Here is a 72089-nt window from a genome sequence, read left to right on the forward strand (position 1 = left end):
GAAGAGTTGACTCATTGGAAAAGACTCTGATGCTGGGAGGGATTGGGGGCAGGAGGAGAAGGGGACGACAGAGGATGAGATGGCTGGATGGCATCACTGACTCAATGGACGTGAGTCTGGGTGAACTCCGGGAGTTGGTGATGGACAGGGAGGCCGGGCGTGCTGCGGTTCATGGGGTCACAAAGAGTCGGACATGACTGAGCGACTGAACTGAACTGAAAGTACTACAAACTTAATAGTTTAAATGCACATTTATTATCTCACGTGCTTTTGTAGGTTAGAAGTCTGAGAGGGCTCTCTGGGTGGATACTCTGCTTAGGAGAGTATCAAAACCAAAATCAAGTTGTTGGGAGGGCTGGATTCTTATCTGAAAGCCTTAGGGAAGAATCTATTTCCAGGTTTCAGAGTGTTGGCTGAATTCAATTCTTGGTGGCAGTAGGACTGTGGTCCCCATTTTCTTGCTGGCTGTCAGTAGGGAACCTCTCTCCAATCCAGGGAACACTTTCAAAGGGTCTCTTTCATCTCAGGACTGAAAAAGTTCCCTTATGCCAAGTCCCTTTCATGCTTTGAATCTCTGCCTTACCCTGTGTAACCAGCTGGAAAAATCATATACAATTTTTTTTTTAACCAATGGTATGCAGTATATTTCTATTTTAGTGTCTAATTTGGCATCACCGAGTAGTTGGTGACTACCTCCAATCTGTGTAGCTAAGGAAAAGGTCGTTGATCTGGTTCTGATCTTTGCGCTTCTGCTTCTCCTTGTAGCTGTTTGTTGTGGAAGGCTAGATACTGCTTCTGGCCCTTGAATGCTCAGTTCAGTTCAGTTGCTCAGTCGTGTCCGACTCTTTGTGACCCCATGAACCCCAGCATGCCAGGCCTCCCCGTCCATCAGCAACTCCTGGAGTTCACCCAAACCCGTGTCCATCAAGTTGGTGATACTATCCAACCATCTCATCCTCTGTCATCCCCTTCTCCTCCTGCCCTCAATCTTTCCCAGCATCAGGGTGTTTTCAAATGAGTCAGCTCTTTGCATCAGGTGGCCAAAGTATTGGAGTTTCAGCTTCAATATCAGTCCTTCCAATGAACACCCAGGACTGATCTCCTTTAGGATGGACTGGTTGGATCTCCTTGCAGTCCAAGGGACTCTCAAGAGTCTTCTCCAACCCTACAGTTTAAAAGCATCAATTCTTGAGCTCAGCTTTCTTCACAGTCCAACTCTCACATCCATACATGACCACAGGAAAAACCATAGCCTTGACTAGATGGACCTTTGTTGACAAAGTAATGTCTCTGCTTTTCAATATGCTGTCTAGGTTGGTTATAACTTTCCTTCCAAGGAGTAAGCGTCTTTTAATTTCATGGCTGCGATCACCATCTGCAGTGATTTTGGAGACCAAAAAAATAAAGTCAGCCACTGTTTCCCCATCTATTTGCCATGAAGTGATGGGACTGGCCATGAAGTGATGCCATGATCTTAGTTTTCTGAATGTTGAGCTTTAAGCCAACTTTTTCACTCTCCTCTTTCACTTTCATCAAGAGGCTCTTTAGTTCTTCTTCACTTTCTGCCATAAGTCTTCCCTATACTTCTGCATTTGTTCAAAACATAATATTTAAGCACAAAATCCCATAGATTTCTTTGCTATATCCATATGTTTTGAAAATCTTTACATTCTAAAAAATTACTCCTTTATTGCATCCTGTAACTCAATAGTAATGATTTAAAAAGTCTTTGCTTTTAAAATAAAGAACAATGGCTTTATCTGTAAATATGCACTGTAAAGAGAAATGAACCAAACATTCAAGACAAAGATAGAAAAATGATTTAAAAAATTATTTCTAGAAGTCTTCCCCCTCCTTGCCATTTTCCCCAATCAGCCTTTTTTTTTTTTTTTTTCTGGGTAGTCTCTTGTGTGCTTATCTTTGGGATTGTTTCCTTTGTTTATTTATATTACAAAATGTCCCTTCTGCAGACCTTGGAGATCTGTTTGTTGTTTCCATCAACAGTGACTGGTAGTGGCTTGCACTGTGACCTTGGTTTTAATCATAAACTCATTCTGCCTGTGGTCTAATTCAAGGAGGCTTTCATCAGAACTGTACACACTTCTGCTGTTACAGATGGCTCACAACCTGTAATTGCATTTGTCTGCTTTGACAATATGGGCTCAATAGGAGAGAACCAATGTCACTACTTTATCTTAGTTTCTTAAGATAAAGAAAGTTTCTCAGACCCCAGCTCACTTTTCTTCTTTGGAGGGCGAGTCCTTGGAGACTCCCCTGCCCTCTAAGAATGTCTAGTGAAAGCCATGGCTCTTGTGCAGTGCGAGGAACTTTCCATCTCCTCACTGGCCAGAATGCTGCATTGGAATTAGACCTTGAACTGTGCAGATGCAAGGCCAATATTGCATTTCATTTGTAATACTAATAAATATATTTTTCTGGCTGCAACAACTCAGATTTTTTCCTCTTATTTCTCACTTCATGCCCATTGATTTTTGGGTAATGGTAGCAGAAGATATATGATTATTGCAGTAATGTTGATCATTGAGGTTATCAGGTTTCCAGAAATTGAAGAGAGTGGGATGTATATTTTATTTTACTTTTAATAAGGAAGAGAATAGTAATACAGAAGAGGAATGCTTCATATTTGCTAGTAACATGAAAGGTTTCTATTCATGGCAAATTGCATTCCTAAAAAAGTATTTCACTAGGAATAATTATTCTGACTCTGATTTTCTGTAGGAACAATGTTGCATGATGAATAATATTGCATGTTTTTTATTTTAAAACCTTTCTCAGTGATGTATTTATGTGCACCTAACATACTGAGCCTGGAATCTGATTTTTCCTCTTATGTGATTCTATAAGCACCTTGTACATTCTTAAAGTAATTATACACAAGTCTGTCTACCTAATTAAAGAATCATCTTTGAAGGCATGCATTATATTTTATTCATCCTCATATCCCCAGCAGTTTTGTACCCCTCAATAACAATGCATGGCATATGATAGTCATGCAATAATTTTTTGTTAAATAAAAAGCCCAGGAAATATCTGGTAAGAAAAATTTATTTTAAAAAAAGTTTGTGGTTAAAATGAGGAACATTAGTAGTAGTAAACATATTTTTCTTAAATAACAAAATTACCTATCTTTACAGTATTTGTTTCTGTCTTTAGACACTGCAGTTCTGATTAAAAATGTAAAAAATGAATCTTAAAGGGGACTTTGAATCAGGGGGAAATAGAAGTGCTTTGAGGGAGTATTAGAAAAAACTAAAGTTCAACTAGAGCTGTATGAATAAGTGATTCAGTGAATAAAAACAGAAAAAAAAGAATGTTGACACAACTATTCTTTCTTAACATAAATTTTAGCCAACTCATTAAAAAGTTGTGGTCAGTGAAAGGATAACCAAGACCTGAACCGAATTATCAGTTGTGAAACTTTAATCACATCTCAGAAATCAAGACTTTTGTTTTCATAATTATGAGGGAACTGTGAAGCATTTTACAAATCCCTGGGGGTGTCCACAATCTTGCTGTTTTCTTGGTTTTGTGTCAGTGGAAAAGTCTCTCAAATTTTCCACTGTGAAGAAAATGTACCCAGTTGCTATCAATCTTCTGTATTTTTGCTCCTCATTTTCAGCTCCACACACTCAGGCACGTAATCTAAACTCTAAAGTCCTCCTTTTGTGTGTTTTCTGGACATGCTTTCTGCACAAAGAATCTAATTTCAGAGACTCTCATGGTAGAACAGAATAATGATATCCTGGGTGGGAAAATGGTTGAATGTGATTTTGTTTTTGAAGAAATACTAGTTGCTAGGCAGGTACATAGCTTCTGCTATAATTAGTTCCTAGAGCAATAGCAAAAGTTACTAATTCTTTATCTTCTGAAGCAATTAAGAGTTCTTGATGTGTTGTTCAGATGGTAGTTGTAGTTCTGTATATCTTCTAAAAAGTAAAATTCACCCTATCTGAATTTGGATGCAAGTTCTCAAACTCTTAAAGAGTCTGTCTCCAAGGACAATCATCTGTTGAATCTATTTCTTAGGTATCAAGCACTCTGCTTAATAAATAATCTTTGCTTCAGTCGTTCAGTCCTGTCCGACTCTGCACGACCCCATAGACGGCAGCCCACCAGGCTTCCCCGTCCCTGGGATTCTCCAGGCAAGAACACTGGAGTGGGTTGCCATTTCCTTCTCCAGTGCATGAAAGTGAAAAGTGAAAGTGAAGTCACTCAGTCATGTCCGACTCAGCGACCCTATGGACTACAGCCTACCAGGCTCCTCTGTCCATGGGATTTTCCAGTCAAGAGTACTGGAGTGGGGTGTCATTGCCTTCTCCAATAAATAATCTTGGTCAAATATTATTTCTCCTTTGTTTCTCTTTAAATGCTTTTGCCACATTTACTCATCAATTCATGGAATCCAAGAGTTGAAGGGAGCATGATAGATCATATAACCCAGATTCCCAGGAAATGCAGACTTTGCTTCATTATAGCTCTGAGAATGTCTGCTTTACACAGTAATAAAATAATCTTCACCCTTAGTCCATTCCATGAAAATTTAGTATTAATAATTTAAAAAATATATCTAAGCTTTAACTATAAGCTGTCCCTCCCCAACCGTCCATCTGTTTATAAAGCTGTGCTTTGTGTCATGAAGCTACTGGTCAAGTTCTTCTTTAATAGCTTTATATTTATCCTTCCTTTCCATATAGTCACATAGAGTTAGTTCTACTGAGTATCACTTCTCATAAAATAGTATAAGCCAAGATAATGTGTCAGGTGGCAAGTGATTTTTGAATGGAAGTTATTGTTCTTCACCATTAATATAAAATAAGGTGTCGGCCTCATTAACTCTAAGTTTATACTTTTTTATGAGCTTTCAGTCTCCCTGTTCTGTATCCTCTTACTTATTAGAAAGAGATGAGCATATACACTACTATATATAAAATAGATAACCAACAAGCACCTACTGTACAGCACAAGGAACTATTCTTAACATTTTGTAGTAACTTATAAGGGAAAATAATTTATAAAGTATATATATATATATATATATATATGAATCACTTTGCTGTATATCTGAAATGAACACAGCATTGCAAATCAACTATACTTCAAAAACTTTTTAAAAGAAGATAAATAGGAAAGAGATGAAGTTATTACTTTGCTCTGTATCCACTAGATCAAAGGACTTCAACTCTTGTTTGTAGTAAGCAAAAAACCTTAAACAAGTTAGTAAAGATTTAATTTTCTGAATCTAAGTTATATTTATACAAATATAAATATAGTACTAGAATATTATAGACTTTTTCCCTTAATTTTATTTTTTCCAATTCAGATTTTACTTATTTGCAATTTAAAAATAGATTGGAGGAAAGATTGGGGAAAATGAAAACCCTCTATTTTTAATTCTCATAAAAACATTGTTTGTACATGTCCATCCCAAACTCCCTAACTATCCTTTCCCTCCGTCCTTCCCCCACAGGCCACCATAAGTTTGTTCTCTAAGTCTATGAGTTTCTTTCTGTTTTATAAGTTCATTTATATTATATCTTTCTAGATTATACATATAAGGGATGGAAATGTACACATTGCTATATTTAAAATGGATAACCAACAAGGACCTACTGTATAGCACATGGAACTCTGTTCAGTGTTATGTGGCAGCCTGGATGGGAGGGGAGTTTGGAGGAGAATGGATACATGTACTTGTTCAGCTCAGTCCCTTTGCAGTTCACCTGAAACTATCACAACATTGTAAATCAGCTATATCTCAATAGAAAATAGAAAGTTTAAAAAATTTTGGTAGATATTTTTATTTCCATTTTACAGATAAGGAAACTGACTTTCAGAGAAGGTATTAAATTTATCCAAGTTTACATATCTATTAAATGGCCTTAAAAAAAAAACTTCACAAATAGGAAATGGAACAGTAATAGAACTAAAAAGCCTATGAAACAATACTGACATAAGCAAATAATACACTCAGGTAAAGATATTAAGATCTTGGGGGAAAGAAACAAATCTAGGATGAGATGAAAAAGAAATATTCAATATTATAAAGCTATAATTAACAAAATTATTCTGTTAAAACTAAATCAATAATTATTTCTAGAAGATTCCAAAAAGAAAAAAAATGAGAAAAGATAGAAAATGTTATCTTGAATAATGAACTTCATGAAACAGTTCAGTTAAAACTGAAGGTAATGATAGTAATACTTAGTAATTAGTAAAACTACATTAATGTGTGCTAATCTAAATAAATATAAAGAAACTATTTAATACATGTGTCTTTTACAATTTACAAATTTATTTCTCATGTTACTTTGTTGATCAAGCTAATGATTCCAAAGAAACCTGTGACTGTAAAATGGTTGAAGCAAAATTAGTCAAACATTGCATGTGTGATTCTTGATTCAGAAACGTGTTCAGAGTCATCTTCCCGTGACCTCTGGGGTGGATATTCTGGTGACTGCCAAGTGTGCATATAAGAAAGAACTAGAAAAGAAGATAATATTTAAACAAATTAAAGAGACTCTGGTAGAGTCCATTTTTATAATATATATTTGTACGTATCACATCACAGTAATAAGAAGGACCTGCCCAATTTAGGAAAAAGCAAGAATTTGAAATCAAGGAATTCTGACTTTTGATCTTATTCTTTAAAAGATAGAACCAATCATTGCAATTATTTGGTCTTTATTTATATGTAAAATAAGGGGTTTGGATAAGTCATTGGCTCTCAGTTGGGGTATACACCCTCCTCAAGGTGTGTCAGGAACTGTGAGTGTTTTCATGTAGAAAACTCAAGAGCAGTCACTCTGTGGCAAAGAAAATTCTTAGTATTAAGTGCCTCACAGAGCTCTGTGGTTCATGCTACTCTCATGCACGTGTTCAGTAATTACTCACCTTTACTAATTTACTTTCTGTAGAAGGAAACCACAAAACAGGCTTTAGTTAGAGAAATGGTAATTTTTTCCCCCCTAAGTTTAAGGAAAGCTAGGCAGATTTCTTAAAGCAATGACCTTAAATATTCAGATTTTTTTTTTATTCAGAGGAAAGCAATCACATACATTGTGAGACATTCCAGTGACTTGAAAGGAAGGAAGTGTGTGCGTGCTCAGTTACGATCAACTCTGTGACACCGTGGACTGCAGCCCATCAGGCTCCTGTGTCCACTGAATTTTCCAGGCAAGAATACTGGAGCGGCTGTCATTTCCTCCCGCAGGGGGTCTTCCTGATCCAGGGATCCAACCTGCCTCTCCTGCGTTAGCAGGCGGATTCTTTACCATTATATCATCAAGCTCATCACAATAGCTAAACCTAACTGATCAGTTTCCTTTAGTTATTTAGTTTTGTAAGTTTCTGCTTAAGATTTCCAAGCCAAACCATTTAGCCTTAACAAAAACCTTCCTTAAGAGAAACACAAAGGCATTTTCAGGCATCGTTGAGTTTTACTTGTGTTTTGCAAGCAAAATTGTTTACTAAGAATTAAACTTAGAATAAGAATTTGGGGTTTCCCAGGTGGTGCTAGTGGTAGAGAACCTGCCTTCCAATGCAGGAGACATAAGAGACTCCAGTTTGACCTCTGGGTAAGGAAGATCCCCTGGAGGGGCACATGGCAATCCACTCCAGTAGTCTTGTCTGGAGAATCCCATGGACAGAAGAGCCTGGCGGGCTATGGGCTATAGGGTCAGAAAGAGTTGGACATGACTGAAACAACTGAAGCACCCAAGCACAAACTAAGAAATAAATACTTTAGTTATACTCTCAGTGGGGTTTCCCAGGTGGCAGTAGGGGTAAAGAACCTGTCTGCCAATGCAGGAGACATAAGAGACATGGGTTTGATCCCTGGGAATTCCTCCTGGGCCTCCCTTAAGAAAGAATGGCAACCCACTTCAGTATTCTTGCCTAAAGAATCCCATGGACAGAGGAGCTGGACAGGTTACAGTCCATAGGATCACAAGGAGTCAGACACGACAGAAGCGACTTAGCTGCACACTTCCAATGGGTAGGTTAAGCTGTATCTGATGATGGAAAATTCTCAGGAAGAACCTCAAACAGAAATGATACATTTTGTTCTATTTTAGGATAACTGCTGAAGTCACAAAGCATCATGGTGTTTGAGTTTGGAATGTTTTCTGTGCTTTTATCCCTCATGAAAGTACATCAAACAGAAATGATGAAGGCTCTCCAGCATTGCTCAGAGCTGCTGGAATATCTACTGAGAAATTTTGGTTGCTAAAGATTGCTTCCCCAATTTTGGAAAAGAAAAAGTAACTTGGCATAAGATAAGCATCTAGCCTTGGTAGCAGTCTACACGAATCAAAATATTAACTTCTAGGAATTTTACCTTTGAGAATCATGCCATCCTAGCCAGCAGATTCCCAATCTTTCAATACAGCTCAGCTGAAGAAGCAACTGTGATGCCTGTGACAATTGAGAAAAGAGATGGTTGGATGGCATCATCAACCCAATGGACATGAATTTGAGCAAACTCTGGGAGATAATGAAGGACAGGGAATCGTGGCGTGCCGCAGTCCATGGGGTCATGAAGAGTCAGACATGACTTAGCGACTGAACAAACAACACCAACAACAAGTGTGGAGTATAACATATCTAAAAGAGAAAGTGAAAATGTAAAAAGTCTGTACCCTCCTAGCTTTTGTATAACAAGGATTTTTAGAACAATAGATTATCACTGTAAAACTGGTTTCGCTTTTAGGTATCTTGAAACACCGGCAGGAAAAACACATTTACCTTTATTTTTAGAAGTGAAATTTTTTTTTTTTTTTGCAGTGTGTTGAAGGGGTTTCTTATAAACTGGATGGAAATTATCTGAAAAATGAGATGAAAACAGTGATTTAGCAGTAAGATGCTTTCTCAGCTGCACCTGTGCTCAGTTGCAAGCAGTGTAGGTGCCCCAGGAAGTAGCATCTATTTACCACCAGCCTGGAAGTGATTGAATTGTCTTTTAGTTTCACGTTTCCGTCCCTTTGCCTACACTCACGTTCCGTGTCAGTTCATCCGTTTGGAACATTGCTTATTTGGTGAGGCAGGGTTTCTGTGTCAGCATCACACTGCTCTGCTGTCACAGTGTACATTCCATCCTCTTCACTCATTCCCAAAGTTACTTGATCCCATGGCAGATCATTCGAGGTAGTAGAAACCCAAGATTCCACACTGGAGGTCTTTGATGACCCATATATCACTTTATTCTAAAAATTAGGCCAACATTTACATATTAGGAGAGGTGGCATAAACATTTTCTGGATTTCTGGATTCTTTTAATAAATCCAGGCACACTAGTAACAGCTGGAAATGAGTATCTGCTGCCTCATTTAATCAGGCCTGTTCTTTCCTATCAACCATGGTCTCTGTCATTCTGTATTGCATTTCTGATGTTGAGGCTGAGTGTCCCTTTGCATTGTTGAAAAATGAATAAGATGATGTTGGAATGTTAGAATTCTTCTATTACATCCACCCCCTCCCACTCCACTCCACTCCACTCCGCTCCACCTCACCCTATAGATACCAATGTCTGCAAACTCTGTTGTAGCCATCTCTACCTCTGAAAAGAAACATTCAGTTGGTGTAGTCCTTGTCATCTGTGAACTCAAGGAGACCCCTCTGACATACTGTTTCACCTGCTGGAAATACAGTCACCCAGAGGCCTTCACTAAGAGAAAAGTCATTTCTTAGTACTAGTATTTGATTCCATCCTATAAACCAATGATGCAAGATCAAATATCTAAGAAGCAGGATGTTCCTCAGGGATGTGTATTCCATCTATTTCCCACAATCTCTAGAATCTCAGAAACCTCACAAGTAGTTAAGGAACGTATTTGAGGATACACATACTTATGGTTAAGAACCTTTATGCTCAAGGTCATACAGAGGCACAACCAATATTCAAAGTCAGGTCACCCATTCTAAATCACTGTGTGAATAGCTCCAGAAGTATTTGCCAAACGCACAAATGAGTCTGTTTTGTTGTTCAGTCTGACTCTTTGCGACCCTGTGGACTGCAGCATGCTGGGCTTCCTTGTCCTTCGCTGTCTCCCAGAGTTTGCTCAGATTCATGGCCTTTGAGTCAGTGATATTGTTTAACCATCTCATCCTCTGCAGCTCTCTTCTCCTTTTGCCTTCAATCTTTCCCAGCATCAAAGTCTTTTCCAATGAGTCAGCTGCTCCCATCAGGTGGCCAAAATGTTGGAACCTCAACTTCAGCATCAGTCCTTCCAAAGAATAGGCTCCAGAAATATTTGTCAAACACACAAATGAATCTATAAGATGATCCATCATGTAGTTATAGCAAAGATTAAGCAGAATCTCAGAAACTTGAGAATTCTTGGGACTTGTCTCTTGCTTCCCAGGTGGCACTAGTGGTAAAGAACCTGCCTGCCAATGCAGGAGACATCAGAGATGCGGGTTCGATCCCTGGGTTGCGGAGATCCCCTGGTGGAGATCCCCACTCCATTATTCTTGCCTGGAGAATCCCCGTGGACAGAGGAGCTGGGCAGGTGAGAGTGCATAGGGTTGCAAAGAGCCTGAGATGACTGAAGCAGCTAAGCACGCACGCACGCACTATCACCCATCACTTAACTATTTCGATTTCATGATACAGCTCAGATCTGTTCATTCTCTCCATCTGCATGATCACCACCTGAGTCCGAGAGCTCACCATCTCTTAAGTGGATGATAGGATAGCATCTTAACCCGTCTCCATGCTTCCACTTCCCTGCCTTTTGCACCCTATTCTCTACACTGAGATCACAGTGCACTTCACTTTGCTCTTAGCATAAGCAAGATCTTGTCACTCCTCTTTAAACCCTGAAGTCTTTTTCTTAGTGACCTCAGGGAAAATGTCAGAATCTTCAATGCCTTTCAGAATCTAGCAAGGATTCTACCCTGCCTCTGCCTGGTCTCCATCTTCCCCCAGAATTGTGCTGTATAGTCTTTCTTGTTTCAGGGCCTTCCTGGATATATTCCTATCCTTCTTCTTTGCTTATGTAACTCAAACTGATCTTTTCTAAAATTCCTTAGAGAGATTCTTCCTTACCCCTACTTTAGTTTTTTGATACTGAGAGAGTCAATTCTTTGGGAGGTTGATAAGAGGTCTGGGGTCCCCGAGGAGGAGAAAGGGGTCTGGGGCTCTCCAAACAGAGTTAGGGATCTGGAATTCTCAAGGAGGAGGAAAGGGCAAACATCTTTTTTCCCCTCTACATTCCTTAGTCTTAGTCACATGAAACATTTTTTTTCTTTAAGCCTGGAAGTGATGATTACACAACAAACAACTCAGTTTAAACTCTGTACTAAGGATTATATAACAACAATGTACCCTGCTTGAAGACAGTTTCTCCTTCCTGAAAATCTCCTGGCTAATCCTGTTATCTTAAAATGTAAATTATGGGAGTGGGTCTAGTAAGATCTTTACAAACAAGACATTCTTTTGATTTATTGCAATAACTAATTTAGAAAGTATATAGCTCCCTTGCTAACACTAGCAAGGGGGACATTCTCTGTCCCCCATCTGATGTCTATGTCAGAAGTTTTCTCTGTCCCTTATCTTACTTTAATAAAACTCTGCTACACAAAAGCTCTGAGTGATCAAGCCGGGTCCCTGGTCCAGATGCTAAATCTTCTTTGGAGTTCACGAATCCAACATCGTTCATCATAAGTGATCAATATACACGCATGAGCACACACACACATACATTTTCTCCCCATGATTAGTTTTTCCTTCATGTTACTTTTCACTCTTTGTTATTATATAGTAACTAATTACATCACAATTTTATTGTCACACTCCTGACCAGGCGACTCTGTTACTAACTTTTGGTGTCCCATCACTAAACACATACCATATTCTTAATAAATATTTGTTCAATTAGTTTGCCTAACATATATTCAGGGACATGAGCTTTCCAGGAGGCTGAAGAACAGGAGGCAGAGATATAGGTAAGGTACCTGGAGAGAATGATATATATTTTTTTTTTCCTCCAGATTTGGGTATAACCTGACTGATTTTGAGTTTTTTCAAGGTTCAAGAGTGCCCAAAGATTGTTCACATTTGTTTTGTAATGAAAATAATTGACAATTAGTACAGTATCTCCCAGAATGACACAAGCTCTGATTAGAAAAGATCTTGGTAGAAAAAAATGGGGTAATTTCTTGGATCATGCCAGAGTCATGGTAAATGGAGGGAATTAGAGACATTTGAGGGAATACTACTGGATTGCTGTGGGATTTGTTGTAGGGGTTGAGAATGCTAAATCAAAGCTGACTCTCTTGTTCATGGTTTTTCTCATTTAACCAATTCCTTAATGTAGGTAATAGTACTTTCACTTTACAGCTCGGGCTGCGTGTACAGCATCCGTGGCACCCTTACTTTCCATGGGAGATCCAGGCGCTGGGGGAGGCCCTGATGAGTCAGACTGTCTTTCTGCTCTGTGCCCAAGTCGCTTCTGAAAACCTCATGACCCCTTGGCTAGTTAAGATGGAAACCTAATTCAACCTACAGGGTATATTTGTTCATTTGTGCTAAGTTGCTTCAGTCATGTCTGACTCTGTGTAACCCTATGGAGCCCGCCAGACTCCTCTGTCCATGGGATTTTCCAGGCAAGAATACCGGAGTAGGTTGTCATTTCCTTCTTTAGGGGAGCTTTCCAACCCAGGGATTGAACTTGCGTTTCTTATGTCTCCTGCATTGGCAGGCAGGTTTTTTACCATTAGTGCCGCCTGTGATGTCCACAGGGTATATTAGAGGTGAGTTAGGGAGAAGGGCAAGGTTGTCTTCTCCAGATATTCTGTAATCTGTGTGAAACTCGGAAGAAAAAAACAAATCTAAAAACTGTTACCTGAGCTCCAGTACAAGTTGAAAGCATAACTATAATTATTAGGTTGTACCTTTCTCAGAGTAATAATATATTACTCTTAAAAGAGAAAGTACTTGCTAAAATATGCGAATCACAAACCTGTTTTTCTTTTTCTTGGTACATAGAACTGGGAGGTATTAGGTGGCTTTGAATGTTGACGTTTTCCTTCTGTTCTAGTGGAACATGATAATTCAACTTGTCGCTTTGCCCCAAATTATTGCCAAGTGATCTTGTTTGTGTGCACACAACAGAGTGAATAGAAACTTGAGGATTAATCTCTCCAAAACTCAAGCAGACTATATGACTTGTATGAAGTTCCATGATTATTTGAAAGTCTTTAGAGTGAATGTGTAGCTGTGGTTGAAAGAATAATAAACTTATTTAAGAATATTAAAAGATGGCATTGTTTTATATTTTTAGAAAAATTTGTAGAAGCTAAAAATTTTTAGCTAAAATTAAAAATTTTTAGCATTGTTAACTGCTAAGAAAAACTAGATTCATCAATAGTTGAAAAAGCATGTCCATAAATAACTACCTGTGACTGTGTATATAAGTGGCTTCCTTCATAGCTCAGTTGAAAAAGAATCTGCCTGTGATGTAGACCTTGGTTTGACTCCTGGGTTGGGAAGATCCACTGGAGAAGGGATAGGCTACCCACTCCAGTATTCTTGGGCTTCCCATGTGGCTCAGCTGGTAAAGAATCTTCCTGCAATGTGGGAGACCTGGGTTCGATCCCTGGGTTGGGAAGATCCCCTGGAGAAGGAAAAGGTTACCCACTCCAGTATTCTGGCCTGGAGAATTCCATGGACTGTATAGTCCATGGGGTTGCAAAGAGTTGGACACGACCAAGCAACTTTCATTTTCACTTTCTTTTCATGTATAATAAACGAAACACTAAGAAGAGAATAAAATATACCTTCAGAGGTATATTGAGAGAAACAGAAGCTTTCCGGTCATGTCATTGCTATGTGCACATGAATTTTTTTTTTTTTACGAAATTTTTGAAATGATCATCTCCAAACTTGAAATTGGAGGCTGTGGCTCCTTGGGAAAAAAAAAAAAAATATATATATATATATATACACATATATATATATACACACACATAATATGTAACATGAAATATATGTTAATACGTGCTATTGTTTGTTGTTCAGTTGCTAAGTCGTGTCCGACTTTTGCAACCCCAAGAATTGCAGCACGCCAGGCTTCTCAGTCCATTACTGTCTCCCAGTTTGCTCAGACTCATGTCTATTGAGTCGATGATGCCATCCAACCATCTCATCCTCTGTCGCCCCCTTCTCCTCTTGCCCTCAATCTTTCCCAGCATCAGGGTTTTTTTTTTTTTTTCCCAATTTGTTGGCTCTTTGCATCCAGTAGCCAAAGGATTGGAGCTTCAGCTTCAGCATCAGTCCTTCCAATGAGTATTCAGGGTTGATTTCCTTTAGGATTGACTGCTTTGATCTCCTTGCTGTCAAAGGGACTCTCAAGAGTCTTCTCCAACACCACAGTTCAAAAGCATCAATTCTTTGGCACTCAGCCTTCTTTATGGTCCAACTCTCACATCCATACATGACCACTGGAAAAACCATAGCTTTGGCCATACGGAACTTTGCTGGCAAAGTGATGTCTCTGCTTTTTAATCCACTGTATAGTTTTGTCATAGTTTTCTTTCCAAATAGCAAGCATCTTTTAATTTCATGGCTGCAGTCACTGTCTGCATTGATTTTGAAAACAAGAAAATGAAATCTGAGACTATTTCCACATTTTCTCCATCTATTTGCCATGAATTGATAGGATCAGATGCCATGATCTTAGTTTTTTGAGTCTTGAGTTTTAAGCCAGATTTTTCACTCTCCTCTTTCAATATTATATATATAAAACATGTATTTCCCCAAGCCAATTTTATATACTGAGTTGACTGATACTCTGCAGTATACTTTGCATACTTTACACAATCTGAATGTAAATCTTTGATGGATTTCGCCAGTGCTAAGCTCTGTGCATATGCCCGGCAGATATAAGCAGCCCCAGTAAGAGTCTTCACTTAGTTACTTAGGACATCCTTGATGTCATATATTGCATAACAGTCATGAGTAGTCAGGGTGCAAATTTCCTCATATCATTCTTAAGGGAAACACAATATGGATGATAAATAAAATGAAGTGAGGCAGACATAATAGACATTTCCTTTTTTAAAAGGATTCATCTGAATAGTGACAAAATTGGCTCAATCCTTACGTATTTTTCCTCTACTTAATTCTTCTCTTAGTGAGGTCATTGCTGGGTTTTAAGCAGTGTTCATGAAAATCTATAGTCATCTTTTGAGATTATAAAAATAGGCTGAAATGGAAAGCTGAAAATAAAAATGTAAATATGGGAAAACATAGGAAAACATGTGAATAAAATGACTGCTTATGGTTCTCAAGAGGTTTATTATTTATCTACTGATCAAAAAGGCTTTTGCCATACTTCACTTCACTCATGGGTCTACCTAGATTCTTTCTGAATCAGTCAGAGAAGTGAACTTTTATGTGTAATTTATGATATACTATTTTGCTTTATCACAAAAACAGCCTTTAAAAGCCACAGTTCTACTTTTGAGTTTCAACACGATTTCACTGAACCTACAGAATGCCCAGTCTTTGGCGACCTGGGAATAAAAACTGGTTATGATTATCTGAGAATACAGTTGTGCTGAATATGCTGTGGGTGATAGGAAAGAAAGAAGAGATGTGGCCTTTGTTCTTAAGAATCTCAGTTTTATTATGAGAGAATTTGCTGCAACTTTTCATACACATGCTCTTGAGCTATCCTTGAGATGGGTATTGATTATCAAGTTAGGGCTCACTAGGGAAAAAGAAGAAAAAACGTATTTCTGCATTCTGGATATCCTACAAATCAAGGAATTATAGAATGTCAGAAGCAGGAAAAGACATTAAGAACCATTACAGTTCATCCCCTTCTAATGCCAATTGGGGCAATCATTCCTTTGAAACTTTATGAAGGAACATTTTAGGGAGTTTTTTGAGAAGGAAATTAACAAGTTATGTGGCATATTAATCTATTTCACTTGAGCAATTTTGAAGCAATCCAAATGTCTAGGCCAATTTGAATGCCAAGGACAAGCAGAGATTTTTGTGTCTTTGACCTAATTTTGTTGAGCACAGAAGTGCAAACTAGAAAATTAACCTTAGGGCAACAGGAGTGGGAACTATATCTGTACATTTTTCTGAAAACTTTAGTCCATTAAATTTGACTGAAGAACTGGCATAATTTACACCTTAAATTAGGAAATTATAAAGAACTTGCATTCCATTTTATACACGAATTCAGAAACATTATACTTTCTTGGAGTGAAAACTTTTAGCAACTCAGGAGTGTGATTTGCATACCAGTCCTCTAATGTGTTATTATCATTGTGCTAACAAAGAAAGTCCCTTAGTCGTGCCCAACTCTTTGCGACCCTATGGAAATGGCCTACCAAGCTCCTCTGTCCATGGGATTTTCCAGGCAAGAGTACTGGAGTGGTGGCCATTTCCTTCTCCAGGGGATCTTCCCAACCCAGGGATCGAACTTGGTCTCCTGCATTGCAACCAGACGCTTTACCATCTGAACCACCAGGGAAACCCAGCAAAGAAAAGAACTCTTAAAGAGGTTAAATGATCATCAAGTTACAGTACTTCCGGGTGGCACAGCTACCATTCAAAATTAAACTTGTCTGATATCCAACAGCAAAGATCAGCCTACTGACTATGGCCAGCTTGTTCCTAGCATCTAATGGGCAACATTTGAAGATGGCCATGGACACCCATATCTGTGAAGAAATAAAAAAGAACAGGGGACTTCTTCCCTGACCCCACCCCTTATTCTACATGGCAGAGGACTCTACTTGTCCACTTGCCTTGAATCCTGGCTGAGGGATATCAGAAGAGGAAAAAAAAAAAAAAGATCACAATTCAACGCAAGATTTGGTGGTACTTTTAAATCTGCTCTTGTTCCCAGTCCACCTGCTATTCTTTTCTTTTTAGAGTTCGAAACACCTGTTCCAGTTACTGTGTTACATTTGCACATAACAGCTACATAACAGTGAGGGAGACAACATGGTGTATACATACTCCATGTTTTGCAGAGCCAAAATTCTTATATGAATTAAAATACGTATGAGTAATAGAAGGGGAAAGACTTGGAACATAGTCTGGTCCAAGCTTCCAGACTAGAAGCATTTTTATTCTAAGAAATCTCTAGGAAAGAAGTTTTCATATCTTTTCACAGCTCCTTCCAGTGTTGGGTCACTCAGTTAGAAAAATCCATAGATAAGATAGAATCTTCTTTATTGGGAAAGGGAATTCTTATTTAATGTTTCATTAAATACAATTCATCAAATTTTGAGTGCCTACTGTAATTGCAAACCCAATATTCTGAGAGATGGAGAACATGCTGGTGGTCAACCTCCCCTTGCCACTCTCTCATAGGCATCACCTCAGTGTTCATCTGGACAAGCTAATTTGAGTTCTCTGTAAAATTATACATATGTATGCTCCAATGAGCTAGTCCTTTAAGGCATGTTTTCTTTAGCACCTGGTAAGGCAAACATCCAATAAATATTCCTAAATATTGGATGAATTGTCTTGAGGCTTTAGAAATGTGACCTTCAAGTTAAAAGAACGGAGAAAATATGAACATTTTATTTTTTAAGTTTAAATTTTTCTCAATGCAGTTTTTTGTTGAGATATAATTGACATGTAACATATTATATTGGCTTCCCAGGTGGTGCTAGTGGTAAAGAACCTGTCTGCCAATGCAGGAGATGTAAGAGATGTGGGTTCAATCCATGGGTTGGGAAGATCCCTTGGAGGAGGGCATGGCAACCCACGCCAGTATTCTTGCCTAGAGAATCCCATGGATTAGAGGAGCTTGGTGGGCATAATCCACAGCCTCGCAAAGAGTGTGGCATGACTGAAGTGACCTAGCAGGCGTGCATAACATTTTATTACTTTCAGGTATATGACATACTGATTAGATTTTCACATATATTGCAAAATTTTCACCATAATAAGTATGGTCAATGTTTTTCACCATGTATAGTTACAAGTTATTTTTTCTTGTCATGAGAACTTTGGGTCTTCCTGGGTGGCACTAGTGGTAAAGAACCCACCCGCCAATGCAGGAGACTCAAGACACTCAGGTTCAATCCCTCGTTGAGGAAGATTCCCCTGCAGGAGGGAATGGCTACCCACTACAGTATTCTTGCCTGGAAAATCCCTTGGCGAGAGGAGCCTGGCAGGTTACAGTCCATAGGGTCACAGAGAATTAGATACGACTGAAGTGACTTAGCAGCAGCAGCATGAGAACTTTTATGATCTACTCTCTTAGAAACTTTGAAATATGCAATACAGTATTATTAACTACAGCAACAATGCCGTAGATAACATCCCCATGACTTATTTATTTTATAACTGGAAGTTTGTACCTTTTGATCACCTTTACTCATTGTAGATGAGTGGCTGCTAGAAGCAGGAGCTGGGGGGTGCCCTATGCAATATTTTCTGTTGCAGTTTTTTTATCATGATAAAAATCCATAACTGGAAATACGAACATTTTTAAAAGAAAAGAATTTATGAGGCTTTTCCAGTATCCTTCCCAATACAGGCTATACTCTAGCAACCTTGCCTTTTTACTAAAAATCTGCTTTCTCTAACTTTTCTGAAGGTGTAGATATTTTGTATTTTCATGTTTCCTGTGGCACAGCCTTTATACTCCTAGGAAAAAGTCCATTGGTAGATTGAACTCTTAAATTTTCAGTTTCACTTACCGCTCTGGATAGTTTCAACTGCTTTCCTTCTTACAACTGAATTCAGTAATGCTTAGCAGTTCCAGGGTTAATAATGTCAGTCAGGGCTGACTTGTCACTGTGGAGAGAGTGACAGGGAGACAAATAGAGATGTGATTTGGCGTGACAATAGGTGGAAATAACTTCAGGTTCTGTTGATGCACTAGATTGATTATAATCTAGTCTTGCCCTCGTCCCTCTCCCCATTTCTTCCCATATCTTTTATCCTTTGAGAAGGAGGAGTAGCTCACCTCCACCAAATGTGTGGGAGTACTTTTGCATACGAAGTCTCTGATTTTTTGCATGCATCGTATTCTGTAGTTATGCAAACTGAACATAAGCATAAGGAAAATAAAAACAACACAGATTACAGAGGCAGTCCCTGCCAAAGGGCTCTTTGCAAGCCTATCCAGAACAATGTGTAAAATCTGGAAATTGCCTGTCAGTTATTTGTTCTGCTCAACACCACATGCAGTCATTAATATTTAAAGTCTATTTTACTTCACTTCTGAAGATGTGAGATCTAGGGAAAACAAAATTGTGGTTTAGATGGCCAAGGATAGAGAATCAGCTCTACTTTAAAGTCAGCCATTGATGGGTCAAAAATTATTTCCTAAGATCTTAAACCAAATGTTACATTTGTGCATGACAAAGGCTTTTCCTTCTTTTCCACTTAAAAACAGAACAAAAAAACGAAACCTACTTGAATTGCAAACTAAGTCATGTTTACTGGATTCATTCATTACCAACCTGATCGCCAAATTGGCAGAAAATAAAAACCCTGTCAACTCATGGCTAGGTTGTAGACGTTTTGAAGCACAGTAAAATTACAGATTTCAGAGGAAAATACCCCTCAAATGTGTCCTGAAGTATCTGTCCTTAGTTTAAATGTTCTGATTAGAGGCTTAATAGGTACCGTGGTTTTTATGAATGACCCTTCATTCCTTACTTATGGATGCTCAATTTGGTACTTTGACAGAAGTGTATTGACATGTGCACAATGAGAAATTTCTTGACAAAGTATTATCTGAAACCTCACATATCTTAGAAGTGATGCAATATTTAGACCTGCCTAAGGCTCAGATGGTAAAAAATCTGCTCGCAATGCCAGAGACACAGATTCATTCCCTGGGTGAGGAAGAGCCCCTGAAGAAGGGAACTGCAACCCACTCCAGTATTCTTGCCTGGAGAATGCTATGGGGTCACAAAGAGTCGGACATGACTGAATGACTAACACTAACACGACAACTGCATGAGAAGATGAATGAAATAGGCTGTCTCCCCCCCAACCCCCAGATTCACATGTGAACTCCTTCCCCACAACCAGATGGTATTTGGCTTTGGGGAGGTTATTGGGTTTAGATGAGGTCATGAGGGATGGGATTGTAAGAAGAGGAAGAGAGATCAGATCTCTCTCTCTCAGGTATGCCAGGAAGAAAGCTCTCCCTAGGTAGTGAATTGACTGGAGCCTCCATCTTGAACTTCTCAGCTTCCAGAACTGTGAGATATAAATTCCTGTTGCTTAAGCCAACCAGCAACCAGTCTATTATATTATGGCACCCTGAGCTATAGAAGTGAAAATACAATAAGAACATTTGAAATCACCACACCTTTATTAGTTCCTGACTTGCTTAGAGTGCTGTATATAAAGAAAGAAAGTGTTAAGCTTTTGAAACTGCTTAAATTAAACTGTAGTAATTCTGAGGAAAATAATTGATAGATGTTGAATTTCACATCATTCCTGGCAACTCTTTAGCTTTTTACTTTCAAATAAAATCTGTCTAAAACCTCAAAGTAATGTGGCATGAATTAATTTTCAGATATAATTTTTTTCTTCAGAGTTCTGTGCAAGGTATTTTTAAAGCATTTGGTAATTTTCCGATCACATCAATGCAGACTGTTAGAAAACTCTTATGCTGTTTCAACTGAAAGCAAAAGAGAGAGCATGCCATTCTAGAAATAACAAAAATATTTTATTTATTCCAAGCTCTAGCAATGTTTTTTACATATATATAGCTCACACAAAGAATGAATGGAGAAATATAATGAAATTGGAAACTCAGAAATACCTTTTACATCAACTTACTTTAGGGGCTTTACATTGCATTTGTATCTAAAAAGTTGAAGATTTTCTAAAACAAAACAAAAAGTATTTCTCAAGTCAGTGTTAACCCTCAACTCAGTTTCATGTGCTCAGCAACATATTTTTTCCCCCCATGGGAAATCTTCTTACCCCTCTAAGCATTGCATCAAATTTTAATTCAGCTCAGATAACTCTGCCTAGAGAACTGAGTTGTGTGTGACTTTTTTTAAAAAAGATTTTTTTTTTGGATGTGGTCCATTTTTAAAGTATTTATTAAATTTGTTGCAATGTTGCTTCAGTTTTATGTTTTGGATTTTTGGCTGTGAGATCAGGGATTGAACCTGAACCCCCTGCATTGCAAGGCAATGTCTCAACCACTGGGTGACCAGGGAAGTCACATTTTAAAATAGTTTCTAGAGCAATTAATTTTAAGGACTACTTTCTTGAAACGTTGAGGGATTCACCAGCATCACTTGATTTAAGTAATGCATATATGGGCCAGACACTGACTTCATGTGTGGGGGTGAGTGTGTAGTCTCCCAAAGTGAGGGGCACGTGAGAGAGATACACATGTGACTAGGTATCTTATTATCTTAAAACTAAAATAAATAAATAAAGTAAAATAAAATAGATAGCAAGTTTCTATAAAAGTGAAATGATCTCAAGCATAAAAGATATGAAGGAATCACTGTTCTGCTTCTGTATAAGGCCAAACGCCCTTCTTGTGGATGGGTTCTTATTCTCTCTTTGCTTACTTGACTCCTAAAATTTCATTTTCTTGTTCTTTCATCATTGACTTCTTCTCTAATGAAATGTTTCTGTTAGCTTAAAAATGCCATGGGCCCTGGTGGCTCAGTGGTAAAGAATCTGCCTGCCAATGCAGGGGACGGGGTTTTGATCCCTGGATGGAGAAGATGCCCTGGAGAAGGAAGTGTCAACCCACTCCAGTATTCTTGCCTGGGAAATCCCATGGACAGAGGAGCCTGGTAAGCTACAATCCATGGGGTTGCAAAAGAGTTGAGCACAACTTAGCGACTAAACAACAAAATGTCATATTTCCCATTTTCCTTTGAAAAAAATTTTTCCTACTCTCCCTTTTCAGCTACTGACTCATTTCTCTGTTTGCCTTTATTAGGAAAACTCCTTGAAAGAGCTGTCCAGACACACACTTCCTTATTTCCTTTCCTCTATGCCATTCTTGTCACACATGCATCTCAATCACTCCACTGAAATTTCTCCTTCATGGTCACTACAGTCTCCATATTCTCGAATCTGGGATCAGCTCTAACTCTTATTTGCTCTGTCAGAAACTCCTTTTGTAGCCATTTTTTTTTTTTCCTTCTTGCGATATTATTCAGTTGCCTTCTAGGACAAGATCTTCCAGATCCTTTCTCCTGTGGTCACTCGTTCTCAGGCTCTTGTGCTGGTTCTTTCTGCTCTTCCCAGTCTCTAGTTAATGGAATTCCTTAGGGTGTCATCTTTCACCATTTCCTTCCTAACTATTCTGTCTCCCCAAGAAATCTCATCAACTGCCATGGCTCTACATAGTGACCATAAGCTTCTAACTTCCAGATTTCAGTTTCCAGATATGATTTCCGTCTAGAGCTCAGATTCATATTTTCAACTTGCTATACACACCTCTATTTGGAGGTCTAATAGGAACTTCAACTCTAATTTGCCCAAAGATAACTCCTAATATTCCTTCTCTACCTTGCTGCTGCTCTAGTCTTCCCAAACTCAGTATTTAGCATATTATTTTTCTGTTGCTCAGGTCAAAAATGTTGGAGGCATCTTGACCCCCTTTCATCTCATGATACATTTTCAAGACCTGTTGACCTCACTTTCAAATTATTTTCTGACCTCAATGTGTTTGTTATGTTGTTGTGCGATGCTACCTGAAATCACTGAGGTATTCTGTATATTCATAAAGTTTTAATTTTTCCTTTTAGTAGAGGTCTTTGTGCCTTCTGAAATTTATTTTTGTACACACTTAGGTTGTATTCTAATTTTTTCTCCCTGTGTCCCCTTTCGTATTTATGTTGCTGTCAATCTGCTCCCAGGGAGCTAGTCCGTGACCAGTTTTACGATGATATTTTACTTTTTTCCACAATGACAGTGTGGACATTGGGAACTCAGTCACATAGCCAGCAATCAGCTTGTCTCAGATTCTGTTTGTGGGACTGTGTCAATGTTACCCTGCCTCCTGGGGTTCAGAGCTTCCAATAAAGTAATTGTGCAGGTTGACAAATGGTCAGGCTGTTTATATGGAACACGAGAGTCCTCTTTGAGCCCTGGTTTTAAGTAGTAATCACGAGCCTTGTCCCTTGTCTTACATGGAGGTCTTTTAGTGTCAGTATTCCCCAGAAACTCCCCCTTTATTGTCCAGGAGTACATGAAACCTAGATTTGAGGTCTACTCTTTTGGTTCATATTTGCTCCACTGATATGTTAAACTTTTTCTAAACCCAATTTTCTTTCTTTTTTTTTTTTTTTTTAGCATATCAGAGCTACCTGATAGGAAGTCAGGGGTTGACCTCTGCTTTAATTCAAACAAGGGGTTCCAGTGATGTTATTTCTAGTCTCCAAGATAGACTGTTAGAAAGGTATTTAAAACAGGAAATAACTTTACATATCCTTCATATCATACCACATAGACAGCTACTGATAAATCAAGAGAGCTTAGGAGCACTTGATTGACTGGTGAGAGGGAAGAAGAGGACATTTTTTTTCTACAATTACCTGTCTTCACCTGTGTCTTTGAAAATATCAGTGGTATAAAAATGACTTCAGGATGAATGACACTGGATGGAGTCTTGGCACATTATTGCAATGGAATAATATCAGGGCTTTTTAGCTCCTAGAAAAATTTAAATCTAAAATATCAATTAAAATGTGTAGAATAGTAATTCTGTATCAGAAATTGTGTGTGCTAGATGTTTTCACACATTACATATTTTTATTAACATTTTATAAATGGAATTTCAAAAGATTACATTACCTACCCAGTTGGAGTAGTCTAGATTTAAACTCCAAATTCCATTTATGTTACTATCCTTTCATAGATGAGGGTGAGAAGCAATGGGTTCCACAAGAAAAGGAGACTAATTAGATGAATTCTAGTTTCTTTTCAATTTGATTTAGTTCTCACTTATGTGTCTCAGGCTGCTATCATTTTAACATTCTTCTTTCATTTATTCATTCTCTCAATATATTGTGTATTCACATTGTGCTAGACATGGCTCTACAAAGTCAAATAAGACCTATTCATTTACTCTAACCTACTAGAGATAATTATTCTTCCCTTTTAACATCCCTAATAACTGTGACATATCTTACATCTGGCAACCAAATGTATACACATTTTCACCATTAAATCATTTACAAAATACATGTATCCACCATTTTATATAAATGGGCAATGACTTAGTGAACAAATCAACTTTTTCAGGTGTATATTTTTCAATGGAAATGTTTCTCAAGAAAACAACATTTTATATGACATTAAAAGTCCATGTTAAAAGTATTTTTATGATCTTGTCAGCGTACATTTCTTCATGTGTAAATAAGGCATTATAATAAGTATTCAAAGTTCTCCACAGCGATATATGTAGCACATACACTAAATAGGGAAATAAATACATAACATGAGCCTTGTGCATACAGCTTCATGAATTCTTCCCCCTACTAATTGTAAGAAACTTTAAGGCACTGAATATGTCATATTTGTGACTTTTCTCATTGATAACTTAGCATCTAGTAGATTCTTACAACATATGTGTAAAATGCATTGTTTATTGAATTGATATTCAAGTTGCTGATTGGATGGATAGACTGTAAGGAGGAATGGGTGAATGAACTGATGACTTTATTTACATGCTACTTGTAAGATATCTAACACCTCACCATGTGTCTTTATAAAACCTGATCACTCACTGGGGGCATGTAGTAATACTTTGGATTTGTCTTATTTTACCTCCTGGTCATGGAAACATGGGGCTACAAATAAATGCCAACTTCTTTTGTATCTGCTACCAGGCAATTTATTACAGATTTGAAAGGGTCATCCAAACTACATTTTTAATTTTTTTTGGATTTATCTATTTAACCTATTGCTTAGATACCTAGATTGCCAACAATCACTTGATATTATTCCCCTGTACATGGATTTTTATTACAGTGGTACTTGCTATAACATGCACTGAATCATTCTGCTATAGATTATGTTGTTCTTGTTGGATGAGCATAAGTAATAAAAAGATGACGTGTAACTTCCTAGCTTACAATGAATTTTTTCATTATACTTGTATATATTTTTAAAAGTCATAATAACCCCTAAAGAAGCTGTTTTATTTTTAATGTACACTTGGGAAAATAAATGCAGAGAGGTGAAATGACTTGTTCACTGTTATTTAGTCCATCAGTCATTCCAGATGTTCTCTTGGGTAGGAAGGATTCATTAACAAAGACAGATATTGCCTTTGAAGAACCTAAGATACTGGGGTGGGAGTGGGAACAAATAAAGAGGTAATTATGCTACAGTGAATGGAACTATACTTAATGCATGCAGAAGGCTGCTGTGAAACACACAAGATGTGTTTCTCTAAGTTGTCCAGAAGTCAGTGGAACTTGAATCCAGTTTATGGTTCCAAGTCCAAGACTTTTTCTGCCAGACTCAGACTTATCTTTCCTTTATCTCTGATTTTCTCTTAGACCTAGTGGAAGCTGGTTAACCAAAGTTGATGTGATGTGTGAGAAGTTAAACTTCAAATGAAGAAAAGAGCTGGATCTTTACTGTGTTGCTTTTGGTATCAGAGACTTCTAAAGAAGGTAGCAGCATGAAACGGGGGTGGGGGGAGAGGCAAGATGGACAAGAGAGCAGGACTCTCCTAGCAGCAACATTAGTAGACAATGGACTTCAAAAGCTAGAATTCTCCATCTCAATTCTTGTACGTTATGTAGCTCTTGACAAACTGTTGAAGAAATAATTTGGAAAAGGAAAGAGACTATCACATAACTCATATTATGTAATAGCAATCCACAGACTCCCAAGTAAAACCTATTCCATCTTTAATCACAGAGACAAAACATAGACATAAGATTTTCTGACTAAGAAAGGGTGAGATGAATCCATAATAGTTTCTTAAATAATTTCTTACTAAAAAGTAAGTAATTCTGAAGATTCTTTATACTTCTTAATTCATAGCAACTCCTAGAGAGACCTTTGCTTTCCAGGATCTGTTGACTGGGAATAGAACATTCACTGTAATGAAACTGCCAACAACAGAAAGTGGATGCACTCTGGAGTTCTTTGGAAATGAGATTTGAAAATAGAATTTTAACTGGAGACTAATATTAGAATATTCCTGTGTAATATCTGACCTCTGCGTCGTGAAGCACCGGAGGTTCCTTTCCATGCATATTTCCATTTCTAATATCCTGAAGTCATTTCCTATGTGTCAGCTTTATAATTGTCCCACTGTTTAACTGCTTTGTCCAGGCATTCTCTCAAATGTGGGTTCTTTCATCATCAACTTAGGAGCACAGAATTAAAGTTTGTTTCAGAGTAATTAAAATTCCAGTGATCAATTTTCTGGTTTCCTGGCTGTCAACTTTCTTCTTCTCTGGCTTCCTTTCTTCCTCATCTTTTTTTTTTTTTTTTGAGGCGCTAAAAGTTTCTCGATATATAAATATTCCCAGAGCCACTCTTTTTTACCTGTACCTAATTCTCCATTTGTGGCAGCTGTGTTGATTATCATCTCTTCTATTATCTTCCTTTAAATCATGCTGAAATTTTTGTCACGTCTTAAGAATATAGTTTTTCAGCAAAATCACCAAAGATACTATTTCCAACTTTCATCAACTATTTTTATTTTACTTGGGAGTCTGTGGATTGCTATTACATAATATGAGTTATGTGATAGTCTCTTTCCTTTTCCAAATTATTTCTTCAACAGTTTGTCAAGAGCTACATAACATACAATAATACTTGGTTTTCAAGGACTTGGCTTAAAGTAAAAAAAAAATTTTAGTACAAAATTTATTTTTAAGGTAGTATTTTTAATATATATTTTTAAATTTTTATTTTTTCTTTTTGGCTGCACTGTGTGGTTTGTGAAATGTTATTTCCCTAACCAGGGATCGATCCAAGGCCCTTGGAAGTCAGAGCACAGGACCCTAACCCCTGGACTACCAGGGAATCACCTATAATATGTGTTGTTTTGAAATAATTTGGGACTTCCTGACAGAACAATTGTTAAAACTTTGTGCTCCCATTACAGAGGACACAAGTTCGATCCCTGGTTGGGGAACTAAGATCTCATGTGCTGTTTGGTACAGCCAAAAATAAATAAATAAATAAAACAACTTTATTGGGGTTTAAGTTACATACTGCAAAACACACATTTTATGAGTAAAGGCAATTTTTGGTAAATATATAAAGTCCTGCAGCGATCATGATGGTCAAATTTTAGAACACATTCATCACTGCTGAGAATAGTTCTATATCATTTGCAGTTGAACTTCACACCCCATCCACAAACTCTGGAACCTCTGGTCTACTTTTTGTTTTCCTCTGGTTTTACCTTTTATTTAGTGTCATATAATTGGAATCATACAGTTTTGACACTTTGTACCATAGTTTCCAAGGTTTTGTTTTTCTAGTGTCTTTATTCTTTGTACAAATGAATTAACTATGGAGAAAAATAATATAAATACTAGAGGAAATTTTGGTGATGGTAGATATCATTTTTACATATGTACAAACTTTTATGCATTGACCTGTATATGCAAATATATACATATATATGTAGACTGGGAAATGGGCAATATTAACACACAGGTGTATTTGGAACAATCTTTTGCATGCATTTTAGCAAAAGTTGGTGGCACAAAGCACTGTTCTAGTCTTATAGAGAATAAAAATAGAAAAGAATAACAAAACACAATTTTTTCTGCTCTTACACAAATTTTGGTAGAAACATAATTATAAGGCAAAATATAGTAGGCATAACAAGATAGTACAAAGAAAGTATATTGGGTACTTGAAAGAAGTAAAAAGAATTTGAGATATCAGCAAAGTTCAATGATGGCTTTTGAATAGAAGGGCCTTAGTGGATGGAAAGAAATTTTAAAATATATATTTATTTATTTATTTTATTTATTATTTATTTTTGGCTGCATCAGGTCTTCATTGGGTGGATTGAAATTTGATGGGTGAAGATGGAAAAGACTGACAGGCCAGGCAGAGAAAACTACATGAGACAAAGCTAGGGAGGTTTTCAAAAAGTTGAGAACACTGTGTAGTCTGCTTGGGCTTGATAAATATTTGTAGAAGTGAATGAAATTTTAATGTCCTGTTTATAAAGCAGGTGTTAATAAAGTGAAGCTGAAATGGGTTTGTAGTTGATAATCCATGTTGGGAGTGCATGTGTTGAAATAAAATTATAGGAAACCTCATTTCACTTTCTGTACATCAGCTTCTTGTCTGTGTCTGAAAAGTCTCTCTACTTCCTGCTCACTGCTTCTTATCCTTCAGGGTTGAGTTTCACTAGTCTCTTCTTAGTAAGCCTTTCTTGACTTTCCTCCCCAACAGCCTTTTTTTTTTTTTTTTCTTTCCCTGTGCCAGCTCTTTAATTATAGTGCTTGTATTGAAAGCATTGATTTCTGTGCTGGTCTCACCACTAAACTGTGGAAACTCAAGGGCAGAAATTTTCTTTTACTTGTCTTTGCTTTACCAGTTCTTGGATTTTAAGGCAAGCTTCAACTGAATGCCCAATAGGAGCTCAATAGGAGTCTAGTTCAAGGATGGTGGTGGCAGTGGTGTTTAGTCATTCAGTCATGTCTGACTCTCTGAACCTCCATGGACTATAGCCCTCCAGGTTCCTCTTTCCATGGGATTTTCCTGGAAGGAATCCTGTAGTGGGATGCCATTTCCTCCTCCAAAGGATCTTCCTGACCCAGGGATTGAACCCTCATTGCCCGTGTCTCCTGCATTGCAGGTAAATTCTTTACCAGTGAGCTACCGGGGAAGCCCTAGTTCAAGGATAAAATATATTAACTTGAGTATTGGGTTGATGGTTTTCTCTCTTGCCTTTATGTTAATCCTTCTTTTGTTCAGAGTAGCATGTCTTACAATTCTTCATTTGTATTCAAGAACTGAAGTGTTGTATACATTTTGTGCTTGTGCTTTCACATGTACCCTTGGCCCACGATGGCCTTAGCCTCTGGTTCCACATCTTTCTAAGAAGTTCAAGTTCAATGGCCTCCTTTTCAGAGTACTTTTCTAAAACCTCATCAGGGTGGTGTTCTTCCAACTTTGAATTTCCATGATGATTTTCAATACCACTTTCATGGGTGCTTTCTATTTTCCAGACCATATCTAGAGGTAGAATCTACATTTCATATACTTTGTATTCCCCCAAAGCCAAGAGATTCTCTCAGAATAAACATACATTCAAAATGCCTTCAGTGTGTTTCTTTTAACTGGCCATTGATTATTTGTCGGTCTTTGTTGATCATAAGCTATTCAATAAATATTTACAAATGGTTCATGCATCACATGCTTTGGGGGAAAAACTGCAGAGTGACACAATGTGGATGAAAATGTAATTTGGAAGCAGAAAAAGAAAAAAAAATCAGAATCAGAAATATATCCTCTAGCAAACTATAGAAGTTCACAAAATCATTTGAAACCTTGCTTTGTTGATGAAAAGTTCCACAAAAATCTAGCAAGCCTGTTAGCAATTTGAAAAAATGAAACCCTGAAAGAAACAAACATTTTCTCAGCATAGACAGAGTTTTAAAAGAACTTTGTAGCTTCCTTTACTGTTATGAACATGTATTTTCAGTAATTACATAGTGACTAATTTTTATTAGGGCTAATCATTTACTTTTAGGTGCATTTGGTTTAGCAGATCAAGTATTGACTAGGAAGCTAAGTATGAATTATGACAATAAGAAAAAAAAAAAAGAAATCTACTTGAAGGCCTTCCCTTTTATCTAAACACTGGCATCCATTCTTCCTTCCTTTCAAAAGCATTCACTTCAGTCAGAATTTTCTGCCTTCTTGCCCTTGATTGCCTTGGAGACTTCAGTAAACACATCAAATCTTACTCTCATAAACCCTGTTTCTCCTTCCTGCAAAACTGAACTTGCATTTGATAACCTTAGCACAGCACATCCTAATGGGTCCTGCTTTCCAAGCAAACTGCTGTCATGATAATTTTCATCAAGATTTTTGAAAGGAAATATAAATATCTCCCTTTAAAGTGATTAAATGTTAATCGAATGTTTTGAGGAATAATGTCATAGAATTTGCTCTTGTGTCTCAACCAGGGTACCTATGAAGCATGAAGTGACTTACCCTGCAGGTTAAGGAAACTTACTCAAAACTACTCCCAGGGTGAATCAGCAATGCTCTAGAAAAAGCGATCAGTGAGGGCCAGTCCACTTTGGTACACAATCTTATTAAGTTGTTGAAGGAAGGGTGAAACCTTGGCTGGCAGAAGCCTTCCCCTACTGATTTATTTCTCACAGTTTTCTTGAGGAGATACCGCAAAGGCACTCTCAAAAAACTTTAATGTTTTCCCAGGCACAATGAGATGGTTGAATACTAATTCCTTATTCTCATGTCTTCTGTTTTTTGTCCTTTTAGCCAATGCACACTTCCCTGCTTTCCCCACTGAGGCCTCTTCCTTCTCTCTCACATCCCTCTCAAAACTGGAAGCAATTTTCTACATCAAACATCTCCTGTTTTCCTTTGGTTTGGAATGCCTGTGTTTGCCCTACTCTCTGTGCTCACTTTTAAAGGGCAGAGAATACAGGGACATTTTTCTCTGAGCTCTTCAATGTTAACAAAATAGAGATGCCGGCATCATGTCAATAGTTTTATCTACTATACATTTGAAAAACTTTGCCCTGCCATAGGAGCACACAAGAGGTACCGAGAAAATTTCAGAAGGAACTCAGCTTGGGCTGTGTCTGTGCTTCCATGCAAGTGCCAAGACAAAGTTCAATGAATGTTTGTTGAATGAATGCATAAATAAATAATGAGAAAATGAGAGCCAACTCTACTGACTCCACAGGATGGCCTTTCATACTTTATAACAGATTCTAGAATTGTAAATCTACTATCATTTGGGAGGCTGTATCCTGATTATGTTAATGTAGTCTTAGCAACAGTGGTTTGGAGATGAAACTTGTTCTAAATATGTGGTCAACTGGGAATATGATTCTCAGTAAGAAGTTATTCTGTAAGTTTGTTTATTTTTATTTATTTGGCTGTATCCAGTCTTAGTGGCAGCATGCGGGATCTAGTTCCCTAACGGGGAATTAAACCCGGGCCCCCTGCATTGGGAGCGTGAAGTCTCAGCCCCTGGACCACCAGGGGAATCCCTGTTCTGTGATTTTGGATCTTTCTACAATCAACTTTAAAAACATTCCTATTTTAAGTTTTATTATCACAGGCTTCCTTTATTTTTCTTGTAAGTGGGTTAGAAATATACTGTAAATAATAAAGGCACAGGCAGAATAAACACTGTCTTTGACATAGTGAAATGATTATTACAGCCAAGTAATTAGCATATCATCTCCTCACCTAGTTACCTTTTTTTTTTTTTTTTAATGATGAGAGCACTTGAAATCTACTCTCAGCAAAGTCCAGTATTCAGTGAGGTATTATTGACTACAGTCATCATGCTGGGCTTTAGATCTCTAGACTTAGTCATCCTACAGAACTGCAATTTTGATCAACATCTCCCCATTTCCCCCATCTCCCCTCTATCCCTGGTAAACAGGGTTCTATTCTTTGCTTCTAGGAATTTGACTTTCTTTTTCCATTTTATTTTTGGCCACACCAAGTGGCATGTGCAATCTTACTCCCCTGACCAGGGATTGGACTCTTGTCCCTGCACTGGAAGTATGGGAGTCTTAACCATTGGACTGCCAGGGAAGCCCCTGAATTCAACTTTTAAAGATTCTACTACATAATTGAGACCATGTGGTTGTTTTATTCTTACATTTGGCTTATTTTACCTAGCATACTTGAACTCATCTCACATACTAGTAAAGTGATGCTTAAGATTCTCCAAGTCAGGCTTCAGCAATACGTGAACCGTGAACTTCCAGATGTTCAAGCTGGTTTTAGAAAAGGCAGAGGAACCAGAGATCAAATTGCCAACATCTGCTGGATCATCGAAAAAGCAAAAGAGTTCCAGAAAAACATCTATTTCTGCTTTATTGACTATGCCAAAGCCTTTGACTGTGTGGATCACAATAAACTGTGGAAAATTCTGAAAGAGATGGGAATACCAGACCACCTGACCTACCTCTTGAGAAACCTGTATGCAGGTTAGGAAGCTTAGAACTGGACATGGAACAACAGTCTGGTTCTAAATAGGAAAAGGAGTACATCAAGGCTGTATATTGTCACCCTGCTTATTTAACTTCTATGCAGAATACATCATGAGAAACGCTGGGCTGGAGGAAGCACAAGCTGGAATCAAGATTGCCGGGAGAAATATCAATCACCTCAGATATGCAGATGACACCACCCTTATGGCAGAAAGTGGAGAGGAACTAAAAAGCCTCTTGATGAAAGTGAAAGTGGAGAGTGAAAAAGTTGGCTTAAAGCTCAACATTCAGAAAACTAAGATCATGGCATCCGGTCCCATCACTTCATGGCAAATAGATGGGGAAACAGTGGAAACAGTGGCTGACTTTATTTTTCTGGGCTCCAAAATCACTGCAGATGGTGATTGCAGCCATGAAGCTAAAAAACGCTTACTCCTTGGAAGGAAAGTTATGACCAACCTTGACCGCATATTCAAAAGCAGAGACATTACTTTGCCAACAAAGGTCCATCTAGTCAAGGCTATGGTTTTTCCAGTGGTTGTGTATGGACATGAGAGTTGGACTATAAAGAAAGCTGAGTGCCAAAGAATTGATGCTTTTGAACTGCAGTGCTGGAGAAGACTCTTGAGAGTCCCTTGGACTGCAAGGAGATCCAACCAGTCCATCCTAAAGGAGATCAGTCCTGGGTGTTCATTGGAAGGACTGATGTTGAAGCTGAAACTCCAATATCTTGGCCACCTGATGCGAAGAGCTGACTCATTTGAAAAGACCCTGATGCTGGGAAAGATTGAGGGCAGAAGGAGAAGTGGACGACAGAGGTTGAGATGGTTGGATGGCATCACTGACTCAATGGATATGGGTTTGGGTGGACTCCAAGAGTTGGTGATAGACAGGGAGGCCTGGCGTGCTGTGGTTCATGGGGTCGCAGAGTCGGACACAATTGAACGACTAAACCAAACTGAACTGAACCTAGCATACTATACTAATTATATATATACATCACTATATATATATCTGTGGCTTCCCAGGTCATGCTAATGGTAAAGATACACCTGCTAATGTAGTAGACATAAGAGACACAAGATCGATCTCTGGGTCAGGAAGATCCCCTGAAGGAGGATATAGGAACACACTCCAGTATTCTTGCCTTGAAGAATCCCATAGACAGAGGAGCCTGGCAGGCTACAGTCCAAGGGGTTGCAAAAAGTTAGACATGACCGAGTGTCTGAGCACACACACACATACAGATACACACACAAACACATATAGTAGCAAATCATCACATTGTATATATATTAATAACTTAAATATATATCATTTTCATTTTAAAAGATATTTATATCTTGATTCCAGGTATGTGAGCAATTAGGAAAAGCAAAACTGTAATGATAGAAAGTGGACCACTGTTTGCTAGGGCCAGGAAGTAGAAAAAGGGATTAACTACAAAGAATTATGAGTGAACTTTTGAGGGTGATGTTAATGTTTAGCATTATGAGTGTGGTGGTGGTGAGACTACCATATTTATATCTTTTAAGGCTGTACAAAATTAGTGACTTTTGTTATATGTAAATTCTACACCAGTAAGGCTGATTTAAAAAGTGAAAAACAAAACACACAAATAAATATATCTTTGTGGTTTGGGAAAAAATAAGGAAAAAAAATACTGCCAATTGAGGCTGGCACCAGAGGAGAATATCATTACAGGAATCTCCTGGCAGAGCTGGACCCTGAGGCTGTAACCACTCCCTTGGGATTCTTTGCTATCTCCATTATGGCCATCGGAGGTGTCCTTTAACTTTCTGGTCCACATTAAAGAAAGGATTTTGCTCTTGTTTTGCGATAACTTAACTGAAATGTGCTCGCTTCGGCAGCACATATACTAAAATTGGAACGATACAGAGAAGATTAGCATGGACCCTGTGCAAGGATTCCACGCAAATTCGTGAAGCATTCCATATTTTTTCGGGAGTTGGTGATGGACAGGGAGGCCTGGAGTGCTGTGATTCATGGGGCTGCAAAGAGTCGGACACGACTGAGCGACTGAACTGAACTGAACTGAGATGTGGTAGAATATTTTTTATATCAGTTACCAAAAATCAAGAATTAAAAGGGAAGCAATCATACAGGAACACTGTTGTTGTTGTTTTCTGGTCACTAAGTCACGTCTAACTCTTCATGACCCCATGGACTATAGCACACCAGGACCCTCTGTCCTTCACTATCTCCCGAGTTTGCTCAAATTCATGTCCATTGAATTGATGATGCTATCTAACCATCATAGAAGAACACTATGAATCTTCTAAACAATTCCAATGAAAGTTTAGAAAAGCAGACAGGGTTTGCTGTAGGCTATAGGTTAGGCTGCAGTTTGCTACCCTCTTCTCTAAATGGTAAGATCTTGTCCATTCCCATGGGCAAAATAAGCTCTTGACAAGTTCTCTCTTTACAAGTTCACTAGCTCTGTCTCACAAGAGCTTTCTTTGGCTACCTGCATCCCTCAGCTTTCAGATGAATAAGGAAGGTTAAGGATGATTATCTATTGAGGGGTTTTCCTCCCCTAAGATCTTGCCTCTTTCCTGGTTCAATGGCATCAAACATTATCTGCCCCTCCAGGGACCACTCACCCTCTATAGTCTAAAGTGGGCCCTTCCTTTATAAATCTTTAAACAAAAATCATAATCTTGTCAGAAAATGATGCAAGAATTGTAGCAGCTTTGTAAAATGTGGACTCATTTAGTTAGGAAACAGAGACTCATTTCCTCATGAATTTTTTAGAAACATAATGCAATTACTCTTATTATTAATGGATCTGTTGTTTATTCAAGGCAGAGAGTGCACATATAGAAACAAATTTGCTTTGGGTTTCTCAGTGAACCCTGAATAATGCAGAAATATTTGACTGCTGAAGTCAGAGGGCTGAAAGCTGCTGGGTTGAGGTTGGGAGAAAAGGGGTATTCCATCATCTCCATACATATTCTACCTATATTCCTACATCAGCTAGTATTGGTACTTACATACAGAAAAGTTATCCCTAAAAAAATTCAAGCCTTTAGCAGAAGAAATCAAGGATCCCAATTTTCTCCTGCCATCACTCAAAGCTATCACTCAAGTCAAAAGCTTGGGTCTGTTTGGATTGAGAGCCTTGGACTCCTTTCTTTTCTTCTTGAAGTTAAGATTGACATGGGTATGGTGATACTCAAGACAAATACCAGGGTGGTTCTTATAGCCAGTAAATGTACCACAATCTTATTCCAGACAAGCAGTCACTGACTTAGCTCATTTGAAGACTGTACGATCCATCTCATTTCTTACAACTGCAAAGCAGGAGCTTCCCTGATGGTCCAGTGGTTAAGACTCCATGCTTCTAATGCAGAGAGAGGGCTTGGGTTCAATCCCTGATCAGTCAACAAAGATCCACATACCATTGGCCCAGCCAGAAAACAGCAACAACAAAACTGCAAAGCAGATGTGATATCATGGATTTGAGCATCCCATCATCTCCTGGCTCCGTACATCTGATGCTCCCATTTCCCTCTGACATGTCTCCATCATTGTGATTTTTTGGCATGTCCTTTGTCTCTGGAACTTCAAGATGCTCCAATCTCATCTCCTGTATTTACTGCCCCAGTCCGTGGGTCAGTTATTTCCTTTGCATTCCAAGGTGGACTGGTTCCTTTTTACTGGAGAATATGGATGTATTTCACAACGTCTGGATGCAAGGTGTGACAAATCGTATTTTTCATCTAGGATTAAAAATAGGTGGGTTCCCTCTTAAGATCTTGTGGTGAGCACTGCCATTATCCAGGGAGGAGGTTGGTGGTGTGAGGAAGCTATGTATTCACAAGTTTTAAAGAGTTTCCTGGAAGCCACCATCCATGTTGAGAAAAGGCCTTTGCCATTGGAAAATTTCTCATAGCTATTTATGAATGAAGACCGAGGAAGAACAGTAACCCTGGCATGCCTGTGATCTACTTGTAGGCCTTACCCTGAGATTAACAGAGTCCCAGGTGTGACGGTAGATCATGTGAGCTGCTTCATGAGATAATTTAGATTTGGAGTCTTTAAGCTGAAGTACTAAAAGCAGCCTCTTAGGGTTTTGTGTGTTAGTATCTATTGTGTGCTTTTTTCTACTCTAGAGGGTGTAGATTGGAGCTAATGATTTGAGTTCGTCTCCCAATTTGTTTGTCAGTATGGTGATTCTTTTCACCTGCAATATAGAAGACTCCCTGCAATGCAGGAAACATGGTTTGATGGTTTGATCCCTGGATCAGGAAGATCCCGCATCAGGAAGATCCTCTGGAGAAGGAAATGGCAATCCACTCCACTATTCTTGCCTGGGAAATCCCGTGGACCTAGGAGCCTGGTGGGTTACAGTCTCTGTGGACTGTACGCAAGAGTTGGACACAACTTAGCAACTACACCAGCAGCACCACCACCATCATGATTCTTTATAGGAACAAGAAGAATAACAGTGTAATAATATTATGAAAAAGAACTTGATGATTATCACATGTGAGAATAATGGGACAAGGGAGAGTGAAAACCAGAAGAGTGTTCTGATTCAAAGTTGTTGGTGATACTTTAATAAAAATGGGGACATGAGGTATCAATGCAGAAGTCTACAAGAAGGTTGGAAATGTGTGTCTGGAATCAGAAAAGATCTGGGTGAATGGATTCAGGATCCATTTTTCCAGACATAATGAATTATTTTTTTCCTTGGGTCTGACATGTACTTTGAAAATTGTAGTATATATGCTGGAAATAGTAGTATGTGGATGATTTTTAATTCAAAGGGGATAAATGAGTTAAATATGAAGATACTTCAAAGAATAAAGCTCAATTTCCTCTCTCATGTCCTTTTAGAATATATGAGTGTTAAATTCAAGATCTAAATAGCAACGACAAAAAAAAAACTCGTCCAATGTACTGCTAGATTACAAAGTTATAAGCATGTGCTCTATGCTAATGTGAGAATTGCTGTGATTATAGGAGCTGTTGGTAAATTGCATGTTTCAAAAAGTAGAAATTACTTTCCCTTGAGAAATGTGAAAGTTATTTAGGGGTTATATTTGTGTTTTGTTTGTAAGTTACTTTTCTTGAGATATGTAGTTCTTAATTTGGGGTTGTATTTTTATTTCCTTAACAGAGAGTTGGCACTTTGTAACTATCAGCACTTCTGGTTAAGTTGAACAAACTAACTGTTGTAGATATATCTATGCTGATTGTTCATGTCAGTTAAACTCACTGTGAAATGGGAGGAACCAGGTAAATTCTTCTCTGTGTCATACGTCTAACATGTTGGAGGCCAGTTTTAATATGAATCTACAAAGGGAAATAATTGAAAAAGCCAAGTTAGAAATTTTACTCCTTTTAAGGGAGATTTAAAACCAAGTCATATATTCATTGGAAGGAATCTTCAAGATGACTTTTATTTTTCTGTAAGGTTTCCCTGAGTGCGATTAAGGATGGGGTGTAGGTAGAGCTTATTGAGCCTACAAGACCCACAGTGTGGGATAATCGAGTGGCTTTTTCCTTTGGTGTCCATCAGCAACATTTTTGTCATGCCCTTTTCTGAACATTGGTGATGACACAGAGATGTGACAAATATGCACGTGTGGTAGATATACCCCAATTATCCTTGTAATTCTGATCCCTTTTATCGAGGACTCAGAATTCTTCTATACCAGGGATCCAAACAGTTGTTATTAAAAATACATGGTACAACCCATCAGCTATCTTTGTGAAAGAAGAAACAAAACCTCATAAGAATACTAATAGATTTGGAAACCTCAGTTGGATCTATCAAAAACAGAAATGTTCAAGAACCAGGTGGTTTCCCAGTGCAAACATTTGCTGATTGCCACTTTGGTTCAATTACTGTAATTTATCTTTCTATTGAGTCCTCCTCTTTCAATATCAGCACATTAGAATTGCAAGTTCATTGGGTTTTGGCCAAAATCTTCTTAATCAACTCTGTATCACTGCCATTTTAGGCAGGGTCCTGTCCAAATCAGCTTTTGTTATGCTGTTTCTAATGCAGGTGTGCCAGTGGCCTGAAATAAGGCCACATCTTAAGCCCCAGGACAAAACCAGCCAGAATCTCTTAGGACATTAATTACACTTTTCAGATCAATGAAATTTTATACTCCCCCAAAGTAGAGAGGACGAAAATGGCAATTTGGCAGTGTTCCCCATGGTGTGGACTCAATACCCTTTCCCTCTAATCCCAAATCAATGATGTGCTCTGGCTCTGACTGGGACAGGCCTGAGGCACTGTGCCAAAGGAATCCAGAAGGTTCTGTCTTTGCAAATGTGAATCAGTGTTAATCTGAGGTCTGATGACCTCAATTTTAATCTTGGTCTTGCTATTACTCAGTTTTTATAAAGCCTCACTTTTCTTATCTATAAAAGAATGTAATAAAGTATTGAAAACATGTTTCTACTTTCTGATTTCTGTCTACCTTATTTCTCCTGCTCTCTCTTTAAATAGACTTTAAGCTCTGAATTTCACAGAACTGACCAGGCTTTAAAAAGTAAGATAGGATATAAGCCTCTCCATGCCCTTCCTTCATATTCATTGCAACAAAACTGACATTGCTTTCATTTTTCTCTACTTTAAGCACTGCAGAGAGCTATGGATACCCGATACAAAGAAAAGGCAAGCATGAGAAGAGTAAATTTAAGATCTGAGAAAAGGGTATGAACAAAATATTCATAGAAGACTAAATATTTATGAGCAGACATGGGAATATGTTGATGCTCAGTGGTAATCAAGGGAATACCAATTTGTAATATCACATTTCAAGCATCAAAATAATTTTAAAAAATAATGCCATACTTTATGCTGATGAGAAGGGTGAGATTTATATTGCTCGTCAGAGTGTACATACATACAGTCTCAGTCGCTCAGTCGTTTCCAACTCTTTGCTACCCTGTGGACCGAGCCTGCTGGGGTCCTCCATCCATGACATTTCCCAGACAAGAGTACTAGAGTGGGTTGCTATTTTCTTCTCCAGTGCATCTTCATGACCCAGGGATAAAACCCACATCTCCTTTGTTTCCTGCATTGGCAGGTGGATTCTTCCCACCGAGGAAGCCTAGTCAGAGTATAAATTGTGAAAAACTTTATATAGAAAATAATTTAGCAATATGTACCAAGAGCCACTGGGCCCACTGCCCCCACCCAACTCCTTTTAGGATTTATTCTAAAAAATCCATTCAGAAAATTGAATAAATATTTCTGTAATTATGTGTAAAAGCAACACAAATACCTAACAACAGAGAGTTCAATAAAGTATAGTATAATGATGGGATGTCACATGATACGATCATTTAAAATGACTTATTAAAGAGTAGTTAATATTAACAGAACAAAATAATTATGCAGTAGAGTCTACCGGAAGTATGCTGTGATTTTAATTATGTAAGTATATTTTATATACATACTTTAGTGTGTGAGATCATTCTGTCATCTTTGAGATTGCATCCAAGTACTGAATTTTGGACTATTTTTTTGACCATGATGGCTACTCCATTTCTTCTGAGGGATTCCTGCCCGCAGTAGTAGATATAATGGTCATATGGGTTAAATTCACCCATTCCAGTCCATTTGAGTTCCCTGATTCCTAGAATGTCGATGTTCACTCTTGTCATCTCCTGTTTGACCACTTCCAATTTGCCTTGATTCATGGACCTGACATTCCAGGTTCCTATGCAATATTGCTCTTTACAGCATCGGACCTTGCTTCTATCACCAGTCACATCCACAACTGGGTATTGTTTTTGCTTTGGCTCCATCCCTTCATTCGTTCTGAAGTTATTTCTCCACTGATCTCCAGTAGCATATTGGGCACCTACTGACCTGGGGAGTTCTTCTTTCAGTATCCTATCATTTTGCCTTTTCATACTGTTCATGGGGTTCTCAAGGCAAGAATACTGAAGTGGTTTGCCATTCCCTTCTCCAGTGGACCACATTCTGTCAGACCTCTCCACCATGATCTGCCCATCTTAGGTGGCCCCACGGGCATGGCTTAGTTTCATTGAGTTAGACAAGGCTGTGGTCCTAGTCTAGTCAAGGCTATGGTTTTTCCAGTAGTCATGTATGGATGTGAGAGTTGGACTGTGAAGAAAGCTGAGTGCTGAAGAATTGATGCTTTTGAACTGTGGTGTTGGAGAAGACTCTTGAGAGTCCCTTGGACTGCGAGGAGATCCAACCAGTCCATTCTAAAGGAGATCAGCCCTGGGATTTCTTTGAAAGGAATGATGCTAAAGCTGAAACTCCAGTACTTTGGCCACCTGATGTGAAGAGTTGACTCATTGGAAAAGACTCTGATGCTGGGAGGGATCGGGGGCAAGAGGAGAAGGGGATGGCAGAGGATGAGATGGCTGGATGGCATCACTGACTCGATGTACATGAGTCTGAGTGAACTCCGGGAGTTGGTGATGGACAGGGAGGCCTGGTGTGCTGCAATTCATGGGGTTGTCAAGAGTCAGACACGACTGAGCAACTGAATTGAACTGAACTCAGTATGTGAACAAAAGACAATATATCCCTATCAATCACTGTTAAATGATTTTCTCAGAGGGGTGAATGTAGAAATGCTTTCTCATTTCTCCTTTAACTTCATTCCATGTTCTCTAATGTAGAAATGAAAATGTATTTCTTCAGCAAGTATACTGAAATACACTAAAAAACAATATTTAGGATTTTAAAGAACAAATTGATTTTTAAGTTGGTTAAATGCCAAAATATGATGTGCCTAGCAATTTCGGCACACATATTTTGTCAGATATGTTTCTAATCTGAAACCTTACTAGCACAAAATGCAATTTGTTACTTCCAGTCATAACCACTTAAGAGAAGATATTATGGGGAAAGGAGGAAACAAAGTATAAACTAAAAATTGCTATTTCTACTGAGAAAACAAATGAAAAGATCACAAAAAGATACTCTTTGTGCATTATTTCCTCTTTGCTGGATTTGAGTCACTTTGTTGGCAGTGATAATTCTTTAAGTCAGTTAGGATATCCTTTCACTGTCCTTTAAGAAATACTGGTCCAGTGATCTCAAACGATTAAAGCAGCATCTAGTGTACCTGACTCACTTAGAAGGTTTAATATTCTCTCGCATAGTTTCTTAGGAACATGAATAAGACTTTGAGCCTATCAACTTTTCCTTATTAAAATTTTTTAAAAATAAAACTTAAGTAAGTAATTTTTAAATTAGTACTCCTCAATCAAAGCTGCCCCAATATGGTAAAATTTCACAAGGTGTCAAATTCTTACAAGCAAAAGGTTTGTCACTTGTGTTATGAATCACTCCCAGTTGAGCTTGTATTTGAGATGTAAATGTTGTTTTTAAAGACATGCTTCCATTACAAATGAATTGGGCATCTTCACCCCACAAGCCTTTCAATCATATGAAATTGCTGATTCTGGCCTCGCAGTGACTCATTTTAACTCCCAACTAAATAAAACAAAGAATGCTGTAGATCTGAACTCTAGCAACCTAATCTTGAAATTATTAAAAATACATGAACCAGATGGCAACCCTCCAGGGTACATCATCTGACACAGATATCAGATTAGAAATAATCTTTCATAAGCAGACTGTTTAACATCACACTTTCTCTAGACCTCCATTAATGTTGGTGTGTTGCATGCAGTTGTCTAGAGACCAATTACTTAGAGGCCTGACCCAAACTATAGGAAATAAAAAATGTATTAGCCAATCTGTAGCAAACAGAAGTGCTCATTAAATTAATATTAGTACAAAAACCATACAGAATATCATGAAAAATACATTGGCTTATAAAGATATCACTTCACCTCATTGGAGGCTTTTAATAACATACATTTGAACAGTACATTGTATTTTTGATGTATATATTCTACCCTAATAAACTTATTTATTGCCACTCGGGTGTTGCAATAATCCATACAGTAACTAGAGAATGTTTCAAGAAATCTGGACTCTTAGTGAGCAGGGAAAACTTTGTCTTCCTTGTTTTTCAAGAAGGAAACCAAGGCTACAAACTGAGTCCTCTGCAAAAGTCAACACAAGTTGTAGCAGATTGGCATGAAAACTTGCTTCAAGATATAATTTGTTTTCTGACTTTCCAAATCACCTCAAATGGAACTCAAGTTACCCTTTGCAAATGAGACGCTTAGTAGCCAGGGAGCCCTGGATTCAATCTGAGGATTATTTGTTCTACTCCATATTTGTTAGTTTGCTTTCTTTGTGGATCTGTTGTTATTCAGTAGGTTTCTTTTGGCTGGAATATAAAGGACTGTGACTGAAGTTACTCATCTTTTATCTGTCGGCCCTACACAAACACGGAGAGAACACCCAGCCTTTCCTTCACTGAGGTCCAAACACTTGGAAAAAAAACCAATTAGAAGAATCAACAATGTCAAGTTCACATACATTTAAAATAAAGCAATACTTGCTCAAGTTTATCTAATGTTTACAGTTGACTATGAAATGTATTTTTTTTTTGGTTAGATCTTAAAGCTGTTTCTTTAATAGTTTATAAAATTAATGTTTACTGTAAAAATAGAGAAAGAAGGGAGAAGTTCATGTCACACAGTCGCTAACTCTTTGATAAATTTCATTCCATCCTCTTAAGTATTTACATATACTTATTTGCCGAGTTTATTCAACTGATTAAGGAAACATATGCTGATCCTGGGCAATGTGCTATATACACTGTGAGAGGACTGTGCTATACACTGTGAGAAGGACTGAATAATGTGTGTGTGTTTGTGCATGTTTGTGCATGTGCATACATGTGTGCATGCACTGCGCTCACGTGACATGCAGTTTGGTAGTACAGAAATACAATGCAGAAAGTCTTATTTGGGGAATAATTTTATATACACATAAAACATAGTGTATACGATAATATATATTTTTATCTTGCTTCATAATATACATAATGAACATATTCCACTTCATTAAAATTTTGTGACGGTATCATTTAAAGTTTATATATTTCTTAGTATGAATGTTCTTTATTTAGACATTTCCCTAATGATAAATATGTTCTTTAGTTTTATTTAGAAACTAAGTAGCAAAATGTTGGTGCTTATATTTTTCTTGTTTCTATGTGCTTTAGGAAAAATTTCTAATTAGGGAATTTGTGTGTCAAAAGCTCAGAAAATTTCAAGATTTAATTCAACTGATTACCTTCCAGAAAGGCTATGGAAATTTCCACTCTCATTGTAGAGTCTATGAGAGAGACAATCATACCATTTCATGCCAACATTCTGTTATTTGAGAAAATTATTACTAACATATTGGTTGAAAATGGCAGCTCTTTGTCTTAGTTTACATTTCCTTGTTAGTAAGTTTGTATATTTCAGATGTGTACACACATGTATAAATATATAAATTTATATTATGCATATGCGTGCATGCTCAGTCATTTCAGTCATGTCTGATTCTTTGTGACCCCGTGGACTGTAGCCCACCAAGATTCTCTGTCCATGGGATTTTTCAGGCAATAATACTGGAGTGGGTTGCCATTTCCTTCTGCAGAGGATCTTCCCAACTCAGGGATTGAACCTGCGTCTCCAGTGTCTCCTACATTGACAGGCAGATTCTTTACCACTGAGCCATCTGGTAAGTTCATATTATGCATATATGAATACATAAAACTTTGTTTTTAATTTTAATAAATTATTAGTTGATGCTTTTTGCTTGAATTTTTTAGAATCTATTTTGTATTTCACTTGTAAGAGTTTAAAATATATTAATTCACTATCATAGTTATGGTTAACTATATTTCCCATTTGGTTTCCCTGCAATATTTTTATGTTGGCTTTTTATGAGCTGTAGAAATTTTAATTTTTTTGTTTTGGTAGATTGATTTTGTGACTTGAAAGCACTGTGCCATCCAGATATCGCTTTTTTATGGTTTTAATATTTTATAGTTCTCTTTTTAATAGATACGGAATTTATCCTGATGTGTTTTATGATGTGAGTAGAACATTGATTTTTTTCTCAATAGTAAATTTGCCTGACATCTTTTATTGAATAGTACATGCCATCTTTTTAATTCAAAACTTTAAAATAATTTTTGAAAAATTTTAATAGCTTTTGCTATACACTAAATAATATTTTCAAGATATATTGATGCCACATATAAAGAAATGAAAATACTGAAACTTGAAAAAGTTAGTCTTTTTGCTCTACTCTCAAGTAGAAAGGCATGCAATGCTGAATTTTCACCCTTTCTTTTTGTCTTTAGAAGTGACATGGTTTATCGATATCACTTGTAAAGGCTTCAAATGCATGTGCATCTAGTTACTCCAGCCAGCTACTTGAAGTATTGGTCAAGTGATGATTTTATGGACTCGAAAGTGTTTTGTATTTTAGTTTTTTCTGTGATTAGATGAATAACAGAAATGGTGCTGCCAGTAAAATGTTGCTTTGAAAAAATATTAAGCAGGAAACATCACAGTATATAATATATTCAAATTTGCTAGCTTTGCTTATCAATAGCAACTCTGGACCATTTTTATGCAACTTCTCTATCTTTTCAGAATCTAAAATTTAATGGGGAAGGGGAACACTTGTCTATGAAGTTACAGTTTATCTTTGCATAGAACTCTATTAAGCAAAAAGTCAAATAGTTGATTTGGAATAACTTGGGGTGAAGAAAGTAGGTAATTTAGAATGCAAGTGAAGTCAAAAGACTGAAAAATCTCAGGTGGGAAGATAGCCTGAGGGTGACCAGGACCAGTTAGAACTGGACATGGAACAACAGACTAGTTCCAAACAGGAAAAGGAGTATGTTAAGACTGTATATTGTCATCTTGCTTATTTAGCTTATATGCAGAGTACATCATGAGAAACGCTGGGCTGGATGAAGCACAAGCTGGAATCAAGATTGCCGGGAGAAATATCAATCACCTCAGATATGCAGATGACACCACACTTACAGCAGAAAGTGAAGAGGAACTAAAGAGCCTCTTGATGAAAGTGAAAGAGGAGAGCGAAAAATTTGCCTTAAAATTCAACATTCAGAAAACGAAGATCATGGCATCTGGTCCCATCACTTCATGGCAAATAGATGGGGAAACAGTGACAGACTTTATTTTTGGGCTCTAAAATCACTGCAGATGGTGACTGCAGCCATGAAATTAAAAGATGCTTGCTCCTTGGAAGAAAATTTATGACCAACCTAGACAGCATATTAAAAAGCAGAGACATTACTTTGCCAACAAAGGTCCATAAATCAAAGCTATGGTTTTTCCAGTAGTCATGTATGGATGTGAGAGTTGGACTATAAAGAAAACTTAGCACTGAAGAATTGATGCTTTTGAACTGTGGTGTTGGAGAAGACTCTTGAGAGTCCCTTGGACAGCAAGGAAATCCAATCAGTCTATCCTAAAGGAAATCAGTCCTGAATATTCATTGGAACGACTGATGCTGAAGCTGAAACTCCAATACATTGGCCCCCTGATGCAAAGAACTGATTTATTTGAAAAGACCCCGATGCTGGGAAAGATTGAAGGCGGGAGGAGAAGGGGATGACAGAGGATGAGATGATTGGATGGCATCACCAGCTCGATAGGCATGAGTATGAGCAAGCTCTGGGAGTTGGTAATGGACAGGGAGACCTGACATGCTGTAGTCCATGGGGTTGCAAAGAGTGAGACATGACTGAGTAACTGAACTGAACTGACCAGGACAGCCTCCTGTCAGAGGGACACACTTTCCTTCAGTGTGCCCCATAAAATAGAATTCAGCACTTAGAAATCAAACACAACATGCATAGGCATGGGAAAGTTCAAACAATCACTGTGGGATGAAGTGGTGAAGTAGTAGGAGCTTTGTCGCGTCAAAACTACGGGAAGATGATGGCTAAATGACACACCATTTCACAAAAGTCACTGAGTACTGTGGTCTCAAACTCTCCAATAAGCTGATTTTTTTAACAAAAATAACAAATTTTTTATCTAATCAGTGTTTTCAGTCTTGAATAAGAATTTGTGTATAGAGTATTACAGTACATGAATTATCTTTATGCATTTTATTAAATTATGTTTCAATGTGGCATTATTGTTGTGCCCTACTACTTCTAAGTGAGGTTTATACTATTATTAAAGTGAATTAAAAACTAGAAAAAAAGAAAGGAAATACAGAAATATCACTATGCAAATTTCCTCATTTTCTTATTTTCTCCAAAATTGAGCTTAAATGGCCTAAAAAAGAGAGCTCTAGAGACTGCTAGATAGATTCTTGTCCCCCATATAATGCTGAAATTGGAGAAGCATACCATCTAATCAATGTACACTCGACCACAGCAATTGAATCCTTCTGACTTCTTTTAGAAAGTGGTTTTGGGATCTGTGGACTATAAGTTTTTCCTTTTTTCTAGGTTGAGATTTCTTTTAGATCCAACTAATATTTTCTATTGGGTATATCAGGAAGCAAAGAGAGGAAACTTAGGAGTAAAAGTGTCTCATCTCTTGAGCTCCTTTTGTAAGCATCAATACCAACTCTGACACCAACAAAATGATTCATTGCATGCTTATTATGTAGCAGGTGCCATTCTAAACACTTTAGATATATTAACTAATTTAGTCCTCATCAGTGTCCTATGAAGTGTTTACAATCATTATCTCCATTTGACGTAGGAGAAGCTGAGGCCTAGAGAGGTTAAGCAGGGTAATGAACTAGAGTCTCAACCAGGGTAATGAAGCTAATAGGTAGAATATAATCTAGTTAAGCAGAAACCTGAAGATTTCCATTAAAATATATGAATAGCTAAAGAAGAAACATTTGATACTGAGAAAATAGGTTTTGAATCAAATGTTTGTAAGGACCGTAGCTAGCCAATTTTTTTTTTAATTTTCTATTTTTATTTTTTTTAAATATAAATTTATTTATTTTAATTGGAGGCTAATTACTTTATAATATTGTATTGGTTTTGCCATACATCAACATGAATCCACCACAGGTGTACACGTGTTCCCCATCCTGAACCCCCCTCCCACCTCCCTCCCCGTACCATCCTTCTGGGTCGTCCCAGTGCACCAGCCCCAAGCATCCTGTATCCTGCATTGTACCTGGACTGGCAATTCGTTTCTTATATGATATTATACATGTTTCAATGCCATTCTCCCAAATCATCCCCGTCTCTCCCTCTCCCACAGAGTCCAAAAGACTGTTCTATACATCTGTGTCTCTTTTGCTGTCTCGCATGCAGGGTTGTTGTTAACATCTTTCTAAATTCCATATATATGCATTAGTATACTATATTGGTGTTTTTCTTTCTGGCTTCACTCTGTATAATCGGCTCCAGTTTCATCCACCTCATTAGAACTGATTCAAATGTGTTCTTTTTAATGGCTGAGTAATACTCCATTGTGTATTTGTACCACAGCTTTCTTATCCATTCCTCTGTTGATGGACATCTAGGTTGCTTCCGTATCCTGGCTATTATAAACAGTGCTGCGATGAACACTGGGGTACACGTGTCTCTTTCAATTCTGGTGTCCTTGGTGTGTATGCCCAGTAGTGGGATTGCTGGGTCATAAGACAGTTCTTGGAGAAGGCAATGGCACCCCACTTCAGTACGCTTGCCAGGAAAATCCCATGGGTGGAGGAGACTGGTAGGCTGCAGTCCATGGGGTCGCTAAGAGTCGGACATGACTGAGCGACTTCACTTTCCTTTTCACTTTCATACATTGGAGAAGGAAATGGCAATCCACTCCAGTGTTCTTGCCTGGAGAACCGCAGGGACGGGGAAACCTGGTGGTGGGCTGCCGTCTATGGGGTCACACAGAGTTGGACACGACTGAAGCGACTTAGCAGCAGTAGCAGCAGCAAGGCAGTTCTATTTCCAGTTTTTTAAGGAATCTCCACACTGTTCTCCATAGTGGCTGTACTAGTTTGCATTCCCACCAACATTGTAAGAGGGTTCCTTTTCTCCATACCCTCTCCAGCATTTATTGCTTGTAGACTTTTGGATCGCAGCCATTCTGACTGGCATGAAATGGTACCTCATAGTGGTTTTGATTTGCATTTCTCTGAGAATGAGTGATGTTGAGCATCTTTTCATGTGTTTGTTAGCCATCTGTATATCTTCTTTGGAGAAATGTCTGTTTAGTTCTTTGGCCCATTTTTTGATTGGGTCGTTTGTTTTTCTGGAATTGAGCTACAGGAGTTGCTCGTATATTTTTGAGATTAGTTGTTTGTCAGTTGCTTCATTTGCTATTATTTTCTCCCATTCTGAAGGCTGTCTTTTCACCTTGCTATAGTTTCCTTTGTTGTGCAGAAGCTCCTGGTTATAGTTCCTAACCACTGAAGAGTGAAAATTTAGAGTAGGGTGGCATGGGGGAAGGAAGTGATGATGATGGCTAGTGTGAGATCTCAGAATCTGATAACTTCTAGCTGACTATTCTTCCAGCAGATAGGAAACCTATCATCAAGTCTGGGAAAATAAATTTTAATGAAATAAATGAAACAGTAACCTTTGATATTCATTGTTGTAAAAATAGCTAATTTTCATTTATTTTTTTGGATTGAGGAAATATTTCATATTGCTATCAGCTTCATGATGACCCAAAACAAATGAACTTTCTTTTGTAAGGATGCTCAGTTGAGGAGGTGATATATTTTGTGTTTATCCAGCTATTGACATTTTGTCATTGCCATCATTCACACACTACATTTTAGAAACTACTAAGAGAAATTGTATTTGCCCACATCCCCACATTGTGACCAAAAAAAAAAAAAAAGAGAGAGAGAGAAGGAACATATAAAATATTTATCTAAGCTCAAGTTTGAAGAAAGTAGTTTAATTTCTTAGAAAGGTTTTCTTTGCTGGCAATATAATTCTGTAAAAGATTTGACAATATATTGATAAAAAGGCTTTCGCTTTTCTAGCACACACACGAAAAGAGTTCTCTTCAATGGAGCCTCATCTTTCTTTTTCTTTCTCTTTTCTTCATTTTTTACCAAAGGTTTTCTTGTTCTTCAGAAATTCAGTCAGAAGAGCAGGTTTCAGGTGTTAAGAGCTGAAGTTCATAACATCGAGCACAACATTCTGCAGACAGGCCATGTGCCATACGTGGTCAAGTCCATAAAATAGCAATTGTTATTATGCATGCAAGTGTGCCCAGTAGTGTCAGACTCTCTTGTGACCCCACATACCACAGTCTACCAGGCACCTCTGTCCTTGGGATTTCCCAGGCAAGAATACTGGAGTTGATTTCCTTCTTCAAATTGTTATTATATCACTCTCAAATTTGATTATTTTAGGGATATGATTATTAAAGTAAAATGTGAATTAATTTTAATAGATAATTCCGCAAGGTACACAGCAATAAAAACTAGGATTATAGCTTTTTATTCTATGTACTTCTCTATTTAGATACAAATTTGTTAAGCAAATTCAGAGAACATTTACCTATAAACTAAAGTTTATTTTACTTTTCTACTCTATTTCCATTAACTCTTTACCCTAGATGTAACTTCTGGAAAAATCTAGTGTGTGTTTTTCTTGAAATTTTTCATAATGTGCAAATATAGATGAATAATGGACGTAGCTATATACTTCGAGGATTTTAAAAGAATATGAGGTTATAGCATACCTATTATTCTACACATTGCATTTTTTTACTTAATATGTCTTGATGATATTTGCTAACTTATATATTTTGAGTGCTAATTATTTTTTTAAGAATTGTTTTTAAATCACCCCCAACTAGAGTGGGTGACTCTGTACACACAGTCCATGTAAGGAATGTAAGGAATTGAGATACAGAGAAGCATAAAATCAAATGGAAGTGCCAGCAAACCAGTGCTTCAGAGCACCAAAGAGACTTTGAAGTCTAGTCTCTATGGCTATGTATTCCTTTTAAAATTTTTTTTCTTTTTTATTGTGGTGAATGCCGCATAACAGAATAAAACATACTATTTTAATCACATTTAACTGTACTATTCGGTGGCACTAAGTACATTCACAATGTTGTACGACTCTCACCATCATCCATCTCTTGAAATTTTCATCTTCCTAGACTGAAACTCTGTCTCCATTTAACACCAAGTCCCCGTTTCTCTCCTCTCCAACCCCTGCCCTCTGATCCTTGCAATTGACTAGTGTACTTTCTGACTCTATGAATTTGACTACTCTAGGGAGAAAAATGGAGAAGGAAATGGCAACCCGCTCCAGCATTCTTGCCTAGAGAATCCTGTGGACAGAGGAGCCTGGTGGGCTGCTGTCCATAGGGTTGCACAGAATCAGACACGACTGAAGTGACTTAACATGCATGCATGCACTGGAGAACAAAATGGTAACCCATTCCAGTATTCTTGCCTGGAGAATCCCAGGGACAGAGGAGCCTGGTGGGCTGCTGTCTGTGGGGTTGCAACAGAGTCAGACACAACTAAAGCTACTTAGCAGCAGTAACAGCAGCAGCAGGGAGAAAAAAGGGAGGTATAGTTATGTATATTTGCTTCACACTACAGTAATGATTGTTTTTTTCTCTTCACTTTCTCTGAAAACGTACTCATTTTCTGTGCATTTTCTCCCAAGTATGTTCCATGAGCCATCTAGTCAATCGTCCCAGGCAGCAGGGATTGTATGATGCCCCTCATTCCATCAGAGGACTTTCATAAATCCCAAATCATTTGCTAACCCTTACCTTCTGAAATCCTCTCTCATTTCTAGAAGCAACTCAAGTCACGATAAACTTTGTACTTTCACCTCCAGCTTGATGCATTTCCTTTTGATTCTTTGAAGGCAATCTGGTGTTCTCACTTGCATACTTTTGTTATCCAGTAGTGTCGACACTGTCGGAACACAAAGCCAATGGCAGAAAACGAGTCCACAGCTGAGTAAACACTTGTTGCAGAATATCCTCAGTGCTGGATAAAAGGGTAGAGTCTTTGCTCAGTAGAATGTGCCTCACCGGTTCTCATTGACTGCAGACTCAAGGCATGGGAAAAATACAAGGACACATTTACTGACACATACATAATATTTACTGTAAAATATTATGATATAGACATACCACAGGCACAAACTTATATACAATATTCCTTAGTGGCTCAGATGGTAAAGAATCTACCTGCAATGCAGAAGACCTGGTTCAGCCTGGTGCTCTGTGATGATCTAGAGGGGAGGGTTAGAGGGGGAGGCTCAAGGAGGAGAGGATTTATGTATACCTATAACTGATTCACTTTACTGTATAGCAGAAACTAACACAATATTGTAAAACAATTATATTCCAATAAAATTTAAAAAAAAATTAGAAGTTACCAACTCAGCAAGGACTTGAAGGGCTAAAAGCCCACCACCCCCCCCCCAAAAAGAAAAAATAAAGCAAAATAGGCCAGTACCAAATTTGGTACCAGTTTTCCCTTTAAATCATTTGCCTATTCTAATAGAGATCACTGAGATGCTTAGAAGCTGAGAAAATCTTCTGTCAGTTTTGGGGGTGGTATAGAATTAGAAACTAGAGTCCAGGGACTATCAAGAAGGAAGGTCCTAATATATACTGGAGTCCTTCACTGAACATTGATGATGGACTATACCCCCGGAATAAGTGGTTTTTTATAAAGAGTGTCCTTCACAAAGGCCGAAGTTTTGCTTTGAAGCAGCTCGATGCCAGATGGATTAGATCTTGACCATAACTGCCTGCCAGGGTGCTCATTCAGAGACTCAAATTAGCTCTACAACCTTTCAGATGAAATTCCTGCCTTTTAATCACAAACTGGCAATTGGAATGGAAATGAGATTACATGATCAAAACACCGTGAAAAGATAAATGGAAAATAGACATAGACCCACAGGAAATCCAGACACTAAAGTCAGTGAACAAGGGCTTTAAGATAACTGTGCTCCAGTTCTCCTGGTTACTGCTGTTACCTAGAGTATGAATGCAAGCTCCCCTGGTTGATTTTGCCAGTTCCTGCTACCTGCCCGTGATCCCTTTCAGATCACTTGAATTCCCTCCCTTTGCTTTAGGTGCTGTTTTCTCTAGTGAAGTGAAAGTCACTCAGTCGTGTCTAACTCTTTGCGACCCCATGGATTATACAATCCATGGAATTCTCCAGACCAGAATACTGGAGTGGGTAGCTGTTCCCTTCTCCAGGGGCTGTTTTCTCTATGGGAATTGCTATTTCTTGGTTGAGTGCATATTTGTAAACTTGTGACTGAAGACACATTTCCAAAAATTGCCCATTTATACTCTCTCTTGTCCAATTCTTCATTACACAGTGCTCTCAAATGAGCTTTTTCCCCAAATCTATTAATATAATAACCTTTCTTCCCATTAACAGTGAAGAATCAGCAGAAACCTTAAGGCAGATGTGAAAGTCAGTTATTTTAATTGGAAATAGCCTTGGGTATTTTTTGCCAGGTTTGGGTGTCCCACATAGAACTACACAAAAGTAGAGACTGGGGATCCCAGACATTTTTCAAGTTTATGTTTTTTGGTAAAAACTGTCTCATTGGATAATGAAGCTCAGTTCCCTAACACAATGGAGAATTAGATCAAATGGCCTTTCTTCTGTGGGCCATGGCATTGGACACTTTCCTTGCTCTTTGGAACCCTTATCCCAAGAAGGAGTTTAGGACTTCAGTTGAGGACTGAAGATGCCTGCAGGTGACTGGCTGAATCATCTCCAAAAGAGCATCCATCATGTAGCTCCTACTTACATAAGAACTATAGACAACTGAGGTTTATTTTAAAGAGTCTGTGATCTGTAGACCCAGGAGAAGGAAACTGCAACTCACTCCAGTATTCTTGCCTGGAGAATCCCTGGACCGGGGAGCCTGGTGGGCTACAGTCCATGGGGTTGCAAAAGTCAGACGTGACTTAGCAACTAAACCACCATGATCTGCAGAGAATTCCTTACTTGGAAGTCTACTGGTAGGAAAGGAGGAATCTAAGTTCACCTTTGTAAGAGACCATGTAGATGTAGTTGACATTTTTACTGTCCTCTAACAGGCCTGCCCTCTTTGTCTGGTATCAGCAGTGTCCCAACTCCATTCCTGTTCCCTTACCACTCTAGTGAAGCAATCAATAAAGAGACATGGATGGACCTAGAGAGTATCATACGGAGTGATGTAAGTCATAAAGAGAAAAATAAATATTGTATATTATTAATAATGTATATATGCGGAATCTGAAAAAAATTTGTGTAGGCAATCTGATAGCAAAGTAGAAATAGAAACACACTTAGAGAACAAATGTATGGACACCAAGTGGGAGAGAGGGGTGGGATGAATTGGGTGATTGGGATTGACATATATACACTATTGATACTACTTATAAAATAGGTAACTAATGATAACGTACTGTATAGCACAGGAAACTACTCAATGCTCTGCAGCGACTCAATTGTCTATGGGAAGGAAATCCAAAATGGGATATATGTATGAGCTTCCCAGGTAGAAAAGTAGTAAAGAAAGAAAAAAAAAAAAAAGTAGTAAAGAATCTCTACCTGCCAGTGTAGGAGGTGCAAGAGACACAGTTTCGATCCCTAGGTTGGGAAGATCCCCTGGAGTAGAAAATGGCAACCTGCTCCAGTATTCTTGCCTGGAAAATTCCATGGGTAGAGGAGCCTGGTGAGCTACAGTTCACGGGCTTACAAAGAACTGGACGTGACTGAGCACAGCACACAACACACACATGTATACATATAGCAAATTCCCTTTGTTCTACAGTAGAAACTAACACAATATTGTAAAGCTGCTGCTGCTACTGCTGCGAAGTCGCATCAGTCGTGTCCGACTCTGTGCGACTCCATAGACGGCAGCCCACCAGGCTCCCCCATCCCTGGGATTCTCTAGGCAAGAACACTGGAGTGGGTTGCCGTTTCCTCCTCCAATGTATGAAAGTGAAAAGTGAAAGTGAAGTCGCTCAGTCGTGTCCGACTCTTAGCGACTCCGTGGACTGCAGCCCACCAGGCTCCTCTGTCCATGGGATTTTCCAGGCAAGAGTACTGGAGTGGGTCACCAGTGCCTTCTCCGATTGTAAAGCTACTATACTCTAATAAAAATTTTGAAAGTATAAAGATACATTGTCTTTATAGTCAGATAGATAGACTTATGATCCAGGACTGGCCAAATCTGGGTCAGAGTCCCCTATTATATGTGCTTTGTCCTCTTCCCTACACACACACACACACACACACACACACCACATCCCATAGGCACACATACATACCACTGAAGCAGGGAGAGATAACAGAGAGTTTCTCCCTTTTTCTTTGTTGCTGGAGTTGATAACTGGAATTGTTTGTGACAATACTTGGCCTTCTGTACATCTTATGGATAATGGAGAGAGAGAGATGACCAATCATTTGGTTATTTGATCCCTGAATCTGCATTTGGCAAGTCCAGCTCTAGGCTTGACTTCTCAGTCCTGTGAGGCAACCTATTACTTATCTCAGAAGGCAGGTTTCAGTTGAGTTTTGTCACTTGCACTGAGAGTCCTGAGTAGCCTAAAAATGAGAATGGATGGAAATTATCCAAAATGAAGAGCTGTGTTAAAAAACAGCAGAGCCTCCTCTGACTTGGGGAATAATGAGAAAGCTCATCAGATTCAAAGTAATTCTAGCCCAGCTGAAGTAGAAACGGATTCTAGGGTCTTTATCACAGTTCTACTAACTCTGTACATCAGATACTTGAGAAATATTACACATATTCTTTACAAGCATAGTTTAAAGATATTTCCTCTTGTCCTTTCTAAAGGAGAAGCCACAATAAAAATTGGAGCTCAAGAAATGCATCAATTTTTCAGAATGCCTTTAAGTTCTGTATCAAACAGTGAATTACTTTATGTTAAAGGGGCTTATGTTTTTGAAAATTATTATATAATAGGGATTATTTTAAGTATGTTTTTGAATCATTAACATATTTACTGATTCTCTCCTGTGCTGTGCTGTGCTTATCTGCTTAGTTGTTTCCGATTCTTTACAACCCCAAGAGCCCTCCAGGCTCCTCTGTCCATGGGGTTTCTCCAGGCAAGAATACTGGAGTGGTTGCCATGCCCTCTTCAGGGGATCTTCCCAACTCAGGGATCGAACCCAGGTCTCCCACATTGCAGGTGGATTCTTTTCTGTCTGAGCTATCAGGGAAGCCTGATTCTCTCCTACATATTTACTATTATATAATAGTTACGTAACACAAATGCACATTTACCAAATAGAAATATATTTTTACTTTTACATATTAATTCTTATACAACCTTTAAAAGAAATACAGTTTCATTTCTTCAGAAATATTGTATACGTGAAAGGCTTACCACTATACTGGACTTTTCCCCATTATTTAAAAGTATAAGAGTTTTACTGTAATGTATTTTACTGATGTGTATCTTTTTTTTAGATTTTTGAGGTTGAATGTTTTAACGCCACAGAAAATCTTTCCTACGTATGCAGCACTTGAAAATGTAATCATTATTGAAATGAGTTAATCTGAAACTGTAAAACATGAATTATTTATTTACTGTCAACATCAAGACAGAATATGCTAATTTATTTATAACACAGAAGGGCCAACCTATTCAAACAAAATGTGTTTGGGGGATTATTATTAATTAACCAAATTTGATATGGGCATAAGTTTGAGCAAACTCAGCCAGATAGTGAAGGACAGAGAAGCCTGGCATGCTGCAGTTTATGGGGTCGCAAAGAGTCAAATACAACTTAGCAACTGAACAACAACAACTAAATTTTATAGAAACATTTCCAAATTGAATTAAATAAAATAATCATATAATACTGAATAGTTTGAAGTTCTATTTACTTTTCAAACAGTAAATCTCTTTCAGTTGACTGCAGATATCATTGTAATGATCAGTTGCTATGTAATAAGTTGATGTTCTCTATCGCTTTTAGATATATAAGCTCATTTGTCCCGGTTTCAAATGACTGCAGACTGCTGTGTTTTTGAGGTGTTTACTTTCATGGTTTTCTGTCTTCTTCCTCACTGTGAAAATCCCAGCTGTCACTTCTATCACTATGCTAGCATTCAGCCTTCTGTTCTCTCTCTCTCTCATCATTATTCTATAAGTCTCATGTGAACCTGGTCTATTTTGGCCTCTCAAAACTCTCTTTGGCTGACTTCTTGATTCTGAAATGTGAGGTTGATGGATACTAGTCCCTGAATAAATGAAGAGGCCATTTAATTCCCTTTTAATGATGAAGAAAATGCTGCCTGTTTTCAGGTGGTGAAAACTGGCATTAGAAACCTCAGATAATGTTGAAAAATATATTATGACCGGTAGGAAAAAAGAATATTTCAACACATTATATAAATAGAAAACATTTTCAGTAATTATGCCTTGAATAAAGAAAGACTTTTGAAGAGTCCTTTTCTGTCCCATTGTTGTTTTGATTTGAAAGGCCCTAAAAGTAAGGGTTTGTTTATTACATTTGTAAAAGGCCAAGAGCGCATGAAAACTTCCCCCAAATGGATTCATCAATAATTCAAGAACAAAGTACAGAGGTTTATACAACATATAAAACTGAAAAGCCAAAAGATAGCATGGTCTAGAAACTCACCAGGGAAAAACTAAAATGACAAATTTGGTTCATCACCACCTTGCAAATGCACGGTGTTAGCAAACACTTGACTTCCTTTTTCTAAAGTGTAAATGGCATTTTATTTAGCTGAAGACATCGACATATGGAAGATGTTTGGTAATTTATGCCAGGTGAATAATTACTTCATAAATTAATGAACAAGCTATTATTGGACATTGACTATTTGCACAGCACACCCCAGGTGGTATGGGGGAAGCGGTAATCAAGCCACGTCTTGCTGTTGCTATGCCCACGGGACATCCTGCCATCAGATTATAACTGTTTCCTGTCAAAAAGAAATCCTGTTTAAAATTGACAGTCATATATGTTTCAATTTCTAAATGTCCCACTAGAGATAATTAGAAAAATTAGGACAGTAGTATAGCAATGTAGGCAAAGACAAATAATTCTTCTAAAATATGTCTGATTAAAATAAATTTTATTATAAAAAGAGTTTGAGTTCTAGCTGCTCAGAGTATTTTTGGTTTTGTCTTGGGCTTAAAATGGCAAGCTGTTTTTTTTTTCTCATAAAGTTTAAGAGATAGTTAAGAGCAGAATTACAAGAAACAAAATAAATTATTTACTCTATGTTCTCTTTTATGTTCTTTGTTGTATTTAGTTAACTTCTCATATGAAGATGTATATTTGTGGTCAAAAGGAAAAGGGGATTCCTTTGGAAGAATATCTTGTTGTGATCAACCCAAGTGCAAAGGGTGAGGTGTCCTCTGAAGTAATTCTGGGTAAGAAATATATATGAAAAAAGGAAGAATGAATCTAGGAAAATATTATGTGGTGTGTTTCCAGTAATGCCAGATAGATTAAAAATTCTAAAATACCCTTGACACAAAATTCATGAACAGGCTATGTGATAAACAATCTATTGCTGTTCAGTTGCTAAATTGTGTCCCGCTCTTTGCTATCCCATGGACTGCAGTGTGCCAGGCTTCCCTGTCCTTCACCATCTTCTGAAGTTTGCTCAAACTCATGTCCATTGAGTCAGTGATGCCATCCAATCATTTCTCCCTCCGTCACCCACTTCTCCTCTAGCCCTCGATCATTCCCAGAATCAGGGTCTTTCCCAATGTGTTGGCTCTTTGCATCATGTGGCCAGAGTATTTGGAGCTTCTGCTTCAGCATCAGCCCTTCCAATGAGTATTCGGGGTTGATTTTCTTTAGGATTGATTGGTTTGATCTCCTTGCAGTCCAAGGGACTCACAAGAGTCTTCTCCAGTACCACAGTTTGAAAGCATCAATTCTTTGGCACTCAGCCTTCTTTATAATCCAACATTCACATCCCTACATGACTTCTGTAAAAACCATAGCTTTGATTTGTGGACCTTTGTTGGCAAAGTAATGTCTCTGCTTTTTTATATGCTGTCTAGTTTTGTCAACTTTTCTTCCAAGGAGCAAGCATCTTCTAATTCATGGCTGCAGTCACCATCTGCAGTGATTTTGGAGCCCAAGAAAATGAAGTCTGTCACTGTTTCCACTGTTTTCCCATCTATTTGCCATGAAGTGATGGGGCTGGATGCCATGACCTTAGTTTTATGAATGTTGAGTTTTAAGCCAGCTTTTTCACTCTCCTCTTTCACTTTCATCAAGAAGCTCTTTAGCTCCTCTTTGCTTTCTGTCATAAGGGTGGTGTCATCTGTATATCTGAGGTTATTGATATTTCTCCCAGCAATCTTGATTCCAGCTTGTACTTTATCCAGCCCAGCATTTCATATCATGTACTCCACATATAAGTTAAATGAGTAGAGTGACAATATGCAGCTTGACATACTCCTTTTTCAATTTGGAACCAGTCCATTGTTTCATGTCCAGTTCTAACTGCATACTTGCCCTCATATAGGTTTCTCAGGAGACAGGTAAGGTGGTCTGGGATTCTCATCTGTTTAAGTGCATAACTTAACCCTAAAGAAGCATATTTTCAAGGACTAGTGATGAAGGTGAACTTGGAAAGGAGAATAGAAAGACACTCTGAATCTAGGCTGTTCTGTAGAGTTTAGAGGAATATTGTATATTTTTATAGTCAAGGGACTTGAGTTGTAATGGCTACATGGAAGTGGAGTGGCGAGATAAGGTTTTAAACTCCTATAAAGAAGGGAGTTTAAATTAAAACCTCATAAATTCTAGAATTCTTAAAGGACAATGTCACTGTATAATATCTCTGCTACTGTCTAAGGAAGATGACAGGCAAGTTTGCCCATCTTGTTTTGTACTTTGAAGAGATTAAAATAAAAATCTACTGTGATAATCTGTCTCTCTATCCCTCTCTGTGCATGGATTTGGACTTGGAATTTATGTACCAATGTGATTTTAGTGAAAAATAAAAATTAATATTTCAAAATGGTTCTCGATGGGCAATACTTATGGGACACCTAGAAGAAGCAAATGTAAAATCTCTCCAGAGAACTCACTCCAACTTAGCTCTCCCAAGTTTCCCATGAATGAAATTTCATCAAACTTGACTTTGCAATTTAAAATAACAAATACAAAAGGAAACAATTATCAATTAGTTATAGTCATTGGAGACCGAAAGAACATATTAAAATACAGAGAACTTTGAACTGTGTGTGTAATTGGATATCAATTATGAAATAGTTATGCTTAAAATAATAGGAATGACAAAACATTTAATTTTAAAAAATGAAACAAAGATACCAAAAGAAAACCTCCAGACTTGCAAAAGAAAAACATACTTTCTTTGAAATTTTGCATACATTTTAGAAATTTGACACAATTACAAATGTGAACAAATGGTCACATGTAGATACCCCCAAATTAGAGAATATTCACATTTTTTTCTGAAGGACACATGAAATTTTGCAAAAAATTTGGACACATTATAGATTTATAGAACAAGTTTTAACAAATTTTAAATAATTTGTAGCAGATAAGCAAAAATTTTTTTTCAACTATAATGCAATTAAATCAAGTATGTGCTCAGTCGTATCTGTTTGCCACTCCATAGACTGAACCCGTCAGGCTCCTCCATCCATGGGATTCTCCAGGCAAGAACACTCAAGTGGGATGTGGTGCCCTCCTTCAGGGCAAATCAAGTGTAAGAAAGACTAAAGAAAGGCTAATAGAAAGTAAGTGAATTTTCAAAATGGGAAAAGGCAAGAAGACAGCACTTGAGGCAAAGACAGGGTTTGCTTTCTTATGCAGATTTTCTTATGAATCATTACCATGTAATTCAGGTTATGATTTTTCACATAAAGTCTCTTGGAAAGTTAACAGCATTTTTTGAATGACTCCTTTTTTTCTGATACAATGAAGTTTCACACAAAATGAAAATTAGTTAATGTAAGAAAAAGCATTTTAGCATTCTGATTTCCAAAACAATAATCAATTTACTCCTACAACAGTCTCTAGTTAGAAAATATTATATGAAACAAATTTAAATTTGTATCATGTTCGGGTGACCCCCCAGCCCCCCAAAAAACATTATGCTTTGAGGATTTCACTTAGCAGCAGGATAGTAGTCTAATGATCCCACTAGTGAGGAAAGTATTAATTGATAGAACAGAATGATATTTCCCTTGTTGTATGTTTTTATAACTACCAACTTTCCCTACTATTTTATTAATACTTATTATTTTTAATGTTTCCCTCGAGTTCTAGGAACATAATCCCATAAATGGCCAATAAATATGTTTTTTGTCTTTTTCTTTCCTACGTAAAGCTTATTTTTTTGCTTCAATTCTTACCATTCCATCTGTTTCCAAACAATATCAAATAACAGAGATACTATTATTATTTGATTCATTGATTTAATGATCACATTTCTAGTCAAGCAATTTAAGGAGTAGTTTAAAAATATTCTCAGTGTAGGAACAGTTGTCTTTTGGCTTCTACTTCATTTTAGTTAAGATTGGCTATTTACTTCTTAGTAAATTCACTGTATGGTGACAATTTGAAAACATTTTCGTTATGTTTTATATTCTGTTTGCATTAGTTTGTGGGTTTTGCCTTTTTCTTGATGATTTTAATATAGTTTTGTCATTTTATTAAATTTTCAAAGAACTAACTCTTAGATTTATCAATTCCACTGTGTAATATTTGTGTTTCTGTTGTAATTTTTAGTAATTCTCTAGTAATTCCCCAGTGTCCCAAAGGATTGATTTTTTTTGTATTTATATGAAATTTAAAGTGGAAGCTGAATTTATTGTATTCTTTCTCACTCTCCAACAATATGCACATGTAATTTAAGGTGTTTATTTTTGAATATAACACTGCCCACTTACCTAGCTTTTGATATTTTAGGTTCTTATTTTTACTGATTTACAAAAATAACTGATGGTTATTTTTTTCTCCCAGTATTTTTCCTTGATTTAGGAAGGATTTTAGGAAGATGCTTTTTAATTTACAAGATGCTATATTTTGCAATTGACAATGATATTATTAGTTTATGTTCTTTTTGAACAGTAATCAGATAATGTGGCCAACAAAACTTCTGTCTTCTGGACTTTTTATATTTTCCTCATGACCTAAAATATCCATTATTCCAGCATAATGTAGTAGCTGGCTTTCCAATAAAATGCCTATTACCAACAATCATGTCATGGAAATCCACTTGTTTCCTTAGGAAGTATGTTATAGGCTTGAGACTCAAATAATATAGCTATTTTTTCTTGAAACAATTAAAAAATAATTTTTTATTACTCCATCTGTGTTTGAAACCTAAAACTTTTTTCCTGTAGACAAAAATCTATTAGTTTAAGTTAATTTCTTCTCTACAACCCTGTCATAACCAAAACCAGTGGGTTTAATTCAAAGAAAATTTCTTAATCAACTGTATACTATACATTCAGTGTATAAATTGTGCCTTGGAGAAAAAGCACCAATTCCTTTATATAACCAATTATGGTAAATACAGTAGGTGAATAAATTACAACACTGTTATTTATGGTTTATGACTATATCAGAAAAATACATACAAAGGTTTCTTTTTTTAAAGAACAGAATGATCTTATTTTCAGCCAAGCATTTGATGGACAATCTGGATTAGTGAAGACAGGCTCATTTTATTATCTGAAAGGAGATGATGGAATTAAAGAAGGATTGAACTACTCTGCACAGGAGGATGAGGTAAATTTGGGGTTTTCACAGTACATTAGAGAGAAAAATGTGGTGGAATTTCCAAAAAACTTTTTAAAGAAAGAAGACAGTCCAAAAGTTATGAAAGAGGACTACAAGTTAAATATAGAATTGCTACATGACCCAACAATTACACTCCTATGTATATACGTCAAAGAATTGGAAACAGGCTTTCAAAGAAAGCTTGCACATGAATGTTTACAGCAACACTATTCACAGTTACTCAAAGATGGAAAAACCTAAATGTCCATCAAAGATGCATGGGTGAATAAAATGTGATCTATCTGCACAAGGAAATATTATTCAGCCATAAACAGGAATGAAATACAGATACATGCTACAGTAAGGATGAACCTTGAAAATGTGATACTGGATGCTTAGGGCTAGTGCACTGGGATGACCCAGAGGGATGGTATGGGGAGGGAGGAGGGAGGAGGGTTCAGGATGGGGAGCACATGTATACCTGTGATGGATTCATTTTGATATTTGGCAAAACTAATACAATTATGTAAAGTTTAAAAATAAAATAAAATTTAAAAAAAATGTGATGCTAAGTGAAAGAAGGCAGACGCAAAATGCCAAATACTATAAGATTCTATTTATATGAAATGTCCACGAGACACAAATCCATAGAGAAAGAAAGCAGGTTTGTGGTTGCCAAGGGCTGATAGGGAGAGGAGTAGAGAGTGATTGCTTCATAGGTAGGAGGTTTCTGTTTGGAGTGATTAAAAAAAAAAAAAGCTCTAAAACTATATAGTGGTGGTGGTTGTATGACACTGGTCATATACTTAATGCCATTGAACTTAGACTTTAAAATAGTAAATTTTGTGTTATATCTATTTTATCATAATAAATAAGATTAAAGGAAAACACTGCTGAGTTGAACATGATTTTGGTCTGAATACTGGTTTACCCTGAGGAGTCTGTTTCCCACCCCTGTAATTTAAACAGGACTATTTACAGGAAACAAAGTTATTCATTTATCTTTTTAAAAATTTTTGGGAGATAAAGAAAGAGCCCTCCACCAGCTATCAAAGAGAGGGACTAGTCAGTGAAAATTGTCCAAATGAAGGAATATCTCTGAAAGTTAACATAAGAAATCAGTGATAGTGATTGCCACTGGGGAAAGGAACTAGAAGACATAGTTGGGAGAAATTGCTTTTCCTCTATACATTTTTTGTACTTTTTGCACTGAGATTATAGTACCTATTAAAAATTAATTGACTGAAATTTTTCTAATGGTTGAAATAGAAGAGAGACTTAAAAAAACAGATGTCTAATAGGTACTTCTCAGTTTTGTTTGCTGTGAAATAACCTTTTTGTTTTATTCTTTAAACTTCAATAAAACCTATAACACACCAGTGCCTATAAGGTTGTTTGTCTGTTGATTTTTCATCAGAGAAAAGAAAGAGAGTGAGCTATTCTGGGTCCAGGTGGCCAAACAGAAGGGAATAGCCATTGTCATGAGAGAAGACTGAGAATTATAATTTATCAGAAGCAGAGAGTAAGAAATGAGTAGAAGAAATAACAGAGCATTGAGTGGTTGGGTTGTCCTTAATGTAGGGTGGGGGCTCAAGGTATTTTAATAGAGACAATCATTAAGTATTATCAATGTTAATATTCAGTTAACATTGATTTAATTTTGCCTAGTGATACAAAATTACTATAGAAGAGACTGCATGAGTTGTGGATGCTCAGGCAACTAAAATTTATGTCCCCAGTATTATAGAGTAGTAAGACTAACTCCTGTGTATAGCTTGAAAACTTCCATTGTGGTAATACCAAAGGATGAATTTCAGTGGTATCTGAACAGCAGCATTATTGTTGGAGTAAGTTTCCAAAGTAAACAGTTGTAAACTGCAGAGCCAGTTAAACCAAGAAAAATGATTTCTGAGTATAGATCCAACACTTGGTGTATAGGAATGCTCTTTTTACATTGAAGTATGGTTGATTCACAATGTTAATTTCTGCCGTACAGAAAAATGATTCAATGATTCCAGTACATTCTTCAGAATATTTTTTCCATTGTGGTTTGTCACAGGATACTGAACAAAGTTCCTTGTGCTATTCAGTGGGCTTCCCTGGTGGCCCACCATGGTAAAGAATCCACCTGCAATGTGGGAGACCTGGGTTTGATCCCTGGGTCAGGAAGATCCCTGGAGAAACGAATGGCTACCCACTCCAGTATTCTTGTCTGGAGAATTGCATGGACAGAGGATTCTGGTAGGCTATATAAAATAGGTCCTTGTTATATATCCATGCTACATAGAACAGTTTGCATCTGCTAACCCCAAACTCCCAGTCCATCCCTCCCCTACCACCCCTTCTTCTTGGCAACTACAAGTCTGTTCTCTAGTTCTGTGTGTCTGTCTTTGTTTTGTAGACAAGTTCATTAAGTCATATTTTAGATCTTACATGTAAGTGATATCATATGGTATTTGTCTTTCTGGCTTACTTTGTGTAGTACATAATCTCTAAATTCATCCATTTAGCTGGACTACTGAAATGGCATTACTTCATTCTTTTTAGTAACTGAGTAATGTTCCAGTGTGACCCTATGGATGAGAGCTCACCAGTCTCCTCTATCCATGGGATTCTCCAGGCAAGAATACTGGAGTGGATTGTCATGTCCTCCTCCAGGGGATCTTCCCAAGCCAGGGTTCCAGGGATCAAATCCCACCTCTTATGTCTCTTGCATTGGCAGGCAGCTTCTTAATTACTAGCACTGCCTGGGAAGCATATATATATGCAGTATATATATATATATATAGACAGATAGATATCTTCTTTATCCACTTATCTATTGATAAACATTTATGCTATTTCCATGTCTTGGCTATTGTGAGTAGTACTGCTATGAACATAGGGGTGCATTTATCTTTTTAAATTATAGTTTGGTTCAGATATATACAAGGAATGGGATTACTGGATCATGTGGCAACTCTATTTTTATCTTTTTAAGGAACCTCCATACTGTCTTCCATAGTGTCTACCCCAACTTATATTATCCCCAACAGGAAGGTTCCTTCTTTTCCATACCCTCTCCAGAATTTGCTATTTGTAGACTTTTTAATGATGACCATTCTCACTGGCATGAGATAGTATAGAATGTTTAATAACTATTTGTGTATCTATTCTTCCCAACTGGATAGCAAATGAGGTTGAAGTTTCTATTTATTTTATGTATTTTCTCAGTGCTAGACAGAGAATAGATCCTGAAAAATAAATTTTTATTAAATGATCCTAGTATTTTTGATTAGGGTCTGGAGAGCAGTTAAGAGGCGGTGATCCATGCAGGCAGCTGAGTAATTCTCCTGACTATAAGATCAGGCCTGGCATAAAAGAATGCATCAGTATTCTGAATGGAAAGGTCATAGAGCTCTGTGAATTCCTAAAGTGCAGAACAATTAACATGCTCACTGATGGTCATGTTAAAATTGACATTCATCTTAAGAATTTGAAAATCATTTCAAAGGGCATCAAAATATCATTTTTTACCATAAAAGAAAACCAGACTTTGAAGTGAATATATATTTATTTACCATTTCTTGGGAACTTCCACGGACCAGACACTAATATGAGAGATGCAAAGATGAAAAAGATATAATCTATGTCTTCAAATTGTTCACAAAATAGTAACAGAAGTAAAAATATAGCAAAACCTTATCAACATATGAGAAATATGTTTAGTAATATACAACCCAAGTACAGTGAAAACATGGAGATGATATTTAGTATAATTTTAATAGTACCAGAATAATTATAATATCTGTTACCTGTGAATTTCAACTATATTGCATCATAAAAAATTTTGATTTGTGTAATTATTTTTCTAGTAACAGTAGTCCCATACAAAAATTTAAAGACATCTTTTTCTTCTAATAATGCACTGTCCACATGTATTAATGCGTACAACCAGGCTCATACAATTTTTATTGGTTAAATTTGTAGGAGAAATTTATAATGGATTGTATTAGAAATAGAGGAATATTTTATTATACATTACGGACATTTTGGATGTATTGTTAGAAACAGTAGAGCTAGCTAAATATCTGCTTTCTAAAGTAGACTCTATTAGTTTAAGATTCTGCATTTTCCTATGGTGCTTCATTTCAAATTTTACCACTTAGTCATTATCTGTGTTGCCTTGGATACCATGTCATTTGTAAAGCTTCTGTACTATGCAGAAAAGTGTTTCACTTTAGGACTGTCATTTTGCAGAAGGATTTTTTTCCCCACTTCATTTTGTTCTAGACTTTGAAATAAAACACAATGACTTACAGATTCTTTGTGGAGGAGCCCTAGGATTTCCTAGCTTTTAGACTTTCTGTTAAGTCACCTGTAGTCTGTAATCAGTGGGGTTTAATCACAGTCTTGACCTTTCTGGTGTTACATGGTAAACATTCCCACTTTGTTGCACCATTTATGACCTGCTATTGTTTCCTAAAATCTTCTCATTCTAGGTAAAATTTGAGATGTTTTAATGTAATTTTAAGTTTCTAGGTTGAATTCTGTTAATATTTTTCTGAAAGCTTGAAGAAACTGAACTACCTAATTATGAGGCACTTCAATATTTTCTTACCTGAAATTTAACTAGCTGTGAGAAAAATGAACAAAAAAATGAGCAAAAATCAGAACAAAGTTCTGATATTATATATAAAGGAAAGTGACTTATAACATGTCATGTTTGTAATGATTATCTTTTATCACAGAATATCTCATTCTAGTACAAAACATTACTGTGGTTGTTAGGCAGTTTGCTATGTATATATTTATACACACACATATGTGTATATGTATACAAGCTATGGTTTTTCCAGTATTCATGTGTACATGTGAGAGTTGGACTATAAAGAAAGCTGAGCACCAAAGAACCGATGATTCCAAACTGTGGTGCTGGAGAAGAATCTTGAGAGTCCATTGGAGAGCAAGGAGATCAAACTAGTCAATGCTAAAGGAAATCAACCCTGAATATTCATTGGAAGGACTGATGAAGCTGAAGCTCCAATATTTTGACCACCTGATGCAAAGAGCTGGCTCATTGGAAAAGACTCTGATGCTGGGAATGATTGAGGGCAAAAGGAGAAGGGGGTGACAGAAGATGAGATGGTTGGATGGCATCACCGACTCAATGGACATAGGTTTGAACAAACTCCAGGAGCTAGTGAAGGACACAGAAGCCTGGTGTGCTGAAATCCATGGGGTCACAAAGGATTGGACATGACTTAGTGACTGAAGAAAAACAGCAATCTGTATACACACATATATGTATATCTTTTTTGATTGAGGAAGTTAGTTGTCAGGATAAGCATTTCAGTTCAGTTCAGTTGCTCAGTCATGTCTGACTCTGCGATCCCATGAACCTCAGCACGCCAGGCCTCCCTGTCTATCACCAACTCCCAGAGTCCACCCAAACCCATATCCCATGTTGAGTCAGTGATGCCATCCAACTGTCTCATCCTCTGTCTTCCCCTTCTCCTCCTGCCCTCAATTTAAAACAATATTAAAGGAAGTAGGAAACAACTTGGACAACAGTCATATGTATTTTTCATGTTCACTTCTTAGTCATTTAGTGAAGACACAGAAGTAACCCTTCCATTAGTTCCATCAAAGGCATTTCCAAGAAGTAATTGTTGGATGATGAAATATTGACAGTTTAAGAAAATCTTTAAGGAGCAAAGTCCTTGGGTCATTTGAGAAGTATCAATAATAGCATGGCCTTCGATACTTTCTACTTAACTTTTCAAATCCAAGTTCTTTATTACATTGCTGCCAAGTATGAACTGAGGACCAGTGGCTCTGGATCACCTGAGAAGTGTAGAATCTCAGGCCACATCCCAGACCTACTGGATTATTATCTTCGCTTTGACAAGGTTTCCAGGTATGCTGCATGCACACTAAAATTTGAGAATCATTGATTTACTTGTTAGTCTTCAATAAGGAATCATCCCTGAAAGAAAATAAACAAAGGTCAGTCCCTTACATATTATGCACATATACTTTTTTTCATTGGATTTTAAACTTGTTTTACATGGAAACAATGATTTTTTTTAAAGGCTTGGAAAATAAAACCAAGACATTTGTGAGTAGATTCTCTAGTCTGATAATTCCAACATTTGGATCATGTGGGAATTAGCATCTCCTGATGACCTTTTCCTCTGAGAATTGTCATATTTTCTTGGATCTATTATATTTAGAAAGTTAGGATTCCATCCTGAACCCTTAAAATATTATGCTGTGGACTCTGAGTTCTGTTAAAATTCTTTATGATGTGTGTGTGTGGTGTGTTGTGTTGTGTCCTAGTGGGCAACCAAATTGGTTAGGTTCAGAATATGTTCTTTTCAGATTTCTGTGGGCAGTGGTCCCAATGTAAATTCAGTTTTGAAAGCCTTTGCATGCTGTTTGGTCTGTACTCTCCTCAAGGCTTGGTCTGGGACATGGGCATTGGTTTATATTATAGATCAGTTCTCAAAGATATTGTTCTCTACTTTGCATATATTCTGTTCGGCATGAGAATGAGCACAAGACTTGTGCCAGTTCATAGTGGTAGGCAATCCTCTTTACTAACTCTATCCTTTCCAGACTTTTCTCTATGCTCTCCATTTCCCAGGGACACATTTTCCTTGCCCTCTTGCTAGAAAGCTAGAGTTTTATGTAGAATTTTAGTTTCTTGAACTTTCTTGCAGTTTTCTATGACTTTTACCCTCAGGGAAAAATGGCAAGAAAAAGAAAAAAAAAAAAAGATGAATTTTCTCTACATTCCTGGGAACACAAGATTCTTGGATTATCTGGCCAGAGAGACATTTTTCTTGAGATTTTAGGTGTCCGTGTCCTGCCATTGCAGTGCAACTTTGCGAATGGGGCAGGTTTAGGCAAAGGTGAAGGAAGGAAGACCAAAAAACAAACAAGAAAACAATAACATGGGGGAGGGGCGGTTACACCTATGCTCTCTGATTTACAGAGGTCCTCTTCTGTCCAAGGGCATTTTTTCAGATTTTTCTTGTTTTTTTTTCTTTTGCCATCTTCGCATTCTGTGCAATTTTGCTCTCTAAGAAATAAAGACGGTGGAAAGAGAGAGATGAAGTAGATTCGTCTTGATACAAGTCATTCTGTACATTTTTACTTACTTTCCCAATTCTCATGCTGTTGTGTAATTTTCAGGGCCACATGTAGTTGCTTTTTGTATTGGTTGGCCAAAAGCTTCATTCTGGTTTCTCTGTAACATCTTTTGGGAAAACCAGAATGAAATTTTTGGCCAGCCCAATATAATGTCCAGAGATTTTAGTGGTAAACATTGGGAGAGATTAGATTTAGTGGGCTTACTCCATCTTGATGGAAACCAGCAAGTCCATGAGAGTTTAATATTCCTGATTAATTCATTTAATAGATATGAATGTGTGTGGTATTAGATAAGAGCATATATATATATATATAGATATAGATATACATATAGATCATATCTTTTATGTAAGTTTGTTGGGGATGGAGGAGCCTGGTAGGCTGTGGTCCATGGGGTTGTTGAGGGTCAGACACGACTGAGCGACTTCACTTTCACTTTTCACTTTCATGCATTGGAGAAGGAAATGGCAACCCACTCCAGTGTTCTTGCCTGGAGAATCCCAGGGATGGGGGAGCCTGGTGGGCTGCCGTCTATGGGGTCACACAGAGTTGGACACGACTGAAGTGACTTAGCAGCAGCAGCAGGCTTCCAAGTTTTTTGTTTAAAAAAGCTTTAAGACTTCTTAGTAGTCTTTTGAATAAAATGTGCCTTTTTCCTCCATTCGTTTGACTATTATGTACTCTTTTTAAAAAATTATCCTGTTTGGATTTCAGAGTATTTCATACATCTGTGGTCCTTTGTCTTTTTCACTTTTGGAAAATTCTCAGAAATTAGCTCTTCTAAAATGGCTTCTGGCCTGTACTTTCTCTTTCTCTCCTTCTTTCTAGATGCTAATTTCATGTATGTTAGACCTAGTAACTTTAACCTATTGTCTTTTAAGCTCATTTTTGTTTTTCTATTTTTGTATCTGTGCTTTTTTTGAGTTTCAGAATTGGCTTTTAAAATTATCTGTCTTCCAGTGCTGAAGATGGTCTGTATGACATCAGAGTACACACTAGGTCACCATTAGTATCTCTCAACTATGCATGCATTTTATAGTAAGTTCCTGATGTTGGAGAATAGATTTTTCAGAATATTGATGAGTCTTGTATCTGAGGAAACTTATGTTAGTGGGACAAATACAGCCTTTACTGTTCCAGTTAACATTAAGGTTACAGGTGACAATCACTGTCTGTTTTCACTACCCATTTTATATTTCCCTTATTTCTTGCTGGCACCTCTGTTGTTATACGAGGTCTCAGACCCTGTTCACTGTTCCTGTGACGGTCTGTGGCTGTTGTACTTGTCTTTTCACTGTTAAAACAGAGGATCAGGGATAGCCCAGTGGATCCCCTGGGCTAACACTGTAATCTGAGCTGTTCTTATCTGCTCTCTGTGAAATAAAAGTTCTGCCTTCTCCTGACAGTGTTAATTACCTCTGTAAGTGTAGTGACTCTTTCCTCTTTTGATGATCTTTAAACATGAGAAAGTTGAAGTTACTAAGCAGTAGTCATAGTTTAGAGATGGGTGGAACTCTTCATAGATACAGAGACAAACAGATAAACACCAGAGGACAGAAAGAGAGGGGATGAGAGAGATAGATGAAAGAGATTAAGAGGTATAAGCTCCCAGTTACAAAATAAAAATGTCATGAGAATTAAATGTGTTGGGAAATAGTCAATTATAAAGTACTATCTTTGCATAGTGACAGTTGGTGACTAGACTAAACAGTGATCATTTTGTAATTACAGAAGTATCAAATAACTGTGTTGTGTACCGAGAATTAACACAGTGTTTCAGGTCAATTCTACTTCAAAAACAAACTCATGGTAAAAGAGGTCAGAGTTGTGTTACCAAACATAGGGGCAGAGGAGAAGGAGTTCGATGAAAGTGGTTAAAGGTACAATCTTCTAGTTATAAGATAAATAAGTAGTAGAGATGTAACATAAAACACAATTAAGATAATTAACACTGCTCTATGTTATGTAAGAAAGTTGTTAAGAGAGTAAATCCTGAGTTCTCATCACAAGGAAAATTGGTTTATTTTTCTTTTGTTTTGTATCAACAAGAGATGATGAATTATTGTGGTCATCATTTCACAATGTATATAAACCAAAGCACTATGCTATAAGCCTTAAACTTAATACAATGGTGTGTATGTCAGTTATATCTCAATAAAAATGATCTGTCTTCCAAATCACCACTGGTTTCCTATATATCTGTGTTTAATCTGCTGGAAAATTCATCTATTGACTGCTTATCTTTAGTAGTTTTGTGTTTAAGAATTTTCACTTGATTATTTTAAAAATTATAATTCTTTGATAAAATTTCCTTGTTCTTATTTACCTTCTTAAATATATCTATTGTAGCTGCTTAAAAAGTCTCTCGGAGAAGGTGATGGCACCCCACTCCAGTACTCTTGCCTGGAAAATCCCATGGACGGAGGAACCTGGTGGGCTGCAGTCCATGGGGTCGCGAAGAGTTGGAAACGACTGAGCAACCTCACTTTCACTTTTCACTTTCATGCATTGGAGAAGGAAATGGCAACCCACTCCAGTGTTCTTGCCTGGAGAATCCCAGGGATGGGGGAGCCTGGTGGGCTGCCATCTATGGGGTCGCACAGAGTCAGACACCACTGAAGCGACTTAGCAGCAAAAAGTCTCCATGTCTAAAAATCTAATAACTAATAACTTCAATAACTGAATAATCCTTAGACTGTTTCTATTATCTTTTTCTTCTTCTTCATCCAATAACTTGGTATTTTGGTAATTTTCTTTTTGAATGCCAGCCAAATTTATAAAAGTTATAAAGGCTTTGGATGGTGCTGTTTCTGTAAATCATTTCCTCCTTTCGGTTTTGATGAAGAAGGAGTGAATTGACTCAGTTTTGATGTTCACTGTTTGTAAGGCTTGATGTATTCTTGATTTATGAATACATTATACTACTGTTCTTTATGAGTTCCAACTTAAAGCTGGAGTCTTATTAGGACCTGACAGTCAATAGTATTTTCCCCCAATCTATGATACTGCTGATAATACTTCCTTTTTGGTTTTTTAATTTCTGCTTTCAAAATAAGGATAAAAATAATGCAGAATGTTGTTCTCATGTCAGTGAGTTTCCCTTTCATCTTTATCAAGCAGCTATGCTGGCTGCCAAGCTAGCTGTCTGATGTTTCAGACAGATGGTTTT

General features: G+C 37.4%; 1 long non-coding RNA gene and 1 other non-coding gene across 2 annotated transcripts; both read left to right on the top strand.

Moving 5' to 3' along the window:
• The first annotated feature begins 34000 nt into the window (after positions 1-34000).
• Positions 34001-34107, top strand: LOC133258679 (U6 spliceosomal RNA). Its single transcript, XR_009740138.1, has one exon. It is a non-coding gene; the product is annotated as a U6 spliceosomal RNA (small nuclear RNA).
• Positions 34108-43616: 9509 nt separating this feature from the next.
• Positions 43617-60126, top strand: LOC133258080 (uncharacterized). The gene is made up of 4 exons (XR_009739802.1): positions 43617-43768; positions 53116-53234; positions 57318-57438; positions 59673-60126. It is a non-coding gene; the product is annotated as an uncharacterized LOC133258080 (long non-coding RNA).
• Positions 60127-72089: the final 11963 nt, after the last annotated feature.

This window comes from Bos javanicus, chromosome 12 (genome assembly GCF_032452875.1).
Source record: "Bos javanicus breed banteng chromosome 12, ARS-OSU_banteng_1.0, whole genome shotgun sequence".
Lineage (NCBI taxonomy): Eukaryota > Metazoa > Chordata > Mammalia > Artiodactyla > Bovidae > Bos > Bos javanicus.